We start from the raw sequence: 61500 nt of genomic DNA, 5'->3' as shown, positions 1-61500 counted from the left end.
AAAGATGTTTTACTCTCTCTCTCTCTTTCCAGTTTGTGGTAATTGCTCGATGCCTGTAACAGTACATGAATTTAAGAGTGCGCTGACAAACAAAATGACAGGGCGATGGCGCCGTATATCAACGTGGGTTCCGTTCTTCAGTATCTGTTTGTCGTGTTGTCGGAATTCGCGCTACTATGCCTCAACATCCCTGCCGACTAGCCAGACAACCGGTCTCTTTAATTGGGACCTGCTGCATCTTTATGGCTTCGACTTTGATAGGCCTGGCAAAACAATTCTTTCTGCCAAAACGACTGTCTGCAGGTGCAGCGTTGGCCTCGTGCTATCCCAGATTGCATCTCATGCACTTTTGTTCAGCAGCGCCTAGGCTGCGAGGTCTAAATTTAGGGCTGCATTAATAAAACAACGCCAGTGAAGCCCCCTTACCCTCTCCTTCTTTCCTCCTTCTTGCAGTATTTCGCCCATTTCAACGCATTTTTTCCACTATCCTCCGGCTGTGCGCGTAATGTGCACATTGGCAGAAAGCAGCACGTATTTCTTTCTAAACGTTATAGTGGCATCTCATTCAGTTCGGACAATATCTGCTTTCATTATTGCATGTTTAAGTAGACGAACAGCAAAATAATAGCTACAAAATCTCGGTTCCAGAGCGAGGAACGCAAAAGGCATGCGCAGAGTGTAGTCTATTCCTGCGTAGTAGCCAAGAAAGCCCATCGGATTATCATAAACTTTGATCCAGAACGCATACTCAGAAGGTCACTGGCATGATATTTCCAGCAGAGGTGATAACACCACTTAGAGTGGAAACGGCACATTTTGGGAAGTATTCTGTGTAGCATTGCACCCATGCTGCAACGTTACATAGAGATGTTACCGTCTTATCTGTACCGTCAGCAGCTCTTCCAAATGCCACGCACACGTCTGGACGTGAAAGAGGTGGTAATGGCAACGACAGAGCAGTAAGGCTACGCTACAACATTATACAAAGCCATCCCCTCATAGCGATTTGAAGAATACAACACGCATAGAAAGTATTGGTTATATTGACTCCATGTCAACACGGTTTGGCTTTATCCCATCTGGGATTGACCATGCAGCACAATCTATCTATTCGTTCAGTGTGTTTATCCTCGGTGCTTATTATACTTGCTTGTATGAAGGCAAGTACTAACGTTTCCCGTTCAGAAAGCTATCAAGACGCTCTAGGATGTAGCAACCTCAATGCAAGACCAAAGGGAGCTGGCAGCGAAAAGTGTATATGATTTCAAAACACATTCCATTGAGCGTCCAAAAAGGTACTTGAAAGATGCTGGCCACAGAGATGTTTAAGAATCAACTGCAGAAATTGTTGCATAAGTTGCAGAAAGTTACAGAAGCAGCCTGAAAGCCCACTATACCACTTTGGGTACTCTGCGAAGACGCCTGTGTGGTTTTAGGACAGACAGCTGGGGCTTGGTACCGAGTGTTTAGGCGTGCAGTCAGGCACGAACTTTTGTGGACGACTACGAAGGATAAAACGCTGAATTTTGCCACAGTCCATGCACGCAACGTCTAACTGAGAAGAGCCTAAACATTTGCTCGGGCGAGGATCGCAGTTCATCACTCAGTTCCTGGCTTTCAAGTATGAATGCGACGAAATCCGGCGTTTTCTGCGTTGGAGCGGCCCGCAAACTTCTGGCCCGATTGTATACACCGGTGTGTTGCGCGAGGGATGTCGCCATTTCGGCACATGGTCGTTTGTGCACTCAGGCCGTGACCTAATAGCAAGAGGACTCAACCGCCGAGCAACATAAACCGCCGAGAGAATTCACCGAATTTGTGTTCATCGCGCTAACATGGCCACCCATCGAGAGTTTCCCAGAGGCTTCTAGAGACGACGGCCACGTTTGCGCTCCTTCACACATGGCCGCCGAGAATAGATACACGAGCGGGACTCCGAGGGCACGCGATAGAGGGAAGCGAGAAGGCGCTAGAACATATGAAAAAAAGCCAAAGGTAATAAATGACGCGGTAGCGGCTGTTGGGACTGGAGTGCGAGAAGGTTTATTTCCGAAAAGAGCACAAGGGGTCCTAAGTTCAGCTGCCCCGACGGAATTTGCTGACTGACGCGGGAAAGACGAGATGATGTCTTCGTATACAAAGCTTGTGGTCCTTATGGTATAATTACACAGCGTCAAATACGACAAAGGGGTCTATTTTTTTTTTTAAGTTTCTTCGGCATCTTTGTGTTTGTTTGCCAATCTTTATATAACCTCTTGGGGCCTATCTTCATCATCAGTCGCTTCTCCATGCGGGCTCTGGGGGAATGCCAATTATAGATAATTTATCTGGTTCGGATTCGGCAGGATGATATTACGGCGGATCATGCTACAACAGCTAAGTGGGGACTTTAGCTGGGCGAGAACACATGCGATCTTATTCGACACGCTGGCGCAGAGGATCAAAACAGATAACGCGACAGGAATCGCAGCAAGTGAAATGAAAAGAAATGTGGTATACAAAAGGAAATGACTTATATACAACTTAGATGCGAAATAAGCAAGTTAAGATATGGTTGAAAAACAAAGTCACTAGACCATGGGTTTCACTCTTGTATGATCTTGTGGAAAAAGAAAGAATATTCAAAGCAATTCTATTGAACAAATAATTTTTCGTATAAAGTTAGTACAAAGTCTTAGGTGTGTTGTATCCTGTAGAAATTGAAGTCACTTGAGAGATGCTGACCTAAACAATGCGCGTCGATTGACTTGAAGTTTTAGAGTGGCAGGCACGTTTTACTCTTTCTGGCTCCTGGTTTCTTGGGGTGATTTGGCTCAACATCTTGTCACATGAAACGATCTTCGCTGCTTATTTGCGCATGCAGAAGTCGTATCTCGTCATTACGCATCCCTTCTGGATCTTTTATCCGACTTCCGCCACTTCGACCCTTCCGCTCATGAAGTCGCACTGAAAGTACACCTCAGCATCCTCGTTTAGCGTCTTCTCCCAGAGAAGGGTAGCCAACCAGACGCATTTCTGGTTAACATCCCCACCTTCTCTCTTTATTTCCTCCTCCTCCTTCAATAAAACATTCAGACTTCGTCATCAGAATTTCTATAGTTCTATACTGGTTGCACTATTGTTCTGTAAACTTTATTTATTTATTTATTTATTTATTTATTTATTTATTTATTTATTTATTTATTTCCAATACTGTGAGCCCTGCTGGGCTGTTACAGGGTGGGAATACAGAGCACAAAGTTCACGCAAAGAACGCAGTCAAGTTTTCTTCAAAAGAGTCAACCCTGTTATTGCTCGGAAACACACAAGAATTCATGTTATTCCACTCAACAATTGTCTTGACAATGAAAGAGTGCTTAAAGACATCAACTCTTGGCACATAAGGCATTATAGCGTAATTGTGGTTAGTTCGTGGTGAAACCCTTCCAAGAGGCTTCAAATACAAACTGGAATTCAGGTTCAGCTTATTGTGTTAGAGTTGATATAAAAACTTAAGGCGCGCGATTTTCCTGCGCACAGCCAACGTAGTGAGACCGGCCCTGGCGAGCATGGAGGTTACCGAGTGCGTTTTGTCGTAATCAGAAAAAATAAGCCTAACCGCCATTCGCTGAATGCGCTCTAATTTATCTGTTATGTATTGTTGATGAGGGTCGCAAATTATACAAGCATGCTCTAAATTTGGTCTAACAATGGTAGTTTATGCCTTAAGTTTAATATCTGGTGCAGCATTTCTGAATTTACGCCGTAACAAACCAAGCTTGCGCTGGGTTGATCCACATATGTTTTCGACGTGGTCATTCCATTTGAGGTTACTAGTGATTTTTACGCCAAGATATTTCAGCTTTGTGGAACGCTTAATTACATCATTATTTACAGCGTACGAAAACATCAACGGTGTTTTCTTATTCCTAACTGTCATGCAAACAGATTCATCAAAATTGATTTGCATATGCCATTTTTCACACCAGTTATAAATTCGACATATAGCATCATTTAGTCGTTCTTGATCAGAAACACTTTTAACGCGGCAAAACAAGAGGCAGTCATCGGCAAACAACCGCACTTCAATCATAGGATGTACATCAGCTGCGATACCATTAATATACAGTAGGAACAAAATTGGACCCAAGACCGAGCCCTGAGGTACACCTGATGATACAGGAAGGAAAGAGGAGCATTCGCCATCTATTTCAACAAACTGTTGTCTGTTGTGTAAGTAAGCCTGAATCCACCTAATAATTTTTGAATTTACATTATACCCATAAAGCTTTCCAATTAGCTTGCTATGGCTAACCCTATCAAATGCCTTTGATAAATCCAGAGCGATGACATCAACTTGGAACTTGGGCTGTCAACTTGGTTGGCGTGTCGAAAAGAAAAGTTGAAAAGAAGGACGTAGCCAAAGATATCTTACTCTAGATGCGATACATGTTATGCATAATATTGTTCCCACAAGAATCGTCGGTGCAAAGAAAATTAGAACAGAATGACGACGGCAGGAGTTACAAATTGAATTCCAGGTCTTTTCTTGTGTGAATTTTTTTCTGTGCAACATGCTCTTGCGTTAACATTACGACCGATACGAGTACACTTGGCGGCCAGCTTGCCTATGTTTCCTGTCCGAATGCACAAACGTTCGCGAAGACCCCTCACTACCGCGAAGAGGTGAAAAAAGTTGAAAAGGTTAAGGAAACTAGACCCAGCAGGACAATAACTATATACTTCGAACGCAAGCCTACTCCAAAGTGCAATTGATTAGAGTGCACATGTATGTCCCGAGTAGGGAAGTACGAGCTGTTCTGTATCGACGAGCGTGCGTAAATGCGCGCCACTGCTCTACGTAAACAAACTTAAGAGCTCGCTCACTTCGTCGCAGTTATGATTGATGGATCTGGAAAGGGTCAGGTCAGATAATCGCGAAGCGTTCAAGCGTGGGCTCGGATGATGGAGAAATGTTACACCAGGGAAGCGCGTCACTTCGCAGTGGCGGCAGAGCGGAGGCGGCTTATCACGCTCGCTTGACGGCCGAGCTCGTCAAAACACGGGCGACAACCAGGGCGCTCGAAGACGCAACGGCGACGCTCTTTCGCCTCTATTTCGGAGCCGCCCGCAACCCCCGGGCCACCGTCGCTCTCAATATCTCGAAGGAGCCGGAGTGGGGCGCTGTGGAAAGGGGGCCGAGTTGTAATAACTGGGGGCAAAAGCCTTGAACTAGGTTGCACGCTGAATGCCGCTGGTTGCATTCTTGGGGCGAGACCATGGACGCAAACACCCCCTCCCCCTTCCCAATAGACACACGTACACCACTACCCCCCCCCCCCCCCCGCCCCACCAACATCTGCAGAACACACGGTTGCGCAATCCGCACTAGTTGGCCACCGCGCAGGCCGTCGCCTTCTCCTCCCTCTGCGCGTCGCCGTCAAGGCGCCCAAATCGTCGCGACCAACAGGATATTCGAATTATCGCCACTTCCGCTGGGCTGGGCGAGCGGAGCAATGAAAGTACAAAAAGTTGGTCGAAAAAGCAAGACAACGGAAGAGGCCGTGACGTCGTCCCGAGCTTGGTGAGTCCGTGAAAGAAAAGGGAGAGGGAGCAAAGAAGAAAATAGCAGGGACCGGGGGTCGACTGGGAAGACGCGAGGGGGGCCCCCCCGATCTACTTCTATACGCCGAGGAGAGGGCCACTCGAAAGCGCCACCCAAGAGCCGCGTAGGTCGCGGCGCTGCAAGCGACGCCTCTGTGCCGGAGGATTTACCAAGCTCGACGCTTCCTTGCTTTGGTGAGCATCGCCTTATCAGTGTCTCCACCCGTTTCCTTCGGACAACGCTTGTAGATTTTGTAAACGGCACAGTTCGCGCGACGGACAGATTGAATGCTTGTACGCGCTAAGTAGGCGATTTATAATGCGCATGATTGGTAAGGTTGTTTTGAGTTACGCGGGCAACAGCGCATTGTCAGATTATCATCATCAACATTTGATGTACCTAAAAGGCCCCTTGCGGGGTACTATATAAGGGGGGAGCAGGCACATTAGTAATCGCAGTAGTCATGGAAACCACAACATAAAAAACAACATATAAACATATCGGGTGCGCAGATGGTATGGCTGTTGAAGGCATCGATAACGTAATGCATGGCAGAGCTGTCAGTTAAGTAATTATTTCTGGAACTATAGGCTCTCAGTAACTGCTTAACTTTTTGTCAATCGCGCTAATTAACTCATGATTTTGGCCGCTCATTCCACTGCACTGTACTCACAAGCAAGCACGATTTATTGAATGTAGCAGTAGTACAATGCAGGCGCCGTACACTTAGGCTACTAAATAGTCGGTGAGAAGTGCGTTGCTGAAGAATCAGTGCATTATTGCGCAAGTGTGGTAAATAGTAGTAGAGTTTGTGGAAAAGGCACAGTTAAGATCAGAGGTTAAGATATGAGCTGACAGTATTACCACTTTTGAGCTAGTCATACTCAGATGTTACGTATCTCGATGCACGATTCTGGATGGCTTCCAACGCAATAATTAGGTTAGTCTGACAAGGGCTTCCAAGTGGTGACGCAAATTCTAGATTAGCGCGAATGAATGTTGCGCAAGCAAGCTTGCGGATACAAGAGAAGATGCGCAATAAGGAGACACGCAGGAATTTCCCGTGCTGATTTGCATTTGAACCTCGGTTATATCCACGCAGTTGTTGCCACTGGTAAGTACAAGTGAGTGTAAAACGTCAATTACGGTACCTGTTAAAGCACGCCTTAAAATTCGTTGGCCAGTCCTTTGCTATTGTCGCGGTTACTTTTTGTTGTCGTAGTTGAAATTATAGCTTTACATATGACTGTGACTTAACAAAGGTCTGTCAGACATTAGGGCGCATTTGTTGTGTGCCTTCACTCACTAGGAAAACCAAGAACTTAATGAGTGGCATCAGGCTGGTCGCTCCAGACACAAGCGGAATATATGGGGTTTACACCAGCATTTCCTCGACGCTTTTCTGATGCTAGTTGTTTTAAGCATAGTCTTCAGGTGTGGTTTGGTCTCGTCCGTAACCCTTTCTATTCATATTTTTCATTTTGTCTATGCCAAAAAAATATGAAGTGCACCCCTTTGTTTTGATGCAGTGTTCAACATGTGATGATAATAGCGTGTGTACCGCGCAGATATGCAGGAGTTTACAGAAGTTTCCGTGTTGAAAAGTTTTGACATGAGGTTCTCTTCAACATTGCTGATCACCATCCGCCAACAATATCACCAATAACGCTGCGCTTTATTTCGATGAAACAGTTCATAATCGCCTCCACGGCATCTTGTTCTCTTGCAGGGACCACTATCTCAGCATGGCCCGTCCTACGAGTTGGCCATACTTGAAGCTCGCAACCGCCGTCACCATTCTTCTTTTTCTGTTCCAAGCCGGAAACGCCCAGTAAGAATGCTTCAGCTAAACTACATGTCACGAGGCCATTGTTTTCTTCTACGTAAAACATAAAGGGCACATTGTACTTCGCGACACGAATGTTTAAGTAATTCGCCTATACCTGCGTTCGAGAACAACGTGAACACAACGCCGCACTTTTCGAGCGTCTCGAAACAAAAGACGCTTCCTAAGTGCGCGTACGCAGACGTGCGATGAGTTATATTTGATTAGTGCGCATTTGGTGTACGCAGTGGTAGCCTAGACATCCTTTTGCACACGCATTTTCATACCCATACATTTACGTACGTGCGCTTTGAGCATAACTTTAGTGTATGCAGCTCGGGCTGTAGCAACTATGTGGTTTCATTTTGCACACGTTTCCGTCTGTAGCACCGCGCAGGCCGTTATTAAACTATCACACTTACCTGAGCGAAGATAAGCCTGCCTGAAGTTTTAGTATATTGTCAGGTTCGACATTGCTTGTCGGTGTAGAATGTTGAACAGAAAAGCTACAGGGGGGGCCTTGATTTCCGCATCCCATACCACTAACATGAAAATTTCTTGCTTCCTCCAAACTAATAACGAAAAATGTCTTTTTGTTTATTTTGCACATTCACGAACATTTCATCCCCTATAGCCTTTTACTGGTTATCGGTGTTGTCGGGCTTTGCTGATCGATTTCACGCTTACTTTTGGTCTCGTCAGGAGCAACATTGCGAACTACGCTGGCCGTGTGCTGAACGATCTCTTCAAGCCGGAGAAGTATGACAAGCAAGTGCGACCGGCAGGAACCAACGAGTCGACGGGTAAACGAAATTCTCACTTGCTCTATGGCCTTAGGTTCACGCATAACGCCAGAACATGGGCTTCAGAAAGCGGGGGAGCCGATAGGTTCTGTTGATGGTGGAAAACTCCCACAGTCTTTTCTCTTTCCTCGTGCAAGGTGCACTTCCTCGTTGCGTATCAGTAGAGCGACTGTCTGGACTAAATGGTTGTACCGAAATAACGGGAGCGTGCTAAGCAATGGCTACGTCCGAAACATACATTATTCTTCTTTTCTTAACCCTTATTATTAAGGTTGACTGCCTGCTTGCCGTGAAGTGCGCTGCTCTTACTTCAATATTTGTGGGCCTGTATTCACAAAAGGCATTTAAAGCTAGAATTGTTCGTGAGAGCAAATTAATTCCAGCCAATCTCGATGCTCGACGAATTATTAGCGAAGGCGACCGACCGATGGCAAGAAGTGCTTGCGAACGAAAAACTTTGTTAATTCGGCCGCAAAAGTCGAGAGAGAGAGCAAATGATAAAGGAAAGGTAGGGAGGTTAACCAGGACTGAGCCCAGTTGGCTACCCTACACTGGGGAAAGGGAAAAGGGGGCGGAAAGATTAAAAGAAGAAGAGCAAGTCCACTTGGGATATCGTTCGGTCACTCAGTCCGGATCACAGACGCTGACTCAGTCCAGTAGCCTTCAAATATGCAGCAGAGCTTTTGTGGCCTTTTGTAGGTGCGATATGTGAGGCCATGGTCCCAAGATCTTCTTCAAGGTGAACGGTGTTCTATCCAGCTGATCGAGAGCTGTGCAGAGGTCATGTCTTTCGTTTTGAAAAGATGGGCAGTAGCACAGTAGATGTTCTATAGTTTCCTCCGCACCACAGGCATTACAGTCGGCGCTATCAGTCATTCCAATCAAAAATGTAAGTCGAAATGCTTGTGGTGGCACAAAAGGTGATGTTTGACCAATCAGGGAGTGCACCGTATATAACGTAACATAGCGTACTGATGCCGAAGTCGAGCAAGGTAACTCACAGTCGCATTACTATCGCATAATTATCTCTAGCAGCTGCGTACCTGTGACCAGCTCTAGAGGAGGGGTCTTTTGGCGAGGACACATTTATACGTGATCTTTTCGGCGGCATATTGTGGCTATGCTTTCTCAATTGTGATTGTAGCCAGAATTGAATTGTACGTCATTGTGTCATCTCTGGGAAACACTTTATTAGTATTCAATCTGGCATGACCTCAACATTATTGTTTGTATTACGCAGAAAAGTGGTCCATATGCGACCTAATATTAACATATAATGAAGACAGTTTAATCTGCTTGAATTCACGTAAACATTAAGTCATCGCTATCTATGATTGCTTGAATTCGAATAACAATTTACTATAATAGATGACTGTGTCCTGAATGCCTTTGTCTGTAACGGGCACACATTATAATTAGCTAAGCAGTTTCTGCCATCGAAGCTCGCCACTGCTTTGATCGCAGGTCCCGTGATAGTCTTCACCAACATGTACCTCCGTTCGATAGACAACATCGATGACAAAAATATGGTAAGTGACAAATGCCATCATCTTTTCTTTTTTGAATATGACTGCTCCCAAGTGGTCGCCTGTTAGCTCTCTCTCGTGTCAGCCGACACCGTCCAATGGCTGAGAATTTTATAATCCCATAACTCCTTCTAATCTTCTTCCGCGCTCGAATACGTTTCCCTTCCCTTGGTGCTCCTTTTGTTACTCTATTATACCGCCAGTTATCTGATCATGTATTGCCTGCCGAACTTTACTTCACCCTCTCGCCTATACCAGAATACCACTTTCCTTTCTAGCGCTCTCTGCGTCGTCTATAAGTTCCTTTCAATTTTCTTCGTTATCTTCCAAGACTCGGTCCCAAGGGCGAATACAGGCAGAATGCAATGGTTGTAGTTATACTTCCCTTTTCAAGGATATTGGAAAGGGGACATTTATGGGCAGTACCTGTCGTACACGCTGCAACACATTTTTGTAGGCCTGGCGAGTTCGGTTGCGTGATCTGGGGTTTCCTGTGATTACGAACGCTTGCTCCCGCACCAGACTGCTTAACTCTGCTTGGAATAATCTGTTAATCTGTAAGCTAGTCATGTTAACCTTCAAGCATATTCTTTAGCTTCGCCACTTTAGCTCCTCGATCAGTAAGTATGTGTGCTTGATTTTGCCCATGACGGACGCCATGATTCTCTAGGAGTCTGTGCTGGACCGTCGGAAGTCCCCACTCTCTAATGTCGACGGGCTTTATATTTAAGGACGCCCTCAAAAGCTCTATAGAAACAACTAGAAATTATGAAGGACGAAAACAAGGGCATGGATAAAAGGGGGTGCTACGGCGGCCCTTTCACACCTTTGTAAGCGCCCGAAAAATCTCTGGTTGCTATCAAGCATGTGCCAGTAGCCTCACTTGCACTCAAGAAGCTGTACGCTGCGTTTCGGGAGCACAGAAATGCACACATGAAACCGAGTAAGTTGCTAATGATATTGCATATGCTTTTCTGCGATTTCCATCAATCTAAAGCCTTCCAATCGCTTCTCACCTGCCACCTTCGGGAATAACGCCGTGGAAATTCTAGTTGGCGATGACGCACTTCAAGTTGCACGTAGTTAGCACAAGAGCACTTCATCATTTGGCCCCGCTTTTGTGTTCGTGCGCAGGCGTTCGACGTGCAGCTCACATTTCGTCAGAAGTGGAAAGACGAGAGACTCAAGTTCAACGACCTGGGTGGTCAAATAAGGTATGTCATTCTGGAGAACCCTCACAAGCTGTGGCTGCCGGACCCGTTCTTCTCGAACGAGATCACCGGATCCTTTCACAACATCATGAAGCCGAATGTACTGGTCAGGATATATTCCGACGGAGGCGTGCTCTACAGCATCAGGTATGCAATGTTTTTGCTCATCTCACATAATTCTCTCGAATAATCTGCTAATTCACCGCCGCGACAGGATCGGCGATACAGGTTGCAAACGTTTCTTTGATATCATCAAAATCAATGAAGATTTATAGAAACAAGCAGAGACATGGCTGTCACGGCTCTTCGTTACTTTCCAATAGATTGAGCGATCTTTTTAAAAGCGGATCATTTGTGAGTGCGTACTAATCTAACTGTCTGCACGCTCATGCGATATTGTACCGATCTCTCGCGGATTCCTTGTTGTAATGTACTGTAATGTCTCACATGTAGTATGTTGTAATGGGCAGTGTGCTTCGCTGTGTGCAATGTTACTTTTTTGTTTTGTTTCTCTTGTAGTGACTATACAGAAAGTGACTGTTGTGGTAACGAGTACTGTGACTTGAAGTTAGCGCGATGCCGATACATCGCACTGAGACTATTGAGACTATACATATATAGTATAGCAGGCTGTATGCCGGAGTTATACTTTATGTTTTACTTTTCCATTATTTTTCATTGCTGACTTTTTTCTTCGTTATTTTACTTGTATTTCATTTTTATCGCTGGAGTTTATTTTTGAAAATTGGGATAGTCGGCCCTTCGATGGCCTATTTTCTGAGTCTCATGATTTAATAAAACACAACAAAATTATATGCAAAGGCTGGTACAGTTAGGCTTATTGTAAACAATAGAAGCAAAACGCTTCAAATAATAGATATTGCTCGCCTTCGAATGTATCGCCCTTGCCCCTTCGCCCCAATATAAACACGTGTAACCAATAGCCGTGACGATGATAGTAACAAACTGTGAGGCTGCGTAGACTCTCGATTCTTATATTCCAATACGCGTTTCCTCCTGCCGCCAGTTTCAACGTAAAAAAAATCCTTTGTTTTACAATTATTTATCATGATCGCAAGGGGTCGTCAGCGTTCCGCTAGCTGTGCCTGCTGCAGCAAAAATCCTGAGACAACTCGGTACAACATAATGAAATGAGAAGGCATTCACCCAGCAAGACCCGTAGGTAACGTACTTACACATTCTAGAACCGCTGGGATTTGAAGTGAATGGGAACATTAAGCGGTCAGCAGCCGAGAAAGGGACAGACAGACAGACAAAGAACTTTACTAATGGTCCTGAGGAACAGCGTTAGGGTACCTCCCTTTTCAGGGAGTCCCGGTAGCCGTCGCGGGCCGCACCCACGTCGGGGTAGGAAGATCATGGTATTCCGCTCTGTCGCAGGCCCTCTGGACAGCCCGTAGTTGCTCTGAGAGGTCGCCGCTTTTAAGGGCTGCCTCCCAGTCGGCTAGAGTGGTTAGCGATGAGTTGCGTAACGCAGGCCATTGCCAGAGCATATGGGATAAGGAACAGTACCAAGAACGGGAAGAGACGCTTAGAATATTGGCGGGAAAAGAAGCAGGGAAGAAATTCGTAGGACAAGATTCGTCACAAGCATAGGTAATGGTACAAGGTAGATATAGACGTTTAAGGAAGTGAAAAATAAAGATTAAGGAGTTGTAAACAAAATGCTAGACTGAAAAAGTTGTACCACGTACCTGATTAGCTCGAGCAGGCTAGGTGGCTATTTGTTACTGCAGTGTTTCAAGGGCGATACCAATAAATCATCATCCTCATCATTGACACCATCATCATCTGTGGAGGGTCAGTGGGAAAAAAAAGATTCGCCTTGACATTCGTTTTTCTTTGACAAACGAGTGTGGTCGCGCCGTTCACACTACGCCATTTCATTTCGAGACGTCTTAGATGGGGCAGCATGGAGCGACGTGATAACAAAACTGAAAAACGTTCCTTCACGAGAAACGTTAATAGCGTAAAGTATTGAGTTACTGAATGACTTATACTGTGGACCTGCTTGGGCTGGCTGTTTCTTAGGGAAGTACTCGAACGAAATTACTCGCGCGAATTGCTTTGCTCACAGGCTCAACCCTCGGCTTGCACCACGGAAGCTGTCCTATCGTCTCTACGATCGAACGATGTCACAGATGACACGCGAACGCACTTTGTTATTGTAGTTTTGCTTTCACACAGGGTGCACCAGAAGCGCTTACGTTGTGTCTTTTCTCGCTTAACTGCGCCACTTTCTATACGCAGGGTGTCGCTGAAGCTGTCGTGTCCCATGAACCTGATGAATTTTCCGTTTGATCGACAAACTTGTTCGATTATTACAACCAGCTGTGAGTATATCATTGCAAAACTTTTCCGTACTTGAACAGCAAGACGTAAATGAGCGCTCTAGCCGAGTGCGAAGGGATTGGAGGTAGCCTTTAGGGACTCACCATGTCAGACAAAACAATGTAATTGCTAGTCAAGTGCGCAATTGTAGTGTAAGTCTAATGTTTTGCCTACAGATGAAACAAATGATAGCACAACACAACACAGTACAGTAGATACAGTACTGATACTAGCAGAACACAAATATAAAAATTGGCATCACTTTCGAATACTTGCGAGAATCTTACCGATCGGCAATCTGTACTGTGAAACTCGCTTAATAACAGGAACAAGCAATATCAAAGTAACGACTCTGCACATTTCCGTGACTAGATGCCCACACCACAGAAGACATAGTGTTCTTGTGGAGACAGAGCGATCCTGTGCAAGTGATGAGGAGTCTGCACCTTCCGAAGTTCGCTCTAACAAAGTTCCGGACAGGCGACTGTTCTTCAAAGACTAATACAGGTGAGTTATTTTTCAATGGCAGGTGTTATTGGGAGGAGAAGGAGGAAGAGGAGGGGCTAGAGGATTGATGTGCCTGTCAGTTTACGCCGTGCTATGAAATATTATTGTCCTGTCGGCTTGACAGCATAATATACTATTGTAGCATTGACTAAGGTGCTCTAGTAGTAGGGTAACATATTTTATTAGTGCTTAAGGTGTCCTGCTAGCGCAGAGTGAAGTTTTGTAGTAGAGGGGTAAGGTCTATCTAATGAAATATGTCAGTTGAAAGTCAGCGCTTTGTTGATGGTATTGTCTTCCTTTCGTTCCGTGTGAGCTCTAGCGCTATCCTCGAAACACGGTTTTTTCCGTAGCAGCGTTTATGTACACATAGCTTATTCTTCCCCAACTTCTCTCCCTCACCATAATTGGGGAGGAGAATAAAGTGAGCTGAAGACACTCTGCCCTCCCTCCACCCCTTACTCCCGCACTTTCAATGGAAAGAGTGAGCTGTGCGTACATAAACGCTGCCAGGGAAAGTAGTTGCTGCTTTGGCGAATATATGTCTTGTCGAACTAGAGACATTTCTTGTTCGATCCCTTTTATTCCGCTCAATATAAAATCTGCGCGTGATATTTACTGGAAACAGTCAGTTGTTCTGGCTTTCGCTCTGAAGCAAGAATGACTGCAGCGAGTCATAACGAGGACATAATACTCTGCCAGCATAAGCAAGTGAGGCTTGAAGTACTCGCCCTCTGCGTCTGAAATGTCACTTAAGAACTCGCTCGTTCCTCGGTGAAAAATATTAGCAAGTGAGTTTCGACGTCTCAATTCTGCAGCAATCACTGCTGAAACGAGAGGAAGCTGAGAAAGTAGAGATTCACGATACGGAAAGGCAGGCGCGCAAAACACGAACTCAAGACGAACGAGAAAAACAACACATATACCGACTATCCAGCGCCGTGCGAAACTTTCAGCTGATAGTAGGCGTTTGCGCTGTCCTCGCTCCTCTTGCGCACGTATTTTGTACGCCTGTTTTTTTTTTCGGGGCCACGAATCGCTGCTTGAACACCGATATTTTCACTTCCTTGCCGAGTCATCCTGCAGAGTTCTCCCTATAGAGCGAAACAGACACAGTGCGCAGGGAACGCGAGACACACGCACAAGCCCTTTGCCGCTTAGGTGTTTGGTCTGGTAATGTTTCTTTTTGCTACGCAGGCGAGTACTCCTGTCTTCGACTGGACTTATCGTTCGAACGGGATCGAAACGGTTACATGATCAACATATACCTGCCGTGCATCATGTGCGTCCTGTTGTCCTGGGTCGCTCTCTGGATCAGCAACAGGAACACGGCCGTGCGCGTGTTCGTGCCCCTGGTCGTGCTGCTGGTGATGGCGATGCTCGTATCCAAGTTTAACCAAGACGAGCTCCCGCACACTTCGTACACGAAGGCCGTGGACACGTGGACGGGAGTCTGTCTGACTTTCGTCTTCCTCCTGCTCGTCTACGTCACAGCAGCCGACTACATCGTCCGCGTGACTCGAGGTGGTCAGGATGCGTCAGCTTCACCGAGCGACGAGAGCAAGGCAAGCAGTTATTTTTGTTGCTAAAATGCGCAGCACTGGTACCTCAGTCAATGCTCGTGGTGCCTGCGGCAAATATCACAGTGGTATATATATATATATATATATATATATATATATATATATATATATATATATATATATATATATATATATATATATATATATATATATATATATATCCCCATTAAAGATGCGATCATGGCTTTCAGCGCTGGTTGCGCCGTCACGTTGTCTTCGGATATCACCACCGTCAAAACGCAACGATATATTTCATACATTGCGGTTTTCCTTTTTCTTTCCTTGAATGTTTTATCTATTTAGCTTTTCTTTTCGGTTTTGTAATTTATTGCTTAAGACTGTTTGCTGAATGCGATGATTGTACGCTTTTCTTTTCAACGACAGCGGCAAGGCTTTCCTGACAAGCAGTTGGCATTAAAGTAAGAAATGGAGATGAGCATGCCATGTAATGCGCAGAGCAGGTAACCGCGGTGGACCATTATAATTACAGAATGGCTGCCAAGCGAAGGGAAGCGCAGTCGAGGACGGCAGAAAATTAAGTGTGGTGATGACATTAGGAAATTTCCAGGCGCAAGTTGAAGTAAGCTAGCGCAAGACAGGGGTAATTGGATATTGCTGGGAGTCCTTTGTCCTGAAGTGAAAAAAAAATTATGATAATGGTGATGATGATGATTGTTTGCTTCTGTAGTGCTGAAAGCTTCAGCACAGCCGGTTGCACAAATCCTGCTGCTAAGATGTTGTAGTTCTTCTAACTGGGTAATTCTTATAAGACCATTATGGTGCAGCTGGTAATGAAATCGGTAAGCCTGTGGTCGTCGATGGTATCGGTCTGAAAAACACACATACGTGAAGACCTATATACTTCCAGCGGCCACGAGGCACATCTGTTGCATGCAGTCTACTAGCGGGATCCTTGAGTAACGAAGTAAGCAAATTAACAAACTTTTTTTTCATCCATCGATTAGGTTGAGGAAGCGGGCAAGCCGGCTCCTGGATCGGCCAAGACGTCCTTCTTGCAAACCCTGAGAGCGTGGTTGCAGCGACCGAGGTCCACGCCGAATAAGATGGACATCGTTGCACGGATCGCTTTTCCGCTGTGTTTCATACTGTTCCTCATCATCTACTTCAGTGTACATGCAAGTTCAAACGCTGACGAGTAACGCAGGTCTCTTCCGAGCTCGCGCGACCGTATTCAGCCTTCTGAAATGCCCTTCTGAAATGGCCTTCGCTCTCCCCTGCCGCGTAAACTAGTGCCATACTGCCTCGAAACTTGCCGAGAATGCCACAAGAAATGTTTTCTCACGCTGCCTGTAGGCCGGCGTCTAGAGGCGAGCAGAAAGATATTGAACTCTCTTTTAACGTAGCTGGTCGAAGTACCGTCCTCATTAAGGACACGCAAGCCCTCTGTTTATTCGATGATTGCACACACACACACGCACCCCCCCCCCCCCACACACACACACCACAAGCGCTGTCATGTGCGCCTCAGCAACCACGTGTACAGTCATTTACACGCAATAACACGGTCGTGTTATTCAACGATGTCCGCGTTTCCAGCCATTTCTCAAAAGATGGCGAGGTTTTTTGTACCGTGTCAAAGTAACCATGCACGCTAGATGTTCACTACGAACGTCTGTCGTGGTCCTGGTGGTCAAGAGAAGGTGGTTTCGCTTTCTTGCCTCAATGTGAAGTATATAATTATTATCTCTTGAAGGTGTGTTGCGCATGCAAACTGTCAAAGGAAATGCTAAGCGAGATGGACGTGTACACTCGATGTTGGGTGGATGCACATCTCATAATAGCAATTTTGATGGCGGATGGCTTCAAGTCAAGTACACCCGTCGCGGTGGCTTACTGCATTAGTGTTGCGCTGCTATAAGCACGAGGTCGCAGGATCAAGTCCTAGCCACGGTGGCCGCATGTCGATTTCCCGTCCATTGGGGCGACATTAAAAACCCCCTGCTGCTCAAAATGTATCCGTAGTCTCCCACTACGGGGCGCCTCATAATCTAAGCGTGGTTTTGGCTTGCAAAACCCAAGAATTCATTCATTCATTCAAGTCAAGTACAATTACACAGACGCAGGAGTGTTGGCCTTTCACTGATAAGCGGGATCCACTAAGAAAGGGTGTCCACCAAATGCGGCCTTCCATAGTTGCGCATAGAGAGGGCCAAATGCCAGAATACTCACGCGTGCACTGTGTAATAGATCTACTACGAGCGCTGTTTTAAATGTCGTGTGGTTTTTATTTGAGACAGAGAGAGATAATAATTTGTCTCGTGGAAGTGTCTTGAATGTGCTTTGCAATGAATTCGTGTGCTTTCCGAAAATCAGTGGCGAATGCTGCCCTGAAGTGCGGTTCTGTAGGCCCAAAACACCGCTAACGATTTGTACGCAGCGCTTTTATGCAAAGAAGCTTGTTTTTCTTCCTGATAACGCCCCCCCCCCCCCCCTCATGAAGGCAAGCCTAGTCACTTTTCTTTGCCGGTGACAGAACAGAGTCCCGAGTGAGAGGTGGATAATATCGAAGTAACTCGCTTCCGCCCCTCGTTATTTTGCTTGTCAACAAGAACATAAATTACACTGAATAAGGTCAGTTGCGAGATGCCAGAACTGAGAGATGTACGTAATTCGGAGCCACGAATGTTCGTGTTCGTAAAGTACCCTTCTGCGTGATTCTCCTCGCTCTATTCGCATGCGATTTAGTAACTTCCGTAAAGACATAACTAAGCAGAAGGGCTCAACCACAAAGAAAAACACACGGATACACCTCACAGGCTCTTGTCCTACTTTAGTAACTTCCGGCCTTTTAAGTTATCCTGTCTGCTCTTTCCATGTTTTGTGCGCGGAATTGTGATTATGCTATAACCTTTTCTGTATAGTCATGCCATTATTCTTCTTCTTTTTTGTTTATTTTGCAAGTGCAAATGCAACCACTCTCGTTTGTAGACTGGTGTGTGAAAGATTACACCCCCTCGCTCCCCTCAAAGTTGTCTTTACGATTCAGTACATGTATGTGTTTAAGGATTGCTCAGAAATGTCTATTCATGCGGACGTTGTTTGACGCGGTGTTGTTGTTCAATCTGAGGTTGAAGTCATGCAATAAAAAAAAAGGAAAGAAAAGTTCATCAATTTTGTTATGAGCATTTTTCTTTGTGCCTTTTGTTGCCTTTGAACGCGAATTCCGACAACACGGTAGGCTTTACTCCCACTCCGCTGGTGTATACAGACTAACGAACATATTGCTACGTGCATCTCTGAGCCTAATGGGCGATGTACAGCGTTCCACTGCGCTGCAAGTGCTACTGTGCTGTGCAGTATATGCGGCGACAGTGACCGACTGTGATTGTATGTCTACTCTCCTTTCTTTCTTTATCTCTACTTTGTTATCACTTTACTCCCCCTCCCCTCTCTCCCCCGCGTAGGGTAGCAAACCGGATCTTCCCCTCTGGTTAACCTCCCTGCCTTTCCCCTTTCTTCTGTCTCTCTCTCTCTCCACTGCGCGATGTCGGCATTGAACAAACAATGGCTGGGTTCTAACACTCACCGTAGACGGCAATGTAGACAGCTAATCGGACAGTGGCCATCTTAAGTCTAGTTCCAATTCTCACGAAGATGTCAAAGTAGACAGCTTCGTGTAGACATCACCGAAGTCAAAAACGATGCAGGCCAAACTGTAAAAATGTTTACACCCTTATGGGTGTTTTCTTGTCGCACCAGTAACAGCCTAGCATTTGGGTAAGGGTGTTACTGTAACACCCTTACATATAGAGGCCGACAACGGAACTCTAACTAGGCGTGTGTTGACAAATGACCTAGCTGAAAATTATGCAATAATTCTGATGCCTAGGACCAACAGGGACGTCCGACAAGAGAAGTTCACAGGCGGAGATATGAAACTCTCCTGTCGGATATTTTCGTGCGCCCGAGGTTGTAAGAATGATTGCATAGTTTTGAACTGTGTATTTTGTCATCACGCGTCTAGTTAGAGCTCCGTTACCGGCTTCTGTCTATTTTTGTGAGGTCCTAACGGTAACGGAGTTGCCAGTGCGACAACACCCTTAAAGGTGTAAATTTTCTTACAGTGTATTTTCCTGTCCGAACAAGATGGCGGCTGAGTATTATTATTATTATTATTATTATTATTATTATTATTATTATTATTATTATTATTATTATTATTATTATTATTATTATTATTATTATTATTATTTATTTATTTATTTATTTATTTATTTATTTGTTTTGAACACATATATACAATTAACAGGAAAGGGAAAGCGAGGAGCAGGCTGGCAACTGCCATCGGAAGGGGCACGACGCCTGCCTACTCTTTAGAAAGGAGGTGACAGCAACACAGAAATGGAAGATATGAAGGAGGGGAGGAAAGAGGAAAGGAAGAGCAACAGGACAAATGTAAGACGCTTGGAAAGCCGACAGGAAGGTTGTCTGCGCACAAGAAAACGTAGACGCGCCATCCAACGCCCTTAATGTCAGCTACCCCGTGTTTTTCATATGTTCGCAGGCGCAAGGACTTAAAATACAGAAACAATGTGTGCTTTCCTCAACTTATTCTTGTCGCCACGAGGTGGCGTCACGTCGCAGAAGCAACTTCCATAAGTTTTTCAGACGGCTCAAAACGCGTTCCATTACATAGCTTCGAAGTTGCCTCGGCTATCTCCTTAGCTGCCTATACGTAGACTGTCTCCGATGTTGGTAAGAACTGGAACACACCCAATGCGAGTCTGTGTGGCCTCCGCAGCAGCCGGACCTACACAGTTGCAGAAACTACCGCTCAGCACTGTACCATACGTTCTAACAGTGGACGAACCGAACACGATAACCAGTAAAGCAATATCCTAAAGGCCCTTCCGGCGTAGCTTTGAAGGAGGAACCTTGAACTCAAGTTTAAGCTACACAATTGACCTCGCGACTCGCTTACCTTAACACGGTATGACAACAGCTGAAAGCGACGGACATGCCGCTGTGGGTAACGCAGCAGTTTCGAGGAGATGGAAATATCGCACGAAGTTTAAGAGCTAAGTAATAAAAAAAAGAATGCATTGCCTTCGTTTGTGCGCACAAATTCGTGTTACTTCTATTTGGAGCACAACCATAGCGCAAAGAGTGGTACGAAGAGTGTTTTTATGTACGTCGTGCGAGTCAGTAACAATTCCGGAGTCCTCGGTGTGCAAATCTGTTTAATTTTCTTCTAGCCTTGCTTTTAAATCGTCAGCTTCTTTTAGCTCGTTGCTCAGTTTAGTGTCGTTGGCGCCGTTCGCAGAGAGAGAGAGGTTAGCAAGAGAAGCACGCGACTCCGCGTGCGCTTCTATACCAGTGAGATAAGAGTGTTCGGTGAAGTGCCGCAAAGCTTGGTTCCCTGTAACACTTCCACATATTATTGTCCTCCGCGCATCGCAGGCGGCAAAACGCGCAGATAGCGCCCGTCGTCCCATCCAACGATGTCCATGCCCCCCCCCCCTTTTTTTTGTCATTCCATCGTAATCATGCTGTCATCACTCAACCGTGATTGTGACGCCATTGTTATGCCATCGTCGTCATGGCGTCGGCGTCACGCATTCGTTGTCATACTGTCCTCATGAAGTTGTCGTGGTCGTTCCATGATGGTTATTCCAGCTTCGTCACACGATTCTCGCTATGCCATCGTCGTCACACGTCATCGTCATCATACAGCCGTCGTCACGCCATCTTACGACACCATCGTCATATAGTCGTCGTCATGCCATTCTCGTCGTGCACTCGTCATCCCATTTCCCTCATGTCGTCATCAAGCTGTCTTCGTTATAGGATCGTCATCATTTCAGAATCATGATTGTGCCGCCGTAATACAGTCGCCGTCGTGTATTCGTTGTCATACAGTCGTGATGTTGTCGTCGTCGTTCCATCATCGTCACTGCAGCTCCTTCATCTGATTCACGTCATACCATCTTGGTCGCCGCGCAATCGTTGTCACACATTTTTCGTCATTCCATTCTCCTCACGCCGTCGTCATCATGCCGCCCCCGGTTGCACCAGTGTGAGCTTAAATGTCTGCGAGCACTCGAGCAGCTAATGCTTACATTCGTGGTACACACTCGTAACCATCCTTTGAGTTTTTTTAGTGAATGCACGTGATTCACGACTAATAAAAAGAGCTGCCGGTAAGTGTTGATAAAAGGACTAGGCCAGCTCACTGGAAACGTCAGTCGGAATACTTGACGGGCAGTGCGTGCTGTGGGTAACTGTAAACATGACCAAGATACCGTGCAATGATTCTATTCCATTGCCATTCCTTTTCGTCCTTTGTCGGATGTCTGAGCAGCGCTTCGACCACGTTATCACCGGAATCGGTCGGCCGTGCATGATGGAGCATAAGAAAGGAATAAAATCGAGTGAGAGGAATCCTTATGCAACATTATACCAGCCCTTGTGTGCGTATCTGCAATTTTACTTCGAAATTTTGCTTCTAGAAGGTCTCGGAGGCGCTAGGTCTTTGGAACTTCGCATTGAAGTGATCTCTAAACCTGTAATAACGTCAACAAATGACATGATGGCTGGTTAGAAGTACACTGCAGCAAGTGCGGTTGCTCGCTTCTGTTTCATGTTTGCTTTGTTGTGCACAGGAATAAAGACGTAATGACGAGATTAATAATCGAATTAGCAACATTTGATGAACTTGTTCAAAAGTGCGTTAGTACTCCTTCGCTATCCTTATTTGCGCATTTGCGCATCCTTGGTATTTGTCTGGGGTACATAAACTCGGGCTCCGGCTTCCAATAAACCACTGCTGAAAGTTGCGCTTGTATGTGTCTCGACATCTGTCCGTTTTGTCTCCAGTTTCTGCTCTAATCATGAGAAAAGATGTTCTACCAACAAGGCTGAAACTGAGTACTTGCAAAACTTAATCAGGATTAACGCATTATTCCTTTATTTAGGAAATAAACATGGCCATCGCCAGCTGCACTCGTAAAACATGGCACCAGAGCGGTATCAGTAATATATTAGACTCAAATCAGACAGTTATCTCATTTGAGGCCAAGAAATTTTGTACGATGAAACAACCAACAAGCCGTCCGCTTTCAAGCAAGAAAGTATTACTTTCACACACTTTACGCCGTTACCGCGTCGCCTTATATGGTAATAAAATGGCCTTAAACAACCATGGTTATTTGCATATAAATAACCAGGTGGCTCAAGTGATTTGAAAGTCAGAGGAACTACAAATTTTTCTTCGAGAAATGAAACTTTTTTTTATGTGAGGTTGCACAAAATCCTGTGCAAGTGAAGAAATGTATAGACACATGCACAGACACATGCTAGATACACAAACTACATTCACGTCTCTTCCTGCACAGCCCTGAATGAAATTAGGTGGATACTTAATTTAATAGACCTATTGGATACGTCTTACCTTGAGAAAGATAACTTTTTTGTCGTTTAGTAAAGGGACAGTTACTTACACACCGTTGTCGTTATCTCTATAATTTAGTGGAAATAAATGGACAGTTTGACGAAAACTCGTCTGGAAGGGATCATAACACAGTTGGGTAATAACGCACACCGACCACAGAAAGGGAAGTCAGCTTTTATTCCAGTGGTCGGTGTCCATTATTGCACAACTGTGCCGATTTATCGGAAAATGCAAAATGCCAGTTCAAGAAGCAGCGGCTGAAGCGTACGGATAAACCTGGGATCAAAGCACGTTCACCTAGCGGCTCGTGCGACCGGATCTACGTGAGATTAGCGGAGGTGATTAAAACGCGTGACGATGATGTACGGTGATTTAATACGACGCGTCAGATAAACAGCATTAAGGAAAGCGACATGATCTCAGGCAGGCGGCTTTAGTTGCCGCGCAGCGGTTGCGGATTATACGACGGAGATTCCGCGGGCGCTAAGTCAGCCACGAAACAAAACCTGGCAACACGGACTTGCGGCGAGGCGCTGAGCTGCGCTGCACGAACACAAAGTGTTGCACTTGTGGCGATTCTGATACAGTGTGATTGAAGGTGGGTGAATTGGTATCAATTCATCTTCGGAGCAGCGCGAAAAAAAAAAACAAAGAAAGAACAAGAGAATGAAATAACTGTACCGGGTCGCCTTTCTATAGGTCCCGTTCTTTCGAGCGGGACATCTCCGAAGGTGAGCACCTGCGAAGCACATGGAAAGTCCAAAGCATGCTCATAGGTGGAACGTTTGCGATCCATCGTCTTCTTTTTTTTTTTTCGGGGCGACCCTTTTTGTCGAGACTGAGGTGACGTATTATATAGCGCATTGCCTTACCCGTATCACGGGACATGCGATGAGGTCACAACGCTCAGCTGCCCATTTTCCCATGTAGCCCTTCACCAAGCGTCGTGAAAATAACGATGACAGAAGGCACTTCAGGCCGCAAATTTCCTTCTTCAACTGCAATGTGCTTTGGCCAACTGCAGCGCATCGAAAGTTACATGTTTGACTCCGACCAGTCGGCGATATGTCCCTATCATGATTTCGTCGTTCTTGCATTGGCGTCATTGCGGGTGAGGCGCAGCTAAATCGATCACTTGTAGCGTTTTGAGCGAATTCAGTTGACATTTGTCGTACGCTAACAGTGAGACAGCAAACGTATATAGCACTCATTCCTACGTTTCGACCCCCTCGATAACTCAAATATTTACAACAAACAAACAGAACGAACTAAAAACCCACTTAGAGCGAATAAGGACTCCTTGCCCCTTTGGACCATAGTAGGAGCCAAATCAATCATGACTACTGCGAGAAGCATCGTATCGATCGAACGTAGCGTTCAGTCAGTTTCTTTTCATGTCTCGGGGTTCCGCTATTTCCTCTATATTGATTACGTGCGAACGTGCGGAATATTACAACTCTCCAATCGATTATTCAATATTTTTGACAGTCAGATACGTATAAAATGATACTCAGAATGTATCTCCTCAGTGAAAGGACTTAAGTGCATCTATGCCACCGTAAGCGTGCATAAAATGCAAGGTCAGCTTGAAGCCCACGTCTTGCATGCTCTTCTGTTTCAGTGGGACTTGGCCAGTTTTCCGCATTCGCTCCACTCGCTTCTTAGGTCCGCGGCTTGACTAGCAGCTTCGGCAGCTTGCTGCTCTTCGCCTGCTGTCTGGGTAGAGAGAGATATATATAAGATAATACAGAGAAAGGCAGGGAGGTTAACCAGAGGTAGTTCCGGTTGGCTACCCTGCACAGGGGGAAGGGTTAAGGGGGATAAAAAGAGAAACAGAGTGGAAGGAGGAGATAGAAAGAAAGAGAGACAATGACCTAGAATGCTCTTGGAGAAACCATGCAGAACAGGCGCTAGCAGAACAAGAAAGTGCGTTGGTTGCGTCGGTCATCAACAAGTGCCCGCGCGTTTCGGTGCAACCATTCGTGTCGTTGGCAGAATTGAACCAGGAGAACCAACGGCAAGTGGATCATTTCTAATGAATTTGTCATGGGAAACACGTGCAAACACGCCGCGCTACCAGCAGTTCCCGGTACGGTTGCCATATAAATACCTTCATTAATTTTTTGTGATGTTTTTAGTTGCAGCAAGATATATATTGAAAACTACCACCTGTGCCTACAAAGACTGTACGAGCGATGTGCATAGTTACATGCCGAAATATGTATTAGTCTGATCATGGCAATTGCTTTATCAGCGAGAACCCAATTTTATAGCTACGCTGCAACGAGTGATACGCAATATGCATGAATTCCGGAATTGTTTACAACCTTAATGATAACACCACCAACACTTTAAGACGTACAGCAGTATGCGCACGAGGTCTACTTTGTTCGTGCAAAATTTTTGTGCACGGTCCCTCTCGCGCGCACGGACACGCGCCAAACTGGCAGGCTCGCGCGGACAGGACAGCTTATGTGTCGAAACTCTACCTGACACTGTAGACTTAGATATATGGTCACGAATCGGCGCACTGTCGGGATGGAAAGCCGATCATTCAACGAGGCCGAGCAAAGACGTAGCCCGGCCAGCCTGGTCAAATCAATTCCTCTCAAGCTGCTCAGTTACGCAGGAGGCGCTGGTTACGCACAAGAGTGGCATCCAAGCCAAGCCCGTAGCCAATCCGCAACTCGGTAAGTGTGGCGTCGCGTGTGGCAGTGTGTACGTTGAGTGAGTTTTCGGCTTCTCAAGTCAGTGTATGATCTTTTACTGCCATAAGTCGTGTCGGAGGTAGTATTTGGGCCATTTCTAACGTGTCGTGGTTAAAATATTCCTGGACAGTAGTTGTCAGGTTTGCGGAACGGTGACGACAGCGACCTTCCTGCTACCATGTGTGACGTTCCGGGTTGCGACGTCGAGGTAAGTTTGCTCACTTTCCTATTATCAGCTGTTCCGAATGATGTATTTCTTTTTCTACATTCGTCTTTTGTTTTATTATGATAGCTGACTCACCAGACTACTGCTGAAATAACGCACGGCGCGTCTCTGTCGATCTCCGTGCACGGCCGCGCTGTAGACCGGCTGCTCTGAAACTCCAGCACTGCTCACGTTCCAGCGAGGCCGTGCTCAGTGCTTACATTTTGTGTGACGCACTCTTTATTACAGACTTCGTTATTAAGCTTTAAGCTTTTGCTAACCCGCGCTTAAGTTCGTACGGAGATGACATTTGGTGCTTAGCTTATGCAAGCGTTATGCAATGTCATTTTTGAGCGAAGGAAATAAATACGCCAACATGTGAACCGATTGGAATTGTTCATTCTATTCCACAGTGGCACGATGGTCACTTGGAAATCGTTCTTCCGTTGCGCGTTCCGATGGTTGTGCTCGGTCGTTCTGGAACGCTGGCCGCAACGCGAGTCGCGTTCGCATTTCAGCGCGACCTCGCTAGTGTAATGTGTTCGCTGTCGGCAGTTCCGCTAACGTTGCAGTTTAGAAATATTCGAAATTCGAAATTATGTTCGGTTAGTTGTCGCTCGTTGAAAACGCCAGTAGTCTCATGCCATCGCGCGCCTTTTTATACGGCATGAGATTGGTATAGTCACTGTCGCTAAAGGTGGTACGTAACAGAACTGCATGCTAAGTAGTTCCACGCCTGAAACTCGAGCGGCTTAGGCAGGCGCCCAAGCACCGCTTTTATGAATAAATACAGAATTTCGCAATGATGTTTTTTTTTAAGACGAATACTTTCTTTTTGGCCATTTACCCCTGGTTTTTCGGGTATGTGCGTTTCTACCCTCTTTCGTGGGCCTATCCCGGATATAGCAAAGTCTATAAGAGCAATGGCGGCCAATGGTTGTATGCTACTGGGTATGTGACCCTGGGTATGTACCACTGGGTACGCAACACCGGGTATGTGCAACTGGGGCCACTTGGTATGCGATGACGCCGGGTAGGGGCAACTGTGCATGTAGTGACTATGATGATGACTATGATAAGTGATGACAAAAATGTGGAAGGCTATTTAATTTTTACCTGACGTCGATCAAGCGTTGTCCCTCCAGCACGGCTCACAATAAATTACGTTTCATGCACTCATGTTCACTATGCTGAATGAAACGAAACGGCTACTTGCACACAAGGACACGCCAGACAGGGCAAGAAAGGGCCAAATTACCGACTGGAACGTTGCCCTTACACGGGCTGCGGCATTTGAGCATGTGCAGATAGATACCTAGGCTTGAAAGATCACAGTAAGATATGGACAGCTTGGAACAGGAAATGGAAGAGCAAAGTTTCACCGACAATAAACCAGTGGGCAGTTGGCGCCTTCTCGTCCTGCCTGGTGTGTCCGTCTGTGTTAGTAGCCGTCTCTGTTTCACTCAGCACATTCAACACGAGTGAACACCAACCAGACTAGTTCCTCGCTTTACTTGTTGCTCGTATATCCCGTTCTCGTCCTCAACTTGCTCAGGAGGACTTCCTTCATCGACGTCTACTAGAGGTTGAACCGCCTACCAATATTTTTTTTCTGTTCGTGGTGTATTTATCAGGTTGTCGCGAAGCGGGTCGGGAACTCGTGTTCATTGCACGCTGGCATCATCGTCGCCAGCGTGCTCATCCAATGCAGTGCTGCGTGCAAGCATGCGGGCTCAGCCTAATGCAGTAGCTCAACTTAGCGCGTACCGCTGCGCGCATACACGCGACTTGAAGTATACCTTCGCCATGTATACCAACGAAGCCCGCGGTGACCGTTTGCGACGTCCCAACTACCATCGCCTAAGCATGGTGTTTTGTCCTCGTCTCTTAGCAGCTTCAATCAACGGCTGCCTTGGAATCAAGGAGAAGTACGTTTGATATCCATTGCGGCCGAGCGCAGCGTAGTGTTTGTTTACATTGTTTTGATGGTGGAAACACACTTGCTGGCAATTGATGCGTCAAGGCATGGAAGCGATCGACGGAGGCGAGGGATGGGTACGCAAAGCTGCCTGTTCATCAGCAAAGGGGCCGCAGTAGTGTGTAATGAAACAAAAGCAACTCTTGCTTGGTGCGAACAGCATGGGTAGAACAGATAGACGAACGCGTGGGTCCTTCGCTTCGTCACTATCTGGCGCGCTTTGAACGATATTCGCTATAGCACTGGCCGAATTCACTTAGACTTTCGTTCTTACGTGTTCTTTGCCATTGGCTTGCCCCCTTTAGCCAGTAGTGTGCACCGCAACAGGATTAGCTGCAATTTGCTCTTACAAACATTTCTAGCGTAGGAACGTTCTGTGAGTACGGGCTCGCGGGTCTTTAAAAACCCCTTCAGCAAGAACGAACCGTGTCGCTTGACAAATCTTAGTCCGGCAAGGGTTGTCGTAGGTGCGCTAGATGCTGCCACCATCTTATTCTCGCAATTTGTCAGCATTGGCCATTGACAGCAGTGTTGTCATCGCGAACTCGGGCCGCTGTACGACTGCTTGTCTGTGACGCCGTCGTTCTGCGCTCTAACGATGCATGCGTGAACGGTATCTGATACCTCACCATTTCCTTTCTACCCATTCGCAGCAGAAGGAGCTGCAGCCAAGTGGCGGCGTGGCGGAAGGCGTCAGCATCAGCAGCGCTTCCTCGTCGCACGACGATCGCGAGGGGCAGCATATGGAGCTGGTTGGCGGGGGCGTGACCCCGCTGGACGCGAGGAAGCACTGGAACTCGTCGAAGAGTGAGTCGTTTGTCATTTCGCACAACTGCTGTGGGCGATCCGATGGAATTAAAGCTTGTATTCGCATACGTTTCACGATGTGCTAAGCTCATCCTTGACTATACGCCGAGCGTGACACCTGCTCCAGTTTGAAGACATTAAATTTGAAGGACAGTACGGAAATATTACATAAATGAAGCTGCTGTGGAGACTATAGTGACAGATGGCTGAACGATAGTAATTTGCGCAGTTTAGTATCTACTTAGTGGGTTGCATTGAATAACTTCTCATGGCAGATCAGTTCTGCAGAAGCCCGCGAAATGGTTAAAGGTTCATGAAAGAGAAAATTGTCATCTACCTGGCTGTAGCATGAGTCTGCACGAAACCACACTCACTACAGCTCCTTTTTAGCTTCGCGCTACTGTCGGCTGGATGACGATTTTCCCTTTCGTGAACTTGTCTCCACCATGTGGGCTTCCGCAAAACTGATTTGCAGTATTATGTATCAGTGTGTTTTGACTGGTCCATCGATTCGGCTTCGCTCTGCGATCTGCTAGCCTCCTGGTTAGCGTAAATTGAGAGCGGCTACTCCGGAAAGGCTTCGATCTCAGGTTCGACTCCCGGAGCGGGGCAAATTTTTTCTTCAACTGCTAAGCTCTCTGAGAGGCCCGTGCGGGCTTCCTTTATATATAGCTTCGTGCTACAGTAGGGTTTATTTTTCTTTCATGAATGAACTATAAATAATAAGACCAGAGCCATATGGTTTGAACATACGGAAATCCGTCTTAGGCATTACGTAGCCGAAAGACAAAAATTTTAACAAAAGAGTTATTGTGAGAAGTAAGTGGGCAACTATTTCGCATTCGCAGGTTCTATAAATTCGTAAATCACTTGGAAAGAAAGACCCTATGAATGACTTCGATCTCGACTGGAGCTAGTCTGATGGGTTCTAAATGGACGTTCAGAATGGTGTTCGCTGGGTGAGGGGTCTGGAGTCGAGGCTCGTTTGAGAATACCCATGTTAACTTTACACGCACCACCGCTTTTCCTTGACTAGATCCAACAACCGCCTCCCTTTCTTTCTTCCGCAGGTCAAAGGCACCAAGCCGTACCCAACCGCGTTATCTATGCGCGTCGCTTCAAGGTGCATCGGCCGCAGTGGCATTGGCACGGTAGCTGCTCGCGATGCTGGCCAGCGACCGAGACCTCCGCTGCGGAGGCCATCGTGCGGCCGTCGTCATGCAGCGACGACGAGTGTGAGCTCCTGCTCTGCTGCTGCTGCTGCTGCTGCCCTTGCTTCGAGGAACTCGAAGGAGACCGGAGCAACCCAGAGACGCACGAGACCACGCACGTCTGGCACTTGTCGGGAATGTGCAGCCTCTGCTACCGGTTGTTCGCCTCTGCGGAATCGCTGGCCAAGCACATGACACTAGTGCACCGCCGGACTGCCCCTGAGGGGCGGCGCAGCGCGAAGTCACTGATGGCGGCCTCCAAGATGAGGATTTAGGATTGGCCAATCGTCGCGTCGAAGGCAACCTGGCGACGATGCTTTTTGTTTCAGGAGAGACTGCAAGGAGCAGTCGGCATTACTATGGATTTTCACCTGTCTTTCCTTGAGTAGCGCGCATTGGGGAAACGTTGCGTCACAATAGCTCAGTGTGCGGTTAAACCGTTACCAACCGGAAGGGATATTACAACTTTGTGAAGAGAATACGAATAAGAAACGAATGCGGACGCTGTATAGTGCTTGCTATCATGCATTCCTTGCGCTCCCAGTGAACTTCCTCTGTGATAGTTTTACGTGCATATTGTAAGGTCTGTACGTCTTGTGCAGCCGCGGCGATTGTCGCGATTGTAGAATGCATCCCCTCTTCCTTGCTCTATCGTCCAGTGTTACATGCATGTCATATGGTTTGTACGTCTCGTCTAGCCACTATGATTGCCACGATTGTAGACTCTTCCTAGCGGTGTTTCGTTTCCTAGTGAACATTATTTGTGATGGCTTTACGTATATGCTGCAAGCTTTGTACTTATTGTCTAGCCAAGATGATTGTCACGATTGTAGAATGCCTCTTCCTTTTGGTATTGCGCCATAAAACTTGTCATGTGTTTAGTCAAGCCATGAGCATGTAGACGTTACCGATATCGCATACTTCAAGAGAGAGCTGCAGGGACAAGAAATTAACATGAAGGGCTCAATGCGCAGTGGGGCATGTGTTGGTGTATCTATTCTCAGTCGCGCTCCTTTTCCGCTCGCAGAAAGCACGGGCCATCTAACGTTAACAAGTTCATCTTGACATGTAGGATCTATGTCGATAAAGTACGCTGCACATGGTGTTGGAAAAGTGTGTATTAGTTGCGAGCGAGAACGGCTCCAATTACTCTAATTTCACTATAATGAATTTGCATACGCTCGAATCTTCTCATTGGGGTGAAACCCATGTCTAATTTTGTAAGTTTTCAACAATGATGAAGTGGCGTGCAGGCGCAGTGAGCAGAAAAAAAAAAAAGAAAATCGGGGCGTTGTCCCGGTCGGATGCAGGGTGCCAAAATGCGTACCTCCACGCGAGGCGGACATCGAAGAAGCCTCGCCTGGTTTGAGAGAGCCAGCTTTTTGTTAGGCTACTCAGTTCTTCACACAAGTGGGGTCGTGCAGCCCTTCAGCTATTCAACTTCGACCAGTTTAGCAGAAGGCACTTTACGAGTGCGTTTACACATGACAGAGGTACAGAGGAACAAGGAAAGCTTCAGGCTGGAGTCAACGATAAGACGAGAATACTTGTGGGACCCTGACGAAGACCAGGTCCCCTTGTCGCTGAATCTAGAAGGCCACCCCTCGGATAATTGTGCTGGCGCGCCCGGTGTGTAGACTGTTTTGCCTCCACGCAGAGACTCACTTGTAGAGCTAGCTGAAATCCAATAGTTTTGTACGTTATATGTGCCAGCGTGGAGCGGTAAGCTGCCGCAAAGTAATGGAGCTAACAAGTGAAGCTCATGTAGTAAAGGTTGTTTCAGTGATGTTTCATAAGAAAAGCGACATTAGCCCCTTGTTTTTTAATGATGGTGGTAACGTGCGTTAATTAATTTCTCGTGTTATGGGAACGCAGTGTGCCTTGAGACGGCGAGTAAAACTTTGCATTTGTTTAACAATATTTTTTTCTTGATCGCCGCTTTGTGCTTGTTGCCGAGAACTGTCATCAACGCTTTTCATATTGCTGCAATAAGTAATGTACGAGTTCATGCGAGAGTCGCTGCCATACATTTTTCTTGAAATTTCTTTTTCTTTCTTTGCTTAAAACGTATTTATAGCATCAAAGCACAAAGAAAATTTGTTTCTAGCCCCCTCCCGATGTTTCTCTCTTATCTTACACCCTCTTGATGTGTTGCTTCATTTGTTGATACTAAGGTGCTAGGCCCTCCCTTGTAAATATACCTCTTGTCTTGTTAGTTTCTTACCGCTACCATGGAAGACTCCTAGAACTTGCCCAAGTTATTACGCTTCTTTCTTGCGACCGTTAGAAGAAAAACAGCACACAAGCATTTTGCAAGACAATGCAAACAGACCAACATGTTTGCCGCATTTTTCGGCAGTCAACAAGTGTGTGTAAGAAAATAAATTTTTGCTTCCCTAATTCTTTTTTGTAGACATCGCTGCGCCATTTTTCTGTGGGTCATAAGGTGGGAGGTGGCTGCGAGTTTTTTTTCTTCCACACGTGAGCGTTCAAAGCTAGAACTGAGGTTGCGAAGTCGTATACTCAAAACCAATTTACACCCTTAACGTTGCAAATCGGTATATTGACTTTTACTCGCATGTAATGAGGCCCTAATTTATAATTATACCCTGAAGAGCGTTAAAACTAATCACCTTTTCACTGGCACTACAGCACTTCTTGTTAAATATGTGAATAACTATTATTGGGAGTTATGAGGTTCTTGTGCATTTTATTTATTTTTGCTATTTTTATAAAATTTGTTTGCGCCCTATGTTGCTGCAAATGAAAAATATGCATTTTGTTAAATAGACCCACGACTAGCCGCGATGGCTATAGGGTTCAACAATATCTTGTATACGGAGAGTGAAATTTTTGTTTTGCGGAAATAAAGAAATAAAAAAAGAAAGTAACTGGCATCCTTACACTCGTGAGGGTGGGAATTATAACACAATCTTAAGGATGTAGTAAGGTATGAGACAGGTCTAACTGCTGTTCCATGTTCTTAATCAGCGCTAAACAAGAGGAAGGTTGTCAAAAAAGGGAAGAGGAAGACGTTTTAAATTTACAATTTGCACATTGTAATAAATTGGGCGCTTGACGTGCGCGGTAGTGCTGCTTGTGAAACCAATGCGGGAGCAGCCAAAGCTCAGAGTAACCAGCCGCTTGCAGTAAGACGGATGCTTTTCTGGAGTGACCACGTTCATCGATACGATGACGTAGACGTCGAGCGCGTTATCTCACTGTGGCGAATCGCCTGACGTCACGACTCCATGTGCTACCTACCACAGTTGTCGGCGCCCTCGACATTTACGCGATTAGACCACATCTCCGGCAAGACACTCTCCTGCCTATACGTTCTTTTTTTTTTCGTCGTGTCTGCCCTCTGCTAGGAATAGGGCATCCCAGCTCGCGCATATTCCCTCCACCCGGGTACCCATAAAATAGAAGTGCCCACTGTTACACATCTCTCTTCAAAACGACTCGGAAGACTCCTTGGCAGGCTGCTTGAACTCGAATCATTCGAATGCGAGTATCATTAGGAATTTCCTGCCACCGGGGAAATTCAAGGCCTGGGCCTTCATAGGTGTCGTTATGAAGAGCTCCTCGATAATTTTTAGCTCCTGAACTTTTTGCAATTTTTGGGACATCCGAGAATACGTCGCAAACCGCCGTGGTACTCCTGTCGTTGTGAAGAAAAGGCCATGTTAACTGCCTCAACGTAGCGATCGAACAAGCTATTTACTCTGCAACTTGTGTGCGGCATCCCAGTTTCGCGGACTCTTTAATTACTAGAGTTAGCAGGATTACGTACGCGCGACTCGAATAACTGCAGCACATGCAAACTAAGCGTACGCACGTACGAGGGTCGTTTGATAAGTGTGGTAAAAGGCAATTAAAGACATGTTTGCAAAAAACAATATTTTTCAACAAAGTTTCCTTCTAGCTCCACACACTTCTTCCAGCAGTACTACAATTTTTTTAAAACCCCTCAGAAAAAAAATAGGATGGCTCGAGGCCCTTGAAGTTGTTTACCACTGAGATAATCTCTTCGCCTGAAAAAAAAAAAATTATTGTCACCCAATCAATTCTTCAGGTTTGGGAAAAGTAAAAAAATCCCATGGGGCCAAATTCGGAGAGGGGTGGATGAGGCACAGCCCTGAAGTCTGACTCGTGCAATTTGTCCATTGAAACAAGCGATCTGTGGGGCAGAGCACTGTCTTGATGAAAGAGGAGTTTTTTCCGTGCTAACCCAGGCCGTTTAGTGCACAATCCTTTCTTCAGTTGCCGGAGAAGTGTTGCATAATGTGGTCCTTTTATCGTCTTGCTATTTTGTAAGTACTCTACAAAGATTATTCCTCGTGAATCCCAAAAGACAGTCGCCATCACCTTCGCGGCTGAACAAACAGTCTTTGCCTTTTTTGGAGCACCTTCATCAGGCTCAGTCCATTACTTTGACTGCTGTTTAGGCTACGGAGTGTAATGATACATCCACGCATCGTCAACTGTCTCGAATCGACGCCAAAAGTAACTGCGGATTGCGATCAAGCACCGATAAACACTTCTTCGGGAAGTTTGCTCTCATGCGCCTTTGGTCCATCGTCAGCAGTCGCGTCACCAAACGTGCACAGACCACTTCGTCTGCAATTTCTGATGAAGAATATTGTGAACTCTCTCTGCCGGCATGTCTACAATTTCAGCTATCTCACGTACCTTCATTCGGCGGTTTTACATAACAATTTCATGAATTTCCGATACTATTTCTGGCGTGGTAATTTCCACTGTAAATGTTGCGTCGAAGTTCGGCCACGTTTGAATTCATTTATCCAGCAGTAAATGGCCTTCACTGATGATGCAGAGTCCCCACGAACTTGGTTCAACTCGGCTTTAATTTCGGCGGCCGTCCAGTGTTTTTAATAAAATGTTTGATCACTGCTCGAAATTCTCCCTTTTTCCATTTTGGCGAAAATCACCACAAAGCTCAGTGCCAATGGCTGTCAGAAGCTTACTAACTATCGGTACGAGCGCAAAAAAGTTCTGCTGTCATATGAAGAATACTTCTCGCGCGCCATCTAGAAGAAAACAGAATTGTAGCGCTATCTCTGGTACTTTTACCATACTTATCAAACGAGCCTCGTATACCTGAAGTAATGAACATAATTATAATGTCGTATGCTTATTTATGCGTCTTGTGAGCCTAACTACAGCTAGTACCCTTGAATTCTGTTGAAGGTCTTCTTGATTGCTTAGAAATACATGACATGTGGCTGCTAGATTCCTTCTGTCGCGTGCACGTTTCGAAATAATAAAGCCGGCTTTCAGTTTTGTCCTTTTATGTTCTAAAGCTCACGCCTAGCGTAATGTAAATTTCATCATGCGCGCTCTCTCTCTCCCCCATCTTTCATCCCCTCATCCCGCTCCCATGTGTAGGGTAGCAAACCGGTTGAACTAAACTGGTTAACCTCCCTGCCTTTCCTTCTGCACTTCTTCCTTCCTTCCTTCATCCGATTTGATCTCTTTCGCCTTTATATTCATAATTCGTAGGCATGCGTTTATGCACGTGTCTTAACACTGACGGGAAATCTCTTTATGTGAAAGCATTTCTGTTCCGTTCGTGGGATCCTTTCGTATCGGCTATAACAGAGCCTTATAGTCCCCGCAAAAAAATTACAAGAAAACTTGTAACAGATTCAAACAGTACAAAAAAATCATTATTCGGTCTATGTACCACCTGTCGGTCATTATTCGTGTGAAGAAATTACGCGCGCAGTGCAAGCCAAAGCGAATAAAGAATAAAAAAGAAACAAAAGAAAACAAAGTAAACAAAGGACAATGCCATGTAAGCACATATTTCTTGCAACTACAGAATTAGCTTATAAAGATATAACAAAGAGTTCTTGCGACGAGTGTACGCTCACTAGCAGACGACGCTCAGTATATTTACAGGAAAAATTGAGACGCTGCGCAGTATAATCGATGTCTAAAACATATTTACGTGGAGAAAACGTATCAGCATTAATTTGACGTTAAACTAAGACGCTAGAATGGGGCCATACAAGCGCGATCGGTTGAACGATGAACACGTCGCAGAGCGCGTCTCCCATGGAGTTCGCTCGCAGCGCCCTCAGCTCATTCTTCGTTAAGCGGTGCCGTAACGGGAAAGCGCCGTGCAGCTCACTCGACTACATCATAGTGCGCTCCAGTAACATTGCAGTCGCGAACAAGAAGCAATCGTAGGGACCTGTGAGAAAGTCTATGGAAACAATAATAGCAATACAGAAATAGCTAAAAAACGAATTTGGTGTTCCCCTCCGAAACTGATCCCTTGTTTACTAACAAATTTAAGGCAGCATGTTAAATTATAGCTTCTTATGACAATGCGCGGGCCGAATCACACTTGTTCAAATAAAAGCCAGAAGCATTGTCAGCTTCTCAGTTTATTAAGCTTTTCTCATTGCTGTCATCCCGCTCAAGCCACAGGAACAGTGGGTACATGAACGAATAAAATTAGAGCCTAATTTGGGGTCGCTGCACATCAGATATACATGTAAAGCAACAACAATGGAATGTGTTATCTGTGGGCTGTTTATTTCTTGCGTTGTTGCGGCGAAAACAAGTGACGAAGTCAGCGCTATTCTCGTGGCCATCTTGACAAATTCGTGGGGACGACGCGACTCCAGCCGCCATGTCTGTAGTTCCGGCGCCTGATAACAAAGTGAGTACACTCTTCCGTCTTCATCCGGACTGTAGAGCACTTCGCTTTCCTTTTTTTTACGGCGTTGTATTGCGTAGCTTTGTTAAAACTCGGTTAGTGCGCGATTTTGGCTCAGAAGGAACGCACGTGCGACTTTTTGTCTCGCATTTCTCTCACACTCCTAGGCCTTGTGACCCGGGTCACTGCGCTTGGCATGCTGAGCGTATCGCTCTCTCGCACTCGCATGTTTCGTGCAGTGGTGAAACTTTGCACTCAGCCGTGTGCTGTAACGATGCACCTTGCTTGCCTGAGTTGTAATAGTAATAGGGAGAGCGAAACGTTTTCATTTGTTTTGTCGCGTTCTCGCTACTGGCCGCCATCGTAAGTTGTGTGTTCGGATTTCGCGTAGATGGTCAAAGAGACAGCATCGAAGTGTGCAACAAATGAAGGCGACGTAGGCTTCTTTGCTGTCCAACGAGAAGAGTGCGCAGACGAAAGATACTTAGTTCAGAAATAGATTTACTTGAATCTGGGCGGTCCTGAATTTCAAGGTTAGAAAATAAACATAAGCAAATAAAATATTGAGCAGTTTCGCCCGGAGGGCAAAACATTGAAAGCGATATCAAGTTGCAGCTTTGCGCTGAAGCTCCTCAGACGGTGTTATAAAAAAAATTGGCTGAGGTTGAACTTTTGTAAGCATAGTCATCTCGAGCGAAAGGTCTGCTTGGCTTGGTTTTGCGAAGTCTATGCACGCAGTGTTTCAGTAAAGTTATATGAGTGTCACACGGCGCACTTTTGATAGCGATCAAGCCCTATCCGGATCTAATTTCTCGGTCGTGATTGGCTCCTTTGCACAAAATGCGCGAGAGAGCAAAATCGCAGTCGAGAGTTTCGATCCGGATTGGTCCCGATCGCGATCAGGAGTGTACGTGTGGATACCGGTATTAGACAACTGCCGTTCTCACACGTTACACACGCTGCCAAACGGGTTGTCCGAGAAGTCCCGGTGAAACATGGCCGTCGCTGTCGAGCTTGCCGCCAGCCGAAAGGCGTGGTTCGTCAGACGTTCTTTGTGAGTGCCGTTGCTTGCATCCGCGGCTTCGTCTCCTTCTCGTCGTCGCTGTTGGTGTTCTTTGGTTTATTGCGACAGCGCGCCTTGTTTGCTGAACGACGGCGGCGGTTGCAGTAGCTTCGATCTTGGCACGCTTCCACGCTTGGTAAGCTTCTCTATAACGTGCTAATCTGTCCTCCCTTTGTTACGGTGTTTCAGCGGGCGACTTTGCCCTTGCTTGAGATTTCGCAGCCTGCCGTCTAGCTATATCTACTGGATGAGTGAATTCAGCTTGTCGCTTGAGTTGAAGAGCACGCACAGATGACCCAGCCGGCGCGCCATCCATGGCGATACTGAGCGACCAAGCGCCGGCGAAGCAGCCGTTAAAGGTTAAAGGCGCGTTTAAGGCCACCTCATAGTCCGACCAGTCCGACGTAGCGTTGACGCGCGTGCGCGCTGGGCACGGCGACGCCGCGCCAGTGGAAGCGCAGTGCTCTGTAGTAGGGCCGTTGGTCGGACGCTACGCGCGGCCGAAGTACCCGGCGCCCGTCGGCGTTCCCCGGCTACAGGCCTTCGCGAGGTGCGTGCCGCCCGCTCGTGCAACATGCGGTAAACCTCCCCGAACGGCTTCTGTCCGCAGCTGCCGCCAGGCGGCGACACAAGTTTATTATGCTTAAGGTCCCTCTATAATTTCCAAGGTAGCGCCATTAAAGTCCCTTGATAATTTGAAAGTACCGCCACTCTTTGAACTCTGCCGCCGCCGCGCGACCTCCTCGCCTCCTCCTCGCCCCTTGCGCGTCCCCCCCACGGCAACCAGTTTTGCCCCCGTTTTCCTGCACGACGATTGGTCTCCCTGCCGTTGCCCTTGGAAACGCGCGGATCTTGAGTTTTGCTTGTGTTTTTCTTTTTCGTTCGCGCCATTTTCCTCAGCACGGCTGGCTCGGCGCTTTAGCTCGGCGTAGCGAACGTTGAAAGCTGTGTTTCCTGCTGTATAAGCTAGCGCTATGCCTTGCTGTTGCGCATATAACTGCAACAAGAAGCCTGAGCATGGTTATGCCGTTTTTGTGATACCGCAAGGAAAGCGTGACGGCTTGCGCAAGAAGCAGTGGCTGCATAACATCGGCCGAAAGAACTTTGTTCCGACAAAGAACAGCGTTGTTTGCGAGGTGAGGCGTCTCTCATTGCTCGTAGCAAATCATATCGTAATGCATCTAGTAATTCTTCCGGCCTGCTCACCAGCGTTTTTGTTGCGGCAATTTGTACGTTGCATAAAAATGCGGTTGCCCTCAGTAACGTATTATTATAAATGTATGAAGACGTTTTACTCATCCTGCCTGAGTGACTAACTCTTCTCTAATTGTTCTAGCTACATTTCACTGAAGACCAATTTGAGCCGCGCATATTACAAAGACTCGGGAAAAAAAAGCTGAAGCTGAAAAAAGTTTGCTTTCGCTGACTTTCATTGCCATTAATTTATCATTTGTTTAATTCAATCGGTAAGCACTAGTAATTTCCCCTATGTTGTCCTTCGCGTCTTTGTTGGCTTCTCATGATATCTTACCACTGCTGTGTTCTCTTGAGCGTCTCTTTTTCTCATAATTCTACACTAGCATTGATTCTGATGTTGAATATTATATTCAGTACTATTATTATTGTTGTCGAATATTCTATTTTATGTTCTCGGTTACGTGTATCTTGTCAACCAACGTTGGTGCGTGTACATAAAAATAAAACATTCTGCTGACAATGCTGTTTGATTTTCGTTGCTATAAATGTTTTGTGATGCTTAATTCAAATCAAATTTAAATATGCTACTACATAATGTAACAAAATTTCGTTGTGAACTATTACAATACGTTATCCAAAGGCGTTTCTCTTGCCTAAAGATATAGAATGTCTTCTCCTATAGATATACCGAGTATTTCTTAACGCTTCCTTGACGGCGACCCCTAAAGAATATTCATTGGATGCCCTTCCTCGGCTTCTACTACTGTAGTCAATGAGCGGTTGCCGGCACCGCTTTTTCACACTGAAATTCCGCAATCGTCCTATTCAGTTTACAGACCACAGCAAAAAAGCTATAACTTTCACATTGTGAAGACAAAGGCATGGACAGTCGATGCACTCGCGACTAATTAAGGCATGCTGAATATATTAACTGCGGTGCACATACGCGCACAGGCAAGAAAAAAGGGTGCCAGGTGTTCTTATTTATCGCCCAAGAGAAGCGAGCGTGAAAGCCTTCTAAAGCCTACTGCGGTAAGACATCCTTCATCCAACTTAATCGGCCTTAATCCCCTCTAATGTACCTTAATCCCTCTTAATTCACCCTAATCCACGTTCATCCACCTTAATCCAGCCTAGTCCTTCTTTATACACCTTTATATTTACTAATGCACCTTAATTCCCCATCATTCACCCTAATCCACTTTCATCGACTTTAACCCTCCTTAATACACCCGAATTAATCTTAATCCAATCACTAATCAATCATAACTTTGCTAATCAATAATCATGTCTTATACACGGGTGCACATGCTTTGGTTCGCTTCCCGCCTTCTTTCGGTCACGCGATATTTTCTGTAGGTGACAACACGACCTTGAAACAGGTCTAAGACTTTTGCTTAATATGCCGCACACAAAGGGATGTGTCACAAGCAATACTAGATCAGACGCACAAAGTAAAGCATCTCATCATGCGGCAGAAAAACTGTCTGGAGTTTAAACTCGCCTCAAAAGCTCCCTTTACATCGGTATACACCGTTCATACGGCTTTAGGAAAAAACCAACCCCGTCATAAATGTTGCCTCTAGCATTATCGATGCTGTTATTAACATTTCTCAAAATTTTCAACCCCACTGGGGCGCGCAACTGGCCCAAAATAACACGCCTCCATAGAATCCTGCGGCCCGTCCGCGGGAGCCAGGGAGGAATAGCGTGCCGTGCGCAGCCGGCGGGCGAGGAGAATCGAGGAGGAAAGCGCCGTGAGGAGGAGAGTGTCGCTACTTTCAAACATCAAGGGGTTTTAAGCGCCATCTGCCGCGCGCGCCACCTAGGAAGTTCCTGTAGCAGACGGCGCCCGCGCTAAACCGCGGCGCCGCGGCATGTGAATGTGGTTGACTGTTCTCGTGAACCGTGCGACGTCGCCGCGTAAACTCGAATCATGACGCGCAGTGTTGTGTTTATCCCTTTTCGCCTCCGTGCACCGCTAAATCCCCGTAAGCATTAGAGGGCCCTTATACGAAACACACGCGGATTGACCCAGCTATTACTGCACTGTGTTTTGCTGGCAATCCGCGTATCGCTTGTGGCATTTTTCTTATGTTCATTTGCAGTTGTGTGTTTTTCATCATTAAAATGGCATTGCCGATTACTGAAACATCTTCGAGTGTTAGGGAAACTTGGAAGGAACGAGCTCGCAGCTGTATGTAATGTACTTTGATATACTGACGTATTACGCTTCATTATTTGACGGCCAGTAGCTGTGGCTATGCAGTATTCGTTTTTCAAAACAGAGTAATGCAGGCACTTAGCAATATATTTATTCACATATGCAATGCACAAAACACGATTAGAATATTGGAAATTACATTTTAGACATGTTGTAAAGCGCAGTGAACAACGCGCGCACAAACACAGGAAAGTGTAAAAGTAGAATTCGCTGGTGAATTTTATTTTTTATCGCACGTAACGCAATGCGGATATTTGTCAGCGAGTTAATGCGTTTCTGCCCCACTATTTACTTGCATGCTAGGTCATACTGCACTTGCTAAGTCAACGGGCCCGGCTCGTAATGCACTAAAATCAGTAATCTGCACAAACTTTGGCCGTCAACATTCATGCGCGCGAATGAAATAGTACTGCAGCTCTGCACACACAGGTTCATGTATACTTTCTCTCGCACCTTCGTATCGCTCTACGTTACTTTCCTCGCACAGTCGTGCAGTTACCGACGGTTCAGTCTTTCCGTCCATTTCTATGCGACCAGAATTACCTTCTGGTTAGGTTTTGTTTGCTGCGCGGGATGCAAAATAACTTCTTGTCGTCCTCCGTCTGATCTCGGCACCCATCCGCACAGCAACAAGGCATTTCGGTCCTTCGCATCCTAGGTCATGCCGATCTATTCAGCGGGCTCACAGCGAACTAAAATAAATAATCTCCACAAACTTCGGCCCTCAACATTCATGCACGCGAGTGAAATACTATCACCGCTCGACACACGCATGTGTATACTTTCTATGGCACCTTTGTATCGTTGTATGTTACTTGCCTCGCATAGTCGTGCTGTTACCGACGGTTCAAAGTCCGTCCGTGCAATTCTGTGTAACCATACTTTTCGTCTGGTTAGGTTCTGGTTGCTGCGCGCGATACAGAATAACTTCTTGCCACTGTTAGATATGGAGCTGGTTCCTGCGATTTCTTCGAGTTCCCCAAACCGCTTCGAGTGGCAGCACAGCTAATTGAGGAATGCAGAAGCAGGAACGCGCATTCCAGAGAAGCGGCCGAGGCAACAAGTTCGTGCGTCGCCAGGATTAGAAGGGGGCCTGGGACAATGGAGCTCAATCGACCCCCTTCGTCTTTGAAGAAGGCATTTGCCACCGCTGCGGAGCCGAGTCGCCGGGGTTAGCAGGTGGGCATCCGACAATGAAGCAGGTGCACGAGCGCCCCCCCCCCGCTCCTTCTCCAGCCTACAAGTGGATTACCAGTCTGCGTGGCAAGACCGCAGAGAGCCCCGACAGGTGTGCCCCGCGACACGGGCGCCTACCATTGGCTGCAAGTGGCGTCATCGGAGTGGACTCTCCCATTGGTCAAACATGACGTGACTTGCAGTGCTCGAAGGGCTTATAAGAAGCCTTCCAGAGAGACCTGAGGATTCTGGGACATGCCCTGATTCCCTGATTCACCTCTCTCGAACTTCTCTCGAACCGCTTCTGCAGAGGTTGTCCTGTGACAGCAGAATTGGCAGGTTCCTACTCCCACCAGGTTCCCCTCCGGTTGCACTATTTGCCTACGCGGATGACTTGTCCATTGTCGTCCCGGACGAAGCATCAGTTTGCGGCGTCTTGGAGGTCATGGACAGTTACTGCGGGGCGAGTGGTGCAAGGTTGAATAGGTCGAAAAGTGCAGCCATGTACTTGAACTCCACTCCGTCCAGTCCGCAGCCCGTTCATGGTCTCCCCGTGAAAACGCGGCTGCGCATTCTAGGCTTCCAATTCGAACCAGATGGTCTGTCTCCTGAAAACTGGCAACAGGCTAAGGAGAAGCTTGAAACCAGGATTCAGGAGTTCAGCGCGTTGTCATGCCCATTGACTGCTCGAGCGACAATCCTGCGCTCACTTTTGTTTTCATTCCTGACGTATGTGGCGTGTGTGTCTCCTGTTCCAACCCGAACCAAGCTCATCTTGGAGAGGGTTCTCTTTCGCTTCCTTTGGAAGGGTACAAATGGCTGTGTAGCTAGGCGGGTGCTCAAGCTGCCCAGGGATAGGGGAGGACTCGGAATTCCCGACCTGGGCATCGTGGCTACCGCACTACACGTCAGATGGACCCAGGTCGCTCTTAACTCGGATATGCTCCTGACTCGAAGCTTTACCTCGTTTTTCCTTAGCACCCGACTCCGCTTGTTTTCGCAGAGCACATTTTCCCACTGTGTTCCTCGTTCAGGTACCCCATCCACCATTTATGCGGCGGCTGCCAACTCTTTGGTCAGCCTCCGCACGGTTCGCCCTGACATCGACGTAGTTTCAACTCCACTCCAAGAGTTAGTAGACATCCTCACCCCAGGCCTCCCCCCGCATTGCCATATGTATGACCTGTCCATTCACAGGCCAAACTGGAAGCTCATCACGGCCAGTTTCCTCGACGCTAGGCGTGCCACTTTCATGTATCGCCTGGCGCGAGGGTGCCTGCCGTTGGGCTACAGGCCCTTCACAGCCGTCCCGGTTAGTGGAGTGTGCCCGTTCTGTGGCGCTCGTGAGGACACGGTTCATGCGTTTGTGCAGTGTTTACTTCCTGCAGCTCTTCTCCGTAGGATTGCTAGTCTTTTTAATCTGCCAGGCATTCCTTACCAGACAGTTCGATTTTTGCACCCTTTGCCTAATCAGGCGGTCAACCAGTTCGTGCTTCTCCTCGCCGAGTGCTCCTACCAAGTTTGGTTGGCACACCGCGGGGCAGTTTTTGGGGGGAGGGCACCGGGCCTTCACGAAGTGCTTGCGAAAGCACGGAAGGAGGTCTGGTTCCATCTCACCCGGGAGCGGCACCGCTTGGGCGAGAAGAAGTTTCTCGAAGTGTGGGCCCGTCCTGCAGTGATTTTTGATGAGTCAGGCGGACAGCTATCCATTAAGTTATGATGCATGCTCCTAAGGTCGCTCGACTCGGCCGTGTGTGCCAGTCGATCTACGGGGTTTTGTCTGGTTCAGTGGAACCCAGAGCTAGAACCGGTGGTGGCGCACCCTTGGTTGGTCGCGCTGCTCCGCGGACGGCTTTGGTGCTCTGCATGGTTGCATGCCTTGGCCTATTTTGCGCCGAGGCAGTCCAAGGGTCAGTCAGGCTTGAGTCCTGTAAGACCGACATGGCTGTTTGTGTGTTGAGTGCAGTGACTTTGTGTTGCTGCACCACAACAGCCCCCTTGTCCGGGAAGGACCGTTGGCCCGAACCAAAACCCCCCGCCCAGTCAACCCGGGTTGAGGGGGCGAGCCGGGGCCAATGTATCGAATGATGCTGGGTTGATGAGTACATGAACGCTCATGGACGCGGTGCCCTCGAAGGTGCCAAGTCCTCTTCCCATCTGACAACGGCTCGAACTTCTTGCCGCGGGCCGCAGCGTCCGAGTTGCTGCCGGCCCGTAATGTCTGTACGAATGTTACTTGTCGCTCACCTCCTTGTACATAATGTAGAATAAACCTCCCAAGTTTGGGCTTTCATCCCGGAGTCCCGTCCTTCCAAACCCTACATCTGGTTGGCAGCGGTAGGATCGCCTCCGAATGCATCAGCTGGTGGCAGCGCTACGGATAAACCTTCATCGAGAGAGATCCTAAGGAACCGGGAAGAGCGAAGAAGAGAGAGCCTTCGTCGAAAGAGGTCCGAAGAAACTGGGAGTAGCGAAGAAGGAGCGAGCCTTCGACCCAGGCAGTCCGGAGGAACCGGCAACAGCGGACAAATGAACCGGATGGCAGGGTGCTGCAACCGTAAGTGAGCGCGTGGTTTTTTTCCTTATGATTCGCCAGACTCAAAGGTTGTGTGTTCAATTTTGATAGTTCTGGGAATCGGGAGTTTGTTGCATTGTGTGTTTGCACAAATTAATTAAGGAAAACAGTTTTAACCACCTGTCGGGGCAGCTGCCATGGATCTTAGAAGGTTGACGAGGTTAGACTTGTTGTTGGTGTGCGACGATTTGGGAGTTGAGGCGGACGAACGGATGGAAACGCCAGCTATCATAAAGGCGATTAATGATAGTGGCAATGATGACAAAAGCATTGAGCTTGCTTGGGAGGTGATACAGGAGCCACGGGAGCGTGCGCGTCGTGTACGTTTGCGAGAGCGTCGTGAGCTTAGGAGTGAGCGTCAGCGTGAAGAACGCGAGAATGAACGGAAGCAGGAGCTTCAAGAACTTGCTCTTAGGTGTCAGCGTCACGAACGTGAGAAGGCACGCGAACGTGTGAATCAACGTAAGCTTGAGCAAGAGGAAAAGTATGAGAGAGAGAAGGCAGCACTGATCAAAGAGATACAGTATTGTGATCAGTTATTGGCACAGAGACAACGGCTGTCTGAGAATTCTGTAGCAAGTACAGAGCGAGTGTCTAGCGGATTTTCGCCAGAAGCCGACGAAAAGAGTAGTGCCTGCGAGATTGGCTGCCGATTAATAAGTGAAGGGAAAAGGCTAGCTGCTAACGATGCCTTAGTGGCAATAAAGGAGAGCGACGAGGTGCTGTGCCAACAGATGACTGTGGAGACAGCTAGGCCAGCTGCGAACAAATTGGCACAGTTACCGCGTGTGTGCGTCGCTGGTAAGGTTAGCGAGGTTGCTAGCGAGGAAAAGGGTACTGTTGACGCGACCGACGCGAGCACCCATGTAGAGCCAGATGTGCGTGCAGAAATGAAGTGCGAGCTGGACGATGCAGTTGAGAATAGTTCTCGGGATGGCGAGCTCCGTAGCTCACGAGAGAACAACTGCATTGTTCAGGGATCGGTGCGGCTCTCCGCCAGTCTAGATGGCCTAGATAGGGATGATTCAGTTGTTAATCATTCGGACTGTGCGCGTGAGACAGCGATCGATACCGACGGGCGGTGTGCCGATTCACAGCGTGAGCTGGGCAATGTAGTAGAGGGCAGTTCGCAAGAGTGCGAGTTGTCTTACTCGAGTAAAGCCTGCTGCATTGTGCCAGAGTCGGTTGGGCTGTCCGCCAGTCGAGGCAAAGTGAGAGTAGATTTAAATGTAAATCACTCAGACTGTGCGGGTAAGAGACCGATCCGGGCCGACGAAATGTGTACCGGTCAGCACGAGGCACGAGAAGGCGACATGAAAGTGAGTGCGAAGAGAAAGCGCCGTAAAAAGAAGCGCGGTAAAGACCGAAAGACGGTAATTAATGTAGCGCCGCCAAAAATGGCGAGAAACCCAAATGGGCAGGGCGCGAGGAAAAAGCTGCGGTCGTCTCGGACGATGTTGACGCATCGAAAACGTTCAAGCCACTGGTCAAAGGGGGACCGCGAAGAATGTTCTGCTCGGACGCGGACAAAGGGCACGAGGCAGTTAAGCTCCTCGTCGTTCCGTAGTTCTTTTCACAGCTCAGCGTGCAGTTCGAAGAAACGCAAGGTGGCAGGACGAGACCAGGTGGGGAGTAGCGACGCGGTCAATCGAGTTCGTGTTGAAAGCGGGGCGCCAGGACGCAAATTGGCAGGAGACCGTAACGTCTTGGGGGAGCTGATAGTGAATCAGCCCTTTTGTTGTCTCTCGGCAGCCAGAGTAGCTTTGAAACTTCGCCCACCGCGGGTCAGGCTGAAAGTATGAGTCAGTCGTAAGCAATCGGGAACGGGAGGCCAAGAGCGCTTCCGTAGAAATGGAGTGTTTGTTTTTTATTTTTGAGCATCGGAAAATTTCGCGATTTGAGACTAGAGTTTCTTTCAATGTGTAAGGTATGAGCTTTGTTTATGTTTAGGTTTGAGAAAGCTCCGAGATTTGAAAGATGCGTTTTAAGTAAACATGTAGTCTCGCGAGATGCTCATTAATAAGTAGATAGGCTTTTTTTGTGTGTGTTTGAGTAACCAAGGGTCAAGGTTATCGTTCAGAGGCCTATGGTAAAGCGCGTGTGTTATTTAACCTTCTTTCTTTTTAAGTGTTTTTGAATTTTGTAAGGTTAAGCGCGTAGATTTTCAGTGAGTGCATGAGTTGCACTGAGAGGCGTTCTTAGTTCCATTAGCGCGTGTCCTGTGTGGACGGAAGGAAGCAGACTTTATGACTGGGTTGCTAGTGTGTGTGTGAGGGCAGCCGTGTATTCTGACTTCTTTAGTGAACGTGCGTGGAAAGAGTTAGTAGAAGACGCATCGTTTTAAGAGTTCTGCGGAGTGTGTAAGTCCCGCAAGTTTAATTGCTCGTTTACGTCACGTGTCCTGTAGGACTTTCAGGGAAGAAACGTGAGTAAGCGTAAGTGAAAAGTTTGTCTACAACGCAAGTACGCGTTTTGTTTAGTGACCACAAGGCTAGTGCGCTTGTGATTACGTACTTGTGAGGTTGACCAGATTGTTCAGTGGCACCATTACGTGTGATAAGTACGCCACTGCGATAGATTGGAAACATGCTGTTCGTGTGGTTAGGCCACTTAAGTTATGTTCGGCTGTTTTCATTTGTTGTTTGCATCGTCAACGACCCTTTTGTTTTGCAACAACAATAGTACTCTGGTCTTGTCGGCAATCGAGGAGAAATGGATAGCTGTTTGGAAGGGTGGTTGGAACTGTTGTCAAAATTGGGGAGCTAGAAGATCAGGGTTGATTTTGACTCAGTAATAGTCTGGCGAGTCAGGGGTGAAGAGCCTGCGCTTACGCGTGGTGCAGCGCTGTGCTGTTTTGTTTGTTTGACGTTTGTTCTCCAGGGCCCAGGATCCCGAGGGTTGTCAAACGAGGCTCGACCCCAGTACCCTGCAGCTCCTTTCAGCGTCCTCATGGCCAGCGAATTGAGTTCACCGGCCATTCAGAACAACCGGGGCGAGGACGAGCTGTTAGATATGGAGCTGGTTCCTGCGATTTCTTCGAGTTCCCCAAACCGCTTCGAGTGGCAGCACAGCTAATTGAGGAATGCAGAAGCAGGAACGCGCATTCCAGAGAAGCGGCCGAGGCAACAAGTTCGTGCGTCGCCAGGATTAGAAGGGGGCCTGGGACAATGGAGCTCAATCGACCCCCTTCGTCTTTGAAGAAGGCATTTGCCACCGCTGCGGAGCCGAGTCGCCGGGGTTAGCAGGTGGGCATCCGACAATGAAGCAGGTGCACGAGCGCCCCCCCCCCCGCTCCTTCTCCAGCCTACAAGTGGATTACCAGTCTGCGTGGCAAGACCGCAGAGAGCCCCGACAGGTGTGCCCCGCGACACGGGCGCCTACCATTGGCTGCAAGTGGCGTCATCGGAGTGGACTCTCCCATTGGTCAAACATGACGTGACTTGCAGTGCTCGAAGGGCTTATAAGAAGCCTTCCAGAGAGACCTGAGGATTCTGGGACATGCCCTGATTCCCTGATTCACCTCTCTCGAACTTCTTGCCGCGGGCCGCAGCGTCCGAGTTGCTGCCGGCCCGTAATGTCTGTACGAATGTTACTTGTCGCTCACCTCCTTGTACATAATGTAGAATAAAACACTCCCAAGTTGTGGGGTTTTCATCCGCGAAGTCCGTCCTCCAACCCCTACACCACCCTTCGTCCGGTTTCGGCACCCAACCGCACAGCAACAAGGCATTTCGGACCTCCCGGAACGAAATTATCGCAGCTATGTGCAAAGCACAACAGGCGAAACGCGCGCTCTTCGCCCGGCGCGCAAGAACTTTCATGGCGGCAAAGGGGCGGAGCAAGGTCACATGTCACCGATCAGCCTATCGCAGGCGTTGTCGGCTGGATCAAAGCCTGGCGGTACTTTTAAATGATTGAGGGACTTTAATTATGCTAGCGCCGTCGCCTGCAGCAACTCGCATCCCCATAAGTGAAGACAAATTCAAATTTTTATACGAAGCATATTAACGTAGGTTTCGGGCCTTCGCGCGACGCCCGGCGGTGGCCACCATTGACCCTGAAGTGGGGTCACGTGACATGACGTCACGTGATGACGTCACACAGGCTGCAGATGGGGCCTCATATCGCGCCGTCGATCGCCTCCCGGCGGTGGCCACCATTGAGCCTGAAGTGAGATCACATGATGTGACGTCACGTGATGACGTCACACCGGCTGCAGATGGGGCCTCATATCGCGCCGTCGGACGACGCCCGGCGGAGGCCTCCACGCTTCGGTTTGCGCCGTCGCGCGCGACGCGGCGGCGGCGCCACCATCGCTGCATCACGTGATATGTGACGTCATGCCAGGGATGAAGCGGCGCGCGCCCGCCGTCGCGTCAGTCTGTGCCCGCAACCGCGCCAGCGTCTTTGCGCCGGGCGTGTATGCGGTCAAGATGCCTCCAAACGCTAAGGATACGCTAAGGTTAAGCCCAGTGGCCTCCAATTTTTTTTTCTTAAGAGGAAGCTTTAGCTCGGGCCCAACTCCGACACGGCCTATTCAAGTACATGTAAAACGCAAATACGTTTTTCTGAGATAACCCCTGAGCCGATTTTTATGAAATTTGTTGCATTTGAAAGAGAAGGTTAAATTATAGTATAGTGACTGTTGGAAACGGAATTTCGATTCGAAAATTCGGAAGTACGAAAAAATAGATGCACGCAGTTTACAATAGCTCTGCATCAAGTACAGATATCACTGTTCTGTAAACGGCAACCACTAGATCACTGAAAGCGGACAAGCGTGGTGTGTCATTTCATATCTTACGTGACTTCGTTACGTTGTGTACAAGGGTTCTGCAAAAGCTGTATTGCCATAATACTAAGTTTTTTCGGATTCGTAAAATATTCGTAAATTCGTAAAATAGTGTAAAATATCAATTCTGTCCGCTTTAGATGTACTATAGATGCAATTCACATAATTGTGATATCTTTTTTCATTGCTGAGTTACTGAGCTGTAAGCTTGATAGTTTTCGACTTTCCCTATTTTTAATAAAAAATTGACGACCTAAATAAAAAATAAAAAATCATGAATAAAACTGATTCTGATTCTAATTCTGATTCGAAACCGACAGTCACCAGATTTTAAATGTTTCGTTTAAATGCAACAAATCTCGTCAAATTTGGTACAGTGGTTGCCGAGAAAGACGAATTGTCCTTTTACATCTATCTATAGGAGCACCCGACCTAAAGCCTCTTAAAAACCAGGCAGTTAACTGTGGCAAGTGTTATAGTAAACGGCGTAGACTCCGAAATGCAATCTTTCTGCAAAATCTGAACAACAGTGCAGCGGTGAGTGTAAAACTTTTATTCGAAAATACGCAACGAAATATGTAGGACCCTGTATGTAAATGGGGTGCTTAAGCGGAACGAAAAATATGCATTCGAATGTCACAAGAATATGAATTTTAATTACGAATTCCGACGCTCGTGCAACGTTCGCTTATCGTCGTGTTCAGCGACATCGCTGGACTTTTTGTCGCCGTTTTTAATCTGAAAGCACTATATGTCCCTTGAGGCAGAAAAGCCGGTGTTCGCGTTGTCCGCAACGAGTAGCAGGAAATATCATCACCGTGGATTAAGATAGATTAAAGTTGATTAAGGTGGTTTAAGGTGGATTAACGTAGAATAAAGTGCATTAACGTTGACTAAAGAGGATTGAGGTAGAGCTTTAATTTAATGTGACAACTTAGAGAAGGCATAATGCTTTCGCATTCAAATTGCGCAAGGATACTAAGGTGACTCAATTTTTCCAACAGTGCTTATAGTTCACTGTCCTCGGCTGAGTCTGGCACGTTCGAGATGGTGCACCTTTGGAAGGCTCGAACTATCCGTCGTCATTAGGACCTTATCGCTTCTCTTTGTGCCCTAATAAAATGAGGCAGCATCTCTTTCGACCTCGCAATGTGGCACAGGCACGCATACTTCTCCCCTCCCTCCTCTCCCAGAAATTTATCTGTATCAGGATACCTGGCATAAAACAACGGGCGACGACACCATGCTGCTACTCAGTTGGTGTTCTTTTCCGCCAGGTTCTGATGCTTTGTTTACTTCCTATTCCTAAAAAGTGGTTGCAAACAAAGCTAAACGCGGAAACGTGGAATGAACACCTACGTATGAGCGGTTTACGCAAAAGACATTTTAAGGCGAAAGCCTTAAATGTCTATTTCAAGGTCGCGTTGTGAGGTACAGAATACATCGCGTCATCCAAGGAAGGCGAGAAGCGAACCGGGTATAAGAGATGATTAATGATGAGTAAATTTAATTTATGATTGATAAGTGGTTGGATTAATGTGAATAAGGGGGGGTCATGAGGATTAAGGTGAGTTAATGAGGATTAAGGTGGATTAGGATGAATTACAGTAGGCTGTACAAGCCTATCGCCTTCGCGTCTCATAGACGATCGTGAAGGACACCTGTAAATATTAAGGCAAATGCCTCAGATCTCAGTGTTTCAAGGTCGCGTTATGAAGTGCGGAAAATGTCACGTGACCCAACGAAGGTCGGAAGCGAACCAAAGCATGTCAAGCCGTGTATAAGAGATGACGAATGATTAGCAAAGTTAGTGATTGATTAGTGGTTGGGTTAAGGTGGTTTAGGATGGATTAAGGTGGATAAGAGCACGTTAAGGTGGACTAAGGAGTATTGAGGTCTATTAGGTATATTAAGAAGGATTAAGGTGGATTATGGTGGATTAAGGTGCATTACAGTGGATTAATGAGGATTAAGGTGGATTAGAGTGAATTAATGTAATTCACAGTAGGCTTTACAAGGCTTTCGCCTTCGCGTCTCTTAGGCAATAGCTAAGGACACCTGGACATTTTTTACCGAATGCCCGTCTCCTTTCGCGTTGCATACGTACTCTGTGTCGTTCGCCTAGAGGTTGGACGCGTCGTGGAATTATTTTGAAGCTGTCGTGAAAACCGAGTGAGCAACGTCATCTTTTTCGTGTGCGTTCGCCTAATCAGGCTTTCTCCTCCACTACGGCCATGTTGGTAAGCGTCCGGCTTGCGTCTCCGAGGCGTATGGTGCGCGAGCAATTTGGCGTTTCACCTGGGAGCAGAACATCGTGACGTTTTGTAGCTCGACCCGACTTGCTCGGTCGCCTCCTGTGCTGCTGCTCGTTGTGAGGCCTGGTGCAGCAGCGTAGCGGACGAGCGAGCGAGCTGGATCAATATGTCAGTAGTCACGATGTCCCGGTCCCACGTGACCGCGTTATGCGTCATGACATCACGACACAGTCATCACCTGGGAAACAAAACCGAAACTGGCTGTAGAAAAGTAATTCTATTAAATTATTGAGGTCGCTCCGATGCGTGCCAGTAAACTAAGGGCTATAGGTCTAGGACCTTCATTTAACGTAAAAATTTAGTCGATAATATTGCGTCAGCAGTCCTTTAATACCCTTGTTACATGGGTGCCCTTAACCGCGGCGGTTAAACTTAACGGCGGTTGCTCACTTAACCAAGGCTAGCCACAACCACAGTCTGCCCGAGTTACACGGGCATTCATGCTCGCAGTGGGGAGGAATAAGGCTCGCCGCTAGTCTTAAGTTCCACTGGAATTCCAACACGCTGCGGCGCAAAATGAACAAACCAAGGTCCAAAATTAACGCTAGTTTTGACACCAGATCTGTACAGCGTGAACAGCAAGAACACAGCGCGTGACGTAGACCCGGCACGCCTGACACCTCGTCAGGTGTGTCGCCGTCTTCTCTACCGAAGCGAACGACGCAGAACGTGCAACGGGACGCACCTTCACATAATCACTGCTGGCTTTCGTGCACATAATTCGTCGTGGAGGTTTTCCAAACTGCGTCGCGCATATAGTTCAATTAGTGTAGGAAGTTACCGCTATCACTCGCTCATATTGTCGAGATTCAGATGCGCATCTTTTTTGTTAGGTCCTACGTCGGCGTGAAGATTGCTGTCGAGCGTTGCACCATCTTAGGCATACAGAGGCGTGCATTTTAAGTATTTCCGTGCAGGGCGCCCAGATTATCTTCCCAAACGATTATAATGCCCTCTGAGGGTGGCACCAAGGTTTTAAAAGGCCTACAAAGGACGCACCCTGCACTCTGCTGACGTACCGCCTGCCATCTTGACAGTTTGGCAAATGTAGGTTGCTCAAAACCGAGGTCGCCAAGCTCGGTTTGCAGTTAACCGCGGTAAGCGGCCCAACCGCCGTTTCGCCTGCTGTGTTACCGAGCTGACCGCGTTTTGCGATAACCGCGGTTATATTAACCACGGTTCAGTCCACCCGAAGGGGTGCAAACCGCGTCGTCGAAAATGTAAATTTCCGCACGTGGGCAGTTGTCGCTACTGACTGATCACACGTCCGGCTCTTGGGTCCCTTTTGGGGAAATGGCTGAAGTGCGTTGCAACGGCTGTGCGAGTGACCCATACAAAGGATGCGGATGCCCCTTGGCCGTTGTCTTCGCAGGCCGCAAATTCGCAGGCGGGCGACCACACGGACGAAAGTGGCGCCGAGCCGACCACCAAAGACATGGACATTCTCGCACCCGACCACTACGAGAGGCGCAAGGGGCACTACCTGCAGATGGCCAAGCAGCTGGTCAGCAGCATCATGGCTACGCAGATGCCTAAGCCGGAATGTCTCTCCTGGCAAAGTGAGTCGTATAGTGACAAAGAAACGGCTGTGGATCGAGTGCGCCTGTTAAACAGCAGCGAGTCTGCTGCCCCAAAGAACCTCCGGTCACGTGTCTCATCAGTTACGCTGGAACGACAAGCGTTCTTTTTAAAGTTGGGTTTCGATGTACGGAAAACACTATTTTACCCTTTTCCGGTAAAAGGAAGGAGCTCAATGCTTCAAGACTAATACTCTTTCTCTTAACGTACAAGGGATAATTATCCCTTCTACATAATCCCGCAGGTACACAGTCCCGCAGATTTTCAACACTTAAGTGTTGAAAATCTGCGGGACTGTGTTCTGTCGCTCTCCTGGTACTCACCGCTGACATTTTTGGCCGCCAAATTTAATGGTCTGTGCCAACGCGCAAAAGTGGAAGCCGTCCAGGGCCTATGTTTGTAAACAGCGAAAGGGGTCTTCGTAGCTTCACAAAAGTCGTTTAGGTCGAACTGAGTGACTACGAGGGCTGGAATCTTAAAGGGACACTAAAAGAGAAGCATTAGATCAGTTTAGACTGACGGAACATAACCTTCATAACTGTATTTTTGTTAAATTTTCCGTAATAGTTCAATTATTACAATAGAAAATAAAGGTCCGAATTTCATTTTCTTGGTTTCGCGCCGAAACTCCAGCGCCTGTCCGTGAGTGTGACGTCGCGGATTATTATTGTTTTTCTTCGTATTTGGGGCGTTGTGCGTCGGCAGAAATTTTTTGAACTCGCAAAGTTCAGCCTATGCATTTTTTTAGAGTGCAATGTAGTTAATCCTTACCGAAAAAAGCGCAATTTACCTGAGCAGATGCCGTCAAAATCCATGGCGTCAAAGTTAGCCGGTGCGGGAACTTCACGTCGGTGTCGCCACTCGTATTTCTTTTTTGAGCCTTGCCTGGATTTCCAAGTAGGGTCTCATGGTAAGAGTAGTCATTTTTTTATTGTAGAAAGTAATTTAATAATACATTTCAAATATTTTCAGTGTCATTTTAACTTGAAATGTGCCCTTTTGGCTTCATGGGGTCCCAGGTACGGTAATTTGGGGTTCCAGGCACGATAATTTTCCAGTTCCTCATATGCAAGCTCCTCGGTTGACCGGATGTCCAGTTCTGAACGGCATTACGTGTATCGAATAGTGCAAATAACCTTGGCTCTTCTTTTTTCCTAGAAGGCTTCCACAAACCCTTTATGTTTGATGTTGTTTAGAAATGAGAAGCTATTTGGTATTTGATTCGGTATGTGTAGGTCGTCTTTTCTGGAACATATCCGCTTTTCTATTCGATTCAGCAGTTCCACTATTGAAACACCGCTATTATTAAATATATATATACACGGTGGCAAGTGTCAAGTAAGCTTCGGGAAACGTAATAGCATTCCGTTAGCTTTCTTCGTGCAGGTCTTGCCTTTCCCCCAAGGTCACGATGTACTTTCTTTAGTAAACTCTCTACTACATGACAGACGTATAGCATTTGCACGGCAGGCGCTCTGTCACCAGTCAGGCCGTATTCCTGACCGATCACTTCGGGGAGTATTTGTGCTTTTTAATAGCGACGTAGCGTCCAGCGCTACGCTCCACTGGAGCGAGGGACTCAACTTGGCGACGTGGAATTGGGCTACTTGGAAATTGCCCTTGCTGCACGTGCGTGGTTGGTTTCGTCGCGTCGCGCTCACTCAGCCAATCAATGCGCGCTGCAAGAAATATCGCCGGCAGCGATATATCCCGGATAATACGTCAACACGTTGTAGCCGAGGTGCCGTACATATATGGCGACAACGCAGTGTCTTGGTAAACATCTTTCTTAACTAATGGGAGGGTATGAAAGCAAAAGGAGGCGAAGCTTATTAAGCCACAGGTGAAACCTACATTAAGCATTATTACATTGCACTACATGACGAGACAAGCACTATGATGGGGGGGGGGGGGGTAGTCACTCGAGCGATTTGGGAAGCACTCGTTTTGATTAGAGCAAACTTGCGCTCGCGTGTCTTTTGCGCTACGTTGCTACAACACAGTATACCCGCCATGGTGGCGCAGTGGTTTCGGAGTCGTGCTGCTAAGTCCGAGGGCGCGGGATGAAATCCCGACCGCGGCGGTCGCAATTTCTATGGGGACGAAATCCAAAAACGACCATGCCCAGTGCATTTGGGGGCGCATTATAGATCTGCTGGTGGTCAAAATGAATTAGGAGTCCCCCAGTACAGCCTCACAATGATATCGCGGTTTTGGCACGCGAAACCCCAGAATACATATTCAAACTTTTAATACAGTAAGTGGAATGAGCTGGCCTGGCTTTTCAACGCGCCCTCTGTAGCCCTTCACACATTGCTTATCTTCCCTAGCAATCGCTTTTCGAAAAAAATTTTCGGTCATCTTCGCTCGCTTTCTTGTGAAGTGACCAGGCACCTACGCCGAAAACTTGCTCAATGTGCATTCTGGTGGAAAGGGCTGCGTTGTTAAATACTAACCCCTTGCGCACGAGGTAGTGGTTACACAATACTTCTATGCTCGCATCGGGGTCTAAGATAAAGCGCAGTGCTTTTGCTGCGGCTGAAACGCTGAAAAAAGAATGTTGGTGATTTTTTAGCATCAAGATCCTAACTGACCATTTCAATGGAACCAGAGACGCGCTGGTTCAAATTTTCGTCTATAGTCTGATTGGGTGTCAGGATGAGGAGACAAAGGATCCAGGTCTGCCTGTATAGACATGCGCACGCGCTAGGCTGCTCCGTGGCACGACCGTGGGCGTTCTACCGTAGTTCCCGTCAAATTCAAGACCTCAACGCTGCGTCGCCTGTTACAACTTGTCTCATCAATGAAACAACGGGTTACATGAAAGTGAGTGCTGAAAAGAGAAAAAAAGAAACGTAATTTAACGACGAAAATGTGTCTGTGTTAGAGGAGAAAGAGAGAGAGAGAGAGAGAGAGAGAGAGACAGGGCGAAGAAAACGAAAGCGCAGGTTGACGAGGCAATAATAATACGAGACTAAAAAAAAAAAAATGTGGAGTTTAACGTCCCGAAACTGGCGAGGTTGTAATAAATGATGCCGTGGGGGGTGCTCCGGATTAATTTTGGCGACCTGTGTATCTTTGAATGAATTCTGGGGTTTCACGTGTCAAAACCACGATTTGATTATGAGGCATGCCGTACTGGGGGAACTGAGGATTAATTTTGACCACCGGGGGATCTCTAACGTGTCCCCAATGCGCCTGGGTATCTTTAACGTGCACCCAAAACATGCTACACTGGCGTTGTCGTATTCTGACCCCATCTGAATCCGACTGCTGCGGCCGTAAGTCGAACCCGCTACGTTGTACTTAGAAGTGCCATAGCCGCTAACCCACCGTGGTAGGTATATGAAACTCCGAAACCTACTCTAGATGGTAGTGATTACATCATAAGGATGATGATGATGATGATGATGATTGCGTAATTTATACACAAGGGGCCATAACATACCGATAAATGAACGAGTGAACGTTTTTATTTACTTCTCAGAGAGAAACAGGGTATCCCCGCATTCCTCCCCGCATTCCTCCCCGCCCCTTTCGCAGGCGAGAGGGGAGCAAGCGTGGGCACCCATGACAGCTGCCAGGAGCAGAATGCCAAGGAACGGCCGTCAAAAATGCCCTGCCCGAAACGAGGCGTCAAGGGACAGCCGCAGCGCGGTCGAGGTCGCGGTCGCGGTTCACCGCGCCGTCCTGTGCCGGCAGCGACTGTTTCGGCGACCGAGCAACCGCCAGCAGAGAGCAGCATTCACCGGCGCTGGTTCACCTGCCACTTGTGTTACAAGAAGTTGTCCCGCAAGGGCTCCTTGAGGAGCCACCTTGAGGGGCACGCGAAGAAGGCACCCTGGACGCGCGCCTGCCCCAACAAGGCGCCTACTTCGACGGGCTCGTCCGCCGATGCGCCTCCTAATGAGGACGAGCCGTTGGCCGGGCCGAGCAGCGTACCACCGGTGGTATTAGATTCTGAGCCTAAGAAGTAGGACTGGAATTTCGTCCTGCATTTTGGCAGGCACTTTCTTCTTCTGCACTTGGGTCACGGCAAATGAGTGCCATAAATTTGGATTAGCAAATTGACCTTTTTAAGTATGTGATCTGTTCGTTTCGAGTATGGAATCGAATACTTCAATATCTCAATCGGTATTAAAAGAACAGTTGAAAAGCAGCCTACTTGTATTTAATCTGTTGTCGTTAGGAACAACAACAGCCTGTACGTATGTGCCACGCACATCATTGGGCCTGCCTGCGAGGCAAGTAACATGCGCAGTGCTAGACATATCTGCGCTGATCAAATTTCTAAGATCTACTTGGCCTGCTCAATTCATCTTGAGAACGCTGCCTACTACCGCTAGATTGTGTACGCAGTTTACTTAATTTGTGCTCTTCTCTCTTTTCTCGTTCTGGGACTGACTCTAGATTTTATATCCCCTTTCCCACGTGCAGGCTAGCCAACCATAACTTCCTCACGTAAACACTCATTGCTTCGCTTTCTCTCTTCGTCATTCACGATGTTCAGTGGCGCTGTACCTGCACACCTTTACAAGGCAACACAGATGCTGGATCGCGAGGCTTGGCTCTGTGGAAATTTATTGATCCGCTATGACTGCGAACGGGAACCAAGCCGCTAACAAATACATTCGCACTTGCACCTTCATCCGTAAGGCATGTGACGGATGTTCACTGTGGCTTCACCAATTTACACCGCTATAATTTCTTCCAAATTTGACCAACTATACGAGATGAAAAAAGTGCATCGGGTGCTATGTTTGTCTTTCCGACTAGTATTTCTGTAATTAAAGCGACGAAAAACTATAGGACGATATCTTACGCTCAGAACACCAAGGATGATGCCATTGCGAGACTTGTTGAGTGTTTTTACAGTATTTTATTGCGGTAGCAATTTATGAACACTACAAGCGAATTTTCGGCGTCGGCGTCGCCGTTGGGCTGAGCATATATTTAGGTAGAAATATGCTGTATGCTTATCCATGCCGTTTATGCGGGCGATATTCCTACACTATTCAGACACTTAAGTTCTCATACCAGGACTTACGTTCTTGATTAAACTGTTCCTAAGAAAATGTGAGAATGGCAGCCCACAACTAAATGTCATGTAACAACATTCGGTGCTGCCTTTCATCTTAAATCTTGTCAGACTATTGTATATACTAATAGCGCAAAACATTATCAGTGCTCAAACCTTAAAGTGATGTATGTAATTTTACTGGCGCGGCTCTTTACGGGCAGCGTAGTGGCGTCTGTGCGAAGCCATTACAGGTTTCGCACGGCGTGTTGAAGCGTTTTAGGGTGTCAGAAACCTTGGTGCACCCGCGTATGTCGCGTCTGGGTTAGTCGGACCCGCGTATAGTTAGTACTCCGTGCGAGAGGTTCGAGCTCAACGCTCAACCTTGCTATCACAATCGGAGCTTCGCCCGAAGGGCGAAGCACTGACTGTGATATTTTTTTAGCAACGAGGCCATACATGAGAATTCATATCCGAGTAACCTCCTGTCAGTGTTCTATGGCGTCGGTGTTCCCACCGGGCCTGGTGGTTCCCAATGAGACTGGTTCTGGATAGATTACCTGCATTGTTAACGGTCGCGCACCATATTTGCTCAAATACTAATGAATTCGCACTGGCTGCCACATGACATGTTAGAGGGACGAAATGAAAAGGCTGCCGACAAACTCCCACTTTTGTTCGGTACTTGCAAGCGCTTGAAGAACCTGACGGGCAAAGCGCCTCCAGGTGCTTTGTTGTGTTTCTGGGGCCGGATTCTCTTCATTTTTTCCTCATCTGTCGAAGCGAACATTTCTTTGGCTACTATCGTGTGTTTCGCGTTCTTCGATACAGCATCGCCGATTAAGCCGGCTCATATGGCAATGAATGCTACGCGACGAAGTAGTGCCAGTGAGCGCACTTCTGCTTTTCGCCATATATCTATTAGCCACGACAAAAAGCCTATATATATACCAGCTTAATAGGTATCGTTAACTTACAAAGACCTGCTAATGCAATAGCGCATGATATTTCTGGTCCATTGCCCATGTGCCATAAGGAACGTGCCCATTCTAGGCCATTCCTCCAGAATGGTTATGTGCCACTGTAGCAAAAGCTGCAGAATCCTTAAATGTATAAACATATGCGTCGTACTTCTCTGTACATGCACCTGCCATCACCATTCTTCCCTCGACCAACCTCATACACAGCCTAATTTGTCCTCGCGATATTGCTACGTCGAAGATAACCAGAATTGTAGGCATCACGTTTAGTTCTATAGCATTTAGTGAACCGCTTCTCTAAAGCTTCGTTTTACACCGATTCGAACGTGCGAGTTGGAATCGCTAAGCTGCCATTTGCCCCAGAGCAGATTAGCTAACCGAACAGCTACTCTAGTGAACATCTGCCTTATTTGTAATTTTCTCTCTCTAAGCTGACGTCACCAGCGAGGGTGAATTGTAATACTCCTGATGACGTAGACGCAATGAAAACTACAAAGGTAGCTGCAGGAGCAAGAGCATACGGTCATTTGAAGTAGTAATGAACAGGCTACAGTGACTTCTCGTGTAACTAACGATGAAGGTAGAAAGGCGTTGCAAGACATGAAACGGGGAAAAGAGGCAGGAGAAGATGGAATAACAGTCGATTTAATCAAAGGTTGAGGAGACATCATGCTTGAAAAGCTTGCGGCCCTTTATACGAAATGTCTCACGACTTCAAGGGTCCCAGAGAACTGGAAGAATGCCAACATTATACTAATCCACAACAAGGAAGACGTTAAATAATTGAAAAATTATTGACCCATAAGCCTACTCCCATATTGTATAAAATATTCACGAAGATAATTTCCAATAGAATAAGGGCAACATTTCAGTCAACCAAGAGAACACGTTGGCTTCAGGAAGGGATACTCTACAATGGATCACATACATGTCATCAATGAGGTAATCGAGCAATCTGCAGATTACAACCAGCCTCTCTATATGGCTTTCAGAGATTACGAAAAGACATTTGCGTAAGTAGAAATACCAACAGTAATAGAGGCATCACGTAATCAAGGAGTACAGGAGGCTTAAATATTTACAAAGAAGATTCCACAGCTACCTTGATTCTCCACAAGAAGAGTAGAAAGATACCTATAAAGAAAGGGGTTAGGCAAGGAGACACAATCTCTCCAATGCTCTTCACTGCATACTTGGCAGAAGTATTAAAGCTGTTTAACTGGCAAGGCTTAGGAGTGAGGATCAACGGCTACTATCCCTGCAACCTTCGGTTTGCAGATGATATTGTCCTGCTCAGCAACACTGAGAACGAGTTACAACAAATGACTGAGGACCTGAACAGAGAGTATAAGAGTGGGATTGAAGATTATTATGAAGAAGAGAACGATAAAGATCAATAGCCTGACAAGGAAACAAACGTTCAGGATCGCCAGTCATCCTCTAGAGTATGCGAAGGAATATGTTTACCTAGCTCAATTACCCACAGGAGACCCTGATCATGAGAAGGAAATTTACAGAAAAATAAAAATGAGTTGGAGTTGGCAGACACTGTCAGGACATGACTGGAAGCTTACCACTATCATAGAAGAGAAAGGTGTAGAATCAGTGCATTCTACCGGTGCTAAAATATGGGGCAATAACTTGGAGATTGACGAAGAAGCTCAGGAGCAAGTTAAGGATCGCGCTAAGAGCGATGAAACGAAGAATGTTAGGCGTTACGTTAAGAGACAGGATGAGAGTGGTGTGGATCAGAGAGCAAATGGGTATAGCCGATATTCTCAATCACATTAACAGAAGAAACTGGAGTTGGGCAGGCCATGTAATGAATAGGTTACATAACTGGTGGACCATTAGGGCTACGGAATGGATGCCAAAAGAAAGGAAGCGCAGTGTAGGACGACAGAAGGCAAGGTGGGCTGATGAAATTAGGAAATTCGCAGGCGCAAGTTGGAATCGGTTGGCGCAGGACAGAGGCAACAGGAGATCGCAGGGAGATGCCTTCGTCCTGCAGTGGACATAAGATAGGCTGATGATGATGAACCAGACTCTCCAATTGTCTATCCCGCACATAGCACGTACAGAGAAAGCGATGGTGTAGTGAAGAGGGAGAGCGAGGGAAGATACGAGTTCATATTAACCACGTGCACTAGACAAAATACAGCATGTCTGCAGTCCGTCTCTCAG

General features: G+C 47.0%; 3 protein-coding genes across 4 annotated transcripts; all 3 read left to right on the top strand.

Moving 5' to 3' along the window:
- Positions 1–5471: 5471 nt before the first annotated feature.
- LOC135901164 (glutamate-gated chloride channel-like) lies at positions 5472–18520 on the top strand. 2 transcript variants are annotated; one of them, XM_065430829.2, is made up of 9 exons: positions 5472–5778; positions 7314–7415; positions 8112–8212; positions 9677–9741; positions 10873–11096; positions 13221–13303; positions 13674–13808; positions 15003–15370; positions 16354–18520. In XM_065430829.2, the coding sequence occupies exons 2-9, from the start codon at positions 7330–7332 to the stop codon at positions 16546–16548; spliced, it is 1257 nt and encodes a 418-aa protein (XP_065286901.1). In that variant the 5' UTR covers positions 5472–5778; positions 7314–7329; the 3' UTR covers positions 16549–18520. The 2 variants fall into 2 exon arrangements, with proteins under 2 accessions (XP_065286901.1, XP_065286902.1); XM_065430830.2 differs by lacking the exon at positions 5472–5778 and adding an exon at positions 5832–6698.
- A 6943-nt stretch (positions 18521–25463) lies between these two features.
- On the top strand, positions 25464–32108 carry LOC135901165 (uncharacterized). Its single transcript, XM_065430831.1, has 3 exons — positions 25464–25715; positions 28344–28497; positions 29568–32108. The coding sequence occupies exons 1-3, from the start codon at positions 25686–25688 to the stop codon at positions 29981–29983; spliced, it is 600 nt and encodes a 199-aa protein (XP_065286903.1). The 5' UTR covers positions 25464–25685; the 3' UTR covers positions 29984–32108.
- Positions 32109–36262: 4154 nt separating this feature from the next.
- On the top strand, positions 36263–57478 carry LOC135901195 (uncharacterized). The gene is made up of 3 exons (XM_065430880.2): positions 36263–36402; positions 53114–53300; positions 56863–57478. The coding sequence occupies exons 1-3, from the start codon at positions 36373–36375 to the stop codon at positions 57294–57296; spliced, it is 651 nt and encodes a 216-aa protein (XP_065286952.1). The 5' UTR covers positions 36263–36372; the 3' UTR covers positions 57297–57478.
- Positions 57479–61500: the final 4022 nt, after the last annotated feature.

Source organism: Dermacentor albipictus, chromosome 4 (genome assembly GCF_038994185.2).
Source record: "Dermacentor albipictus isolate Rhodes 1998 colony chromosome 4, USDA_Dalb.pri_finalv2, whole genome shotgun sequence".
Taxonomy (NCBI): domain Eukaryota; kingdom Metazoa; phylum Arthropoda; class Arachnida; order Ixodida; family Ixodidae; genus Dermacentor; species Dermacentor albipictus.
The sequence above is the reverse complement of the archived record's forward strand: the minus strand, read 5'-3'. Positions and strand labels throughout refer to the sequence as shown.

Excerpts from the sequence above, each read along its gene's own strand:
- LOC135901195 (XM_065430880.2), top strand. The coding sequence starts at position 36,373 with ATGTCTGTAGTTCCGGCGCCTGATAACAAA. Across the intron at positions 36,403-53,113 it reads TTCCGGCGCCTGATAACAAA|GCCGCAAATTCGCAGGCGGG; the intron begins GTGAGTACACTC and ends TTGTCTTCGCAG. Across the intron at positions 53,301-56,862 it reads GGAATGTCTCTCCTGGCAAA|GCGAGAGGGGAGCAAGCGTG; the intron begins GTGAGTCGTATA and ends CCCCTTTCGCAG.
- LOC135901165 (XM_065430831.1), top strand. The coding sequence starts at position 25,686 with ATGTGTGACGTTCCGGGTTGCGACGTCGAG. Across the intron at positions 25,716-28,343 it reads TTCCGGGTTGCGACGTCGAG|CAGAAGGAGCTGCAGCCAAG; the intron begins GTAAGTTTGCTC and ends ACCCATTCGCAG. Across the intron at positions 28,498-29,567 it reads GCACTGGAACTCGTCGAAGA|GTCAAAGGCACCAAGCCGTA; the intron begins GTGAGTCGTTTG and ends TTTCTTCCGCAG.
- LOC135901164 (XM_065430829.2), top strand. The coding sequence starts at position 7,330 with ATGGCCCGTCCTACGAGTTGGCCATACTTGAAGCTCGCAACCGCCGTC. Across the intron at positions 13,809-15,002 it reads TTCTTCAAAGACTAATACAG|GCGAGTACTCCTGTCTTCGA; the intron begins GTGAGTTATTTT and ends TTTGCTACGCAG. Across the intron at positions 15,371-16,353 it reads CACCGAGCGACGAGAGCAAG|GTTGAGGAAGCGGGCAAGCC; the intron begins GCAAGCAGTTAT and ends TCCATCGATTAG.